Here is a 71,184-nt window from a genome sequence, read left to right as displayed (position 1 = left end):
TCCGGATCCGCGTTACCGGTGGATGGGACTCGGAGGAGAGTTCCGAGTTCATTTTCCTCAAGCGCCTCGAGCTAAATGCAAAGTTAAACACAGACAAAAAAGTTTGAAGAAACAACAATAGACCAAAATCAAGACGACGTACCGCGGTTCCGGATCCATTCGTGTGGATGTCTTTGTTGCATACGTGAACATGGAGTTCACGTGAGATCTTGATGAGGACCCGGATCCTCTTGTCGATGGCGTCGGCGGAGAGATTGTCTTTGGTGGCGCATTGGATCGTCGCGCCCTGTGTATTCAAACATCAGGCGGTCCCTGTGTTGCAGCGGCTGGATCCGCTTGGTGAACCAGGAAAGGGTTAAATCCTTCCCCGTCGGCCCCTCCTCCGTGAGCTTGCAGATCCGCCTAACAGCGCGGGTCAGTTGAGGCGAGTCGGAGAAGTGGGGGCAGTGCGTCCATGACGGAAGCTCGGTGGCGGGGCAATTCTTGAAAGGTGGAAGTTTCTTTTCGCTCGCGGGGTCGGAGACGTCCTTCAGATAAAAGAAACCCCCGGACCAGTACCTCGCGGATTCGTGGCGGTCGGTGGGGGGTAGACGCGGCCCGGGCGGAGTATAAAGGTGATGGATCCGCATGTAGCGAGTTCGGCGGATTGCCGGATCCTCTCCTTCTTGACAGTAAAAAAGTATTGGAACAGAGAGATCTCGGGGGTTACCCGGAGATGGCCTTCGCAGAGGGTGACGTGGTTGCTGATGGCAAGCACGCTCGTTTGGAGATATATTGTGGGGTTGGAGTCCATACGTCTTCATAATCTCCAGGAAGAATTCCGAAGGCGGAAATGAAAACCCGCGCTCCACCAGTGCCTTCGTCAGCACCATCTCGTCGTCCCTCGGAGCCGGAGCTAGTTCATTTGGAACTGACCTCCAGCTTCCGGGTTGCAAGAAGCCCTCCGCCTCGAGGTTCTTCAGCTCCATCTCGGTGGTGGTACATGGCCACCATTTTCCTTTAGCTTCAGAATCTCGCTTGCGAGCTTTCGACTTCTTTGTGACCTCTTCCGCCTGGTGTTCCATTTGACCCGCCCCGGAGGCTTTCTCCGGGTGAGCAGAGGTCCCTTCAGCCTCCTTGCCGGAATCTTTTGAAGGATCCAGCCTGACTGGAACGAAGGGAGGAGGGGCGGAGGAGATTGGGGTCGCCATGATTGGTTCCGAGGTCGGAGGCGGAGTCGTTGAAGACATCTGAAGAAAAAGGGTTTGGCGGAAACTTTCTTTAGTCGGATCCCACATCGTCTTCCCCAGGTTCACCCCTACCAACTACGGCGCGACAATGAAGCTCGAAGACTTACCGTAATGGCGTATGCGGTGGTCGGAGCTGCCGGCGACGAGTTTTCCGCACGGTGGCTCGCCGGAGTTAAGAACACGAAGAACACTGCGGCGGTGGGCTCGCTCCGGTGATGCTTCGGCGACTATTCCGACAGGTTCCGGCACGGCGGAGGAAGAGCTCACGGGCGGCGCTCGACAGAGAGGTGAGAAGGGGGGTGAATGAGGGTAAGGGCGTCGACGGCGGATATTTATAGGCTGGCGGGACGAGATTCGTGCTCCGCATCCTGTGGTCGGAACGCAAGCGTCGCTCCGTTGGATGCGTGACGCGTGTCCCAAACCCTAAACGGTAAAAATGGCTAGAGATAAGTTACCGCAGAAATCGCGCGAAAGTGGCGCCAGAATTGGCGGAACCGTTTGAGTCTTTTAAAGACTCCGGGTAATCGCGTGAAGATAAAAGGCTTTCATTCGCAAGCAGGGAACTAACCCGGAAACGTGTCCAGTACAGTCGATGGATGAAGTCCCGCAGGATGGGAGCATTTTCCGACTAAAAGTTGGGAAAAGAAAATACGAAGTTGGAGCTCTTCAAGTTTCTCCGCGTTACCAACGTTTGCCGGAGATCATGTTGGACCAGCAAGGCGGAAACTGCAGGTGAAACTCGGAGAACTCTGGGGGCTACTGTTGTGGGTATACTTCATGGGTGTACCATCGACATTGCCTAGATCCGGCAAGCCCGGGTGGCCCACAGACGGTGATGAGGCATGTGGCCCATCGGGCGGCCCGATTCTCTGTTGATCATGAAGGAAGAAGTCCGGCCCAGGATCAGTAAGCCGGATCCGTTCTGATGTTAGGAGTAACCCGGATCCATGGAGGCCCATGAGGAACCCGGATCCAGTACGACGTATGAGGAAGGCGGATCCGTGACGTGCACGGCAAGATATTGTACCATAGCTAGGCTGTCTGTAATCCGGCTAGGACTCTCCATGTAAACCCTAGATCCGTGCGCCTTTATAAGCCGGATCCCGGGAGCCATAGAGGCACAACCACAACTCATTGTAACAACGCGAAAGCGCCCAGATAATTCCAGACAAGCTGCAGGTGTTCCGAAGCTGGGTAACTCACGTACCACCGTCCCGTGTGCACTCCGCCCTATGGCCCCTACTTCTTCTCCCCCTCGTGAGGATCCCTCCTCCGAGGTACCGTCGATTAGGCAACGACACCATCCGTTCGTTCCCAAGCACTTCAGTGGGACGGACGCCGACGCCAACCTCTTGGCAGTCGGGGGATGGAGCTGTTGGCCAAGGGCACGGCGATGATCCGCTACACCGGGGGAAGGCCAGTGCATCGCACCAGCCTCCTCCGGTCGGAGGTATGCACTCCGGCCAGATCTCATCGCTCTGTACGATTCCCAGTACTGGACTTCTCCATTCTGATGCCGCTGCATCGGCCCCGAGCGTCGAATTGCCACAATTCGACGGAGCGAACTCCAAATTGTGGCAACGGCGTTGCGAGGAGTATTTCCACAGATGGGGAACTCCGGAGACGATGTGGATTTCTTATTCGTCGTCGCTGTTTACTGGAGCTGCTGCGACCTGGTTGGAGGCATTCCTGAACAAATGTCCTGATGCGGGTTGGTCGGAGTTTGTACAAGGAGTTCATGCTCGTTTCCAGAGGAATCAACACCAACTCCTCCTTCGTCGTTTGTTCCATGTCTCTCAGACCGGCAGCGTTGAAGAGTATGTGCAGAAATTCTCTGACCTGGTGGATCAAATCTCGGCATATGAGGTACAGCCGAATACATTGCATTACATCACTCGTTTCCTGGATGGATTGCAACCTGCTGTGCGTGTGTTGGTGGCAATACAACAACCTGTTGATCTGGATACTGCATATACCTTAGCCTTGTTGTATGAGGAATTAGCTGATGGTATTGCCCCGGCCAGCAGTCATTTTGGTACTCATGGACATTCCAACAGGCGTCCGCAAGCTCATCCGTTACCTCCTCCTCCACCTGTGCCGCCAGCTAAGTGGATTACCAAGCCTATTGAAGAAAAACGTGTTCCAGAGAGTGGCCGAACGGGTGCTGAGGACAAGTGGGCTAGCTTGAAGGCTTATCGTCGCTCAAAGGTCCTCTGCTTTGTTTGTGGTGAGAAATGGGGAAGAGACCACCAGTGTAAGGCAGCTATCCAACTTCATGTTGTCCAGGAGATGATAGACTATATGAGGTTAGCTGAGAATGACTCGCAGTCAGAAAATTCTGAAGGGCAATCATCTGAACAGCTGATGATGCTATCCGCTGCCGCAGCGTCTTCTGGTTCAGCGGCCAAGTCGATTAAAATCATGGTCGAAATCCAAGGTCACAGTTTCTCATTCTTGATTGATTCTAGCAGTTCTTCGTGCTTCATTGATCAGCACGCTGCCCAGTTACTCTCTGGAAAGAAACAACTCAGTAATACAGTCCAAGTCCAGGTAGCTGGTGGAAAGATTTTGCGCTGTGATGAAAGGTTCTCTGAATTGCAGTGGTCCTCGCAAGGGTACCAGTTTTGTGACTCCTTCCGTATCCTTAATCTGCAGAACTATGATGGCATACTGGGACTTGATTGGTTGGCAAAGTATAGTCCTATGTTATCTCATTGGGCTCAACAGTGGATAGCGTTCCAAGCTGCGGACCAGTTAGTTGTGTTACATGGTGAAGATACCCCTGGACAGACTTATGCTATGTTAGAATTGCATATCGTTCGTGAAGCTCCTGATGAGGCAGTACCGAAGCTCCGACCAGATTTGCAGTCCTTACTGGATCAATTTGCTTCAGTGTTTGACGCTCCTACTGGCCTTCCTCCTCGAAGACAATATGATCACCAAATACCTCTCATTCCAGGAGCTCGTCCTGTGTCTATGCGGCCCTATCGAGTAGCTCCTGAGTTGAAATCTGAAATTGAGCAACAGATCCAAGAACTGCTGCGTTTAGGGGTTATCACCCACAGCAACTCGCCTTTTGCGTCTCCGGTCCTTCTTGTCAGGAAACAGGACAAAACCTGGAGATTGGTTGTCGACTATCGCCATCTGAATGCTATTACTGTCAAAGGAAAGTATCCTCTGCCTGTTATCGATGAATTGCTTGATGAGTTGGCTGGTGCACGCTGGTTCTCAAAGCTAGACCTACGAGCTGGCTATCATCAAATCCGTTTAGCTCCGGGGGAGGAATTTAAAACTGCCTTTCAAACGCATAACGGTCACTATGAGTTCAAAGTTATGGCGTTTGGTTTGACTGGAGCCCCTGCTACTTTTCAGTTTGCTATGAATGCATCCTTGGCACCTGTACTCCGTAAGTTTGCCTTGGTGTTCTTCGATGATATACTCATTTACAGTGTGACATATGAGGATCATCTCAAGCATGTGGAGCAAGTATTGAGCATTCTGCGTAAGGATCAATGGCAGGTGAAGCTTTCCAAATGTGCTTTTGCTCAGGAGAAGATTTCTTACCTAGGGCATGTGATATCAGCTTGTGGTGTTGCGACTGATGATTCCAAGATTGAAACCATCCGCACCTGGCCAGTACCAACCAATCTCAAAGAGCTGCGAGGGTTCTTAGGCATTACGGGTTATTAGCGTAAGTTTATTCGCCATTACGCAATCATCAGCCAACCGCTCACAGCATTACTGAAGAAAGGGTCGCTGTATGTCTGGACTGACAGTACTGAAACTGCATTCCAAACCTTGAAATCAGCACTTATGAGAGCTCCCGTTCTTGCCTTGCCAGACTATAAGCTCCAGTTCGTCGTAGAAACAGATGCTTGCGACATAGGAATTGGTGCAGTCCTATCTCAAAATGGACACCCTCTCGCTTATGTGAGCAAGTCCTTGGGACCCAGAAATCGTACCCTGTCTGTGTATGAAAAGGAATATTTGGCAATCTTGCTTGCTGTGGAACAGTGGCGTTCATATTTGCAAATGGGGGAATTTGTGATTCGCACAGATCACAAAAGCCTCACTCATCTCGATGACCAGCGTCTCCATACTGATTGGCAGCAAAAAGCTTTGACCAAACTGATGGGATTGCAGTACAAGGTCGTGTACAAGAAGGGCAACTTGAATGGTGCTGCAGATGCCCTGTCTCGCAAGCCAGTGCATTCTTCTGAAGTATATGTCGCTACGACAGTCCAGCCGACTTGGCTCGATAAGGTTGTTGACAGCTATAGTCAGGATTCGTTTGTCCAAGAAAAAATGCAGAAATTAGCCGTTGACCCGTCTTCTGCCACGGATTATTCCTTTTCAGATGGCTTGCTTCGTTATCAAAAGAGAATTTGGGTGGATCGTAATACATCGTTACGGCAGCAAATTGTGTTGGCATTCCACAGCAGCCCCTTGGGTGGCCACTCAGGCTTTCCAGTTACTTATCGCCGCTTGATTTCTCTCTTCAAATGGCCAGGCATGAAACAGGATGTCAAGACTTTTGTCAGCAATTGTCACATCTGTCAACAAGCTAAGCCTGAGCGCACTTTGCCTGCTGGGCTGCTACAACCCCTGCCTGTGCCTTCGGGTCCGTGGGCGATGGCAACAATGGACTTCATTGATGGGTTGCCAACGTCTCGCCAATTCAACTGCATCATGGTTGTCGTCGACAAATTCTCTAAGTATGCACATTTTATACCCTTGAAGCACCCATACACTGCTACCACCGTGGCTGACCTCTTTGTCGATTCTGTCTACCGTCTTCATGGCATGCCAAAAATGTTAGTCTCTGACCGAGATCCAGTCTTTACTAGCAAATTCTGGCAGGGAGTTCTCAAGGCTACTGGCACGGAACTGAACATGAGTACTGCCTATCACCCCTAGACAGATGGTCAAACAGAGCGTGTTAATCAATCTATTGAATGCTATCTTCGTTGCTTCATCAGTGCTCATCCCAACCAATGGTCTAAATGGTTGAGCCTCTGTAAATTCTGGTACAACAACAATTGGCATTCTTCTGTGGGAAAACTCCTTTCGAGGTAATATATGGACGACAGCCTCGTTTCTTTGGCGTGACAGCTTCTGACAGTATTGCCGAGGAAGATGTGCAGACTTGGCTGTCTGACAGGCAGTTGGTGATTGCTTCTGTCCGACAGCATTTGCTTCGTATGCAGCAACGTATGAAACACCAAGCTGACAAGCACAGATCTGAGCGTTCCTTCTCTGTTGGTGACGAAGTATTCTTGAAACTTCAGCCGTACGTTCAGTCATATGTCGCGCGTCGAGCTAACCACAAGCTCGCGTTCAAGTTCTTTGGTCCGTTTCCAGTGATTCAGCGCATTGGTGAAGTTGCCTACAAACTGAAGCTTCCTGATTCAAGCAGAATTCATCCTGTCTTCCATGTTTCACAGCTGAAACCTTGTATTGGACCCAAGCATCAGGTACTACCGCAACTTCCCGATGCTGATTCTGTCTTCCAGGTTCCAATTCAAGTGCTGCAGCGTCGTATTCGCCAAGCTGGTCTTCGCACGGTCGTCCAAGTCCTAGTACAATGGAGTGGAGCTCCGACTTCGTCCGCAACCTGGGAAGATATGGAAGAGCTTCAGCAGCGTTTTCCGCATGCACCTGCTTGGGGACAAGCAGGTGAACAAGAGGGGGGGGGGGGGAATGTCAGCAACCTGGTACCTCAAGGCACGAGCCACACCGTTGCTGGGCCTCCAGATGACAAGGGGGAAACCAAGACCAGGCCCACAAGGACGCGCAAGTTACCTGGGTGGCTGCTTGGGCCGCAGTGGGCCAAGTGAGCTTGTAACGTGTGTGTGAGTGAACGTCTCCTGTACTTAAGGCCTGAGCGCCGGTGCTGTACTTGGCTTGGATCTTACGAAACGATGAACACGACTCAGTGAGTCCGTGCCGTAGAAGGAGAGAATAGGCTGGATCTGAGATCGGCTTGATTCAAACCTCTTCCTGTATCTGTGAATCGAGAGATGATATAGAAATTCCCTAGTACCTTACAAATCAGCTGTTTGTGGATAAATAAATAAGCAAGACTAGTGATAAGATGTGAAAAGTAAAATGAAATGTGAACAGAGAACTTCCCAATTTACATTTTTTGCAATTAATATCTTCAGAATCAGCTTTTCAACCTCAATCCATAAACATGAAACAAATGAAATTAAGATACATCATTAATTTTGGAAACCAGACTCACGAGCACACCATAATTACAAATACTTGGACACAACCACAAATTAAAGGCTATCAGGTGAGTTTTCATCATTTCTTCTTGGCAAATTCCTTAGCTTCCTTCCTCTCCTTTTCCAACCTCTCAAAGAGGCTGCCGTCGTAGACTGCCCTGACAGTCTCCTTGTGAAGAAAACCCTCCTTGTCTTTGCACAGTGAGTAGAGAACTTTCCACTCTGTGAAGCCACCCACTCTGCAATTGTTTTATCCAGAGAAAAATATATAAGCTCAAAAGAACAATGCTCACGTTTCCATTGTTCATACTCCAGATGAAGTCAAACTTACCGCCCTTTCATGTCGTTGGGCTCCCTGTTTGCTTGAAGCAACTCATTCAGCTCTTTGCCTGTGAGGGCATCAGGCCTGGTGTGGGCATGCTTCTTGAATATCTCCTCAAACTTTTCAGGAACAAACCTACAGGTTGGGGCAGACTGTAAGGTTATAGCAAGCATGGAGCCATGCTAGCCTACTGCGTCATATTTTTGCACCTCTTAGTAAGCTAGCCAATTCTTCAAAATTTTATTATTGTCTTTCCTTCCAATATAAAATTAGATCTGAGTACAGTGTAATTTATCGGCAGTTGGACTTTTGTACCACCCTAGCACTTCAGCATGCAGTCGACAATACCTTGATCTCATGTGTCTCACATTGGGAAGTAGTTAATTATTGAGTGTGTCGCACTGTGGCATCTCTTCCTTCGGAGTTTGGACAAAGGGGAATAGAACTGATACAAGATACCAGTCCCATCTGCTACCCTTAACCTCTTGCTCTCTCTTTCATATAAAGATCTGTTTGGTAGTCGTAAAGTTGGTTCAATTCTTTTTCTTTCTTTTTGAAAGTACTCCAATTCACATCTCTATGTCTATCTCATTACTTTCATAATCTTCAGTTAATTGTGTGGCATATTTTTTATCTAAGATCCCTTCTGTAAAGCAGAGTCAAAAGCAAATACCAAAACACAAGGTTAATTCTTCCATTGGTGGCATACTGGCATGACCTGTCCTAGAGCGATTGGGCACATGGTAATATGAGTATATAATAATAGTTAGTACCTTCCTTGGGCATCGTACACGCCCGAATCACTCCCATGCTTGCCCTTGTGGATATGCTTTACGTAGATGGGGAACTTGAAAGCTGGAGCCTTCATGTTCTCCTGCAGCACAGCAGCAACACGGTAGGGTTAACAACAGTTAACGATTCGATCAGCTTTTCACTTTTTTTTAATCAGTAGCAGTCCCAATTTCGTGTTGCTGTTTCGAAGTCATGCTGTAAAGTCTGAAGAGATCGATGAACCTGAAAGCCTGACTCGGCTACTTTGCTCAGTGGTTCGCTTTCCTTTGTGGCAAATAATTTTGGTGTACCTTTTCCAGTTGCGATGTGTGTTGGCATGTACATGCCTTCACGTTAGGAATCATATGTTTTGGTTTTCAGCTGGGAGTTGTCTAGTCATATGGCACTCAGTCGATGAAAACTCTGAACCAAGCTTGCGGCAGCATCGGTTTTACATTACCACGAGATGCGCCTGGTTTACTTTCATCCTTGCTTTTGTCCGGAAAGGCAAAATAACCATTTGTTGTTGGTAGTTTTCAAACAGCAATGGCTTCTAGATGGCCACGAGAAGGCACAACCATTTTTTTTATGTTATCGCAAGATACAACCAATTAACACCGGCCCGTTCTTGCTTTTCGAAAGTCATACCGATATTTTCTTTTCAGCTTTGAACCACAGTGGTCAGTTTCTAGATGGTCACGTGGAATGCACGCCCATGAAAGAGCAATACTATTGTTGGCCATTCGATTTTTTTTTCTTCGCTAAATGGCGCTACTTTGTTACTCACAAGTAGCAACACCCACTAGTGGAAAAGAGGCCTTTCGTCCCACCCTTTAGTCCCCGTTTTGAACCAAACCGGGACCAATGGGGGGCATTGGTCCCGGTTCATCATGAAAACCCTTTAGTCCCGGTTCGTTTGGACCCTTTAGTCCCCCTTCGTATTACGAACCGGGACTAAAGGGTGGTCTATGGGGCAAAAGTCTTTAGTCCCGGTTCGTATTACCAACCGGGACTAAAGGTCTACCCTTTAGTCCCGGTTCGTAATACGAAGGGGGACTAAAGGGTTTTTGCCTCCCCATGCACCTCCACACCCCCCCCCGTGGATCGCCTTTTTTAACACTGTAAAATATAAAAGAAAATGATAGAAAATTTAAAAAATAAAATCTTTTCAGATTCTTGTATGTTATGCAACCTACTATTAGGGAAAATTAACAAATTTGAGTTTTCATTTTTTTTGCAAAAAAGGTTTGAAAAATGGTAAAACCGCATTAACTTTTGCATACGACGTCGAAAAAAAACGTGTAATATATCAAAATCATCGTGGGAAAAAGTTACATCCGAATTTACCGGGGTTTACCCGGTTAGCCAATTTTTAGATTCTCAAAATTCCAAATGAAAATATGAAAGCAGGAAGATTTTAGTTTTTGCCAGAAATTCGGAATTTTATATTTTTATTTTTTTTTAAAATAATAATTACATCATGCATAAAGATTACTATTACTTAACATAAAGTTAGCCAATTTTTAGATTTTCAAATTTTCAAGTTTGGCAAAAAATATTAAAAAATAATAAATTAAAAAACTATTATAATACAAATTAAAAAAATTAAAATTATAATACCATTACCACAACATGTTATTACGTCATTAGTTTTGTTTACTAAAATAATTATTTGTAATTCGAATAATAAATAAGTGTGACATCGACCAACATGTTAATAGGATCGATATGATACTAGTATCACAACATGCGCGCGAAGCACTTGGAAGCGGGATGGGAAAGGAACTTGGAAGTTAAGCGTGCTAGTGCTTTGGAGTAGTGGGAGGATGGGTGACCGAGCGGGAAGTTGGACCACGGGTAAGTAATTTGACTATTGATTAAGCGTAGTTAGAGATTAAGTGTAGTTAGAAACTAAACTAGTTAAATAACTGAAATACTAGAAATTCTGAAAAAATAGAAAAAAAAGAGGAGCGAAAAATAATTGGACATAACCAAATAGATTAAAAAAAATAATGAAATAACATTTAGTCCCGGTTTGTGTTATAAACCGGGACTAAAGGGTATTTTCCTCGACGCGCGCCAGCAGCCCACGTGGCGCAGCCTTTAGGCCCGGTGCAACTTTGAACCGGACTAAAGTGAGCATCTTTAGCTCGCCTTATTGGTCCCGGTTTGGAAACCGGGACTAAAGGCCCAAATAGACCGGGCCTATAGCCCCGTTTTCCACTAGTGACCAATATACAATTTAAACAACGCCTCAACTTTGCACAACCGCTAAAGAATAGTATCGACCATATAGCTTTCTCGATAATGGAAGGTTTATTTATTGCTTAAAAGGATAGACCTATATGGCCGTGCTTACATGTTCGTAGTACTTGCCAGCTTCAATAAGAAAAGGAAAACACAATTGATTTTCATAAAGTTTGTTTGTCTCGTTGCAGAAGGCGTACCTAATTCTTGGCAGTTTATTTGCTCTTTGCCGTTCTGTGCCAACAGTGACCCACATGACGTCTACGACGTACGTAGTACTGTCAGAAGTTCATGTGTGTGCCCGCAGACGAGATTAAACTGCTTATAATGCAGACGCTGTAAACTTGTGTGATTGTAGCCGCGTCAGTATGCAAGGTCGTGGGACCTAACGATCTGCGTCTGGCATTTTGGAGTAGACGAAGTCATAGGCTAATCCCAACAATCCTTAATCTGGGCTATGTAGCCAATGAAGAGAATATTGGAGTATTTGGCATTTGGTGCGAGTATTTAATTAGGACTTGGCACAACAGTTTTCAGGTGGTCCGGCTAGTCTCTGCTGCTCTGTACTATCGTGCACTGGAACCTTGAGAACTACAGTAATTGAAAGCAACTAGTACTAGGCAAAATAACCAAGGCAACAGAGCAAAACTATTAACTCTGAAAGCAACTAGCCCACCAAGAGCAGTAGTATAACAGTGAAGGCGCGCGTGTTCGTGACCCACAGAGAGAGATGATGATCAGCGAGAAAACGAGAGGCTGCGCGTGCTTACCGGTACCGTCTTGGGCCCTAGCAGGCCGTTGATGAAGACGGCGCTGAATGCGGAGAGCGCCACCCCGCAGCCGATCGCGCGGAACCCTGCCACGAAGCGAGCTCCATTTCAGGACCACGACACACAGCTGCCGATCGATCGATCTCAGGCATCCAAGAAAATGTGTAGATATTTGTTGGTAGCAAGAAAGAGATGTGTGGTGTGGGTGGGCGAGTTGATTACCTTGGTAGGTCTCTGCGGGGTAGATGACGCCGTCCTTGTTCCGGTCGAAGAAGGCGACGTGCTTCTGCAGCGGCGTGAGCTCGTGGTTGTACACGTCCGCCATGGCCGCCGCCGACGACGACAGCTCCTCCTCCTTCGGCTTGCCCCCTGAACGCGGAACACGCACTGCGGTGAGCGGCAGCGCGAGAGGCTTCAAACAGAGCCATGTACGGCGGGCGGATATAACTCACCTGCAGCGGCGACCGCGGTCTTGGCGGCCATGGATTTCGATCCGACCAGGAGAGGGGAAAGGTGGCTGCGGAGCCGGAGAGAGAGAGAGATTTTAATTGGGCTTTGGAAGATGCCGATGAGAGGGGTAGAGGATGCAACAGAAGAGAAGATCGAGAGAGCGGGGCGGTTGTAAAGATCCGTGAGTGATGGAAGGCTTGTGGGTGGTGCACTGGTATCCGTCCTGAGCGTTCGTGGGGTATGGGTATATATGCACGTAGTACCTTTGTGCGCGCGGGCCCGTCGGTCGCCAGGCTTACACGCGCAGATCACAGCGCATGATCAGTTTCTCCTAGGTTTCGCCCTCGCTGACGTCGCGCCTCAACACCTCCGTGAACGCGTCCTTAGAGCATGTACCGTGTGAAACGTTTAGAAAAGTAGTTAGAAAACTAAAATGGTTTTTGTTAAGCACATACGGAGTACTAGAAAGAGGACTAACTTGCACCTCTGCTTTAAGGGTCTCGTTGTGGGCATTCATCTCGCGCATCCACTGCAAGGTGTTCGACTGAGGCGCATGAGGAATGACGATGCTGATTGAGCTTCCAACTCGATGTGAGTCGCATGTCAGGCGAGGTACCAGTTGTTGTACAATGCCCACACCTCGTCGGTGGTGAGGTTGCGTGGCCCGACGCCGTTTTCGTCCGTGGCTCCCTCACGACAATTTGCCATTGCTCTTGTCGGTGGCGAGGTTTTGTGCCTAGGGATTCTGCATGCGAGAGATAGGTATTGCCGATGGAGCGAACCCGCATGTATTTATGGCTAGAAGCAGGCATGTGAGGAGGTGAAGCGTGGGAAAACCGCACTCCGCTATGTGAGAAAAGCGCAACAACGATGAGACACGTTGCCGCTAGGAAACCGACGTCACCTTAATGAAGGTTGACTGGTCAGCCAACTTGTCTTAGTTAAAACCTGACCAGCTGTTGTGTCGATAAGGCCTGGTCCAACGGCCGATAGCCTGCGTGGCATCATACGCGTGCTGCTCGCGTCCGATGCGCCAACCATGACTTCTATGATCTTAGATGGACTAGAAACGCCGAACAACCTATTGATCCACGGTAGACAGAAAACCAATTTTCTAGTATTACATCAGCTTTTTGCATTCATGATACCACCTATGATATCTCGGTGTAAGTAGTGTAAGCAGCTTGTGAGTCTTGTCGTGGAAAACCAAAAACGCAAAGATAGAGAGGGGAGCGGTCCCTCTAGAAATGTAAGAAGTTTTAGCCATCTCATAGGTTCACTCGCCTACGCCACTTGGGAACAGGATCACCAGGTTGCGTCGCGGTGCCGCGGAAGGGATAGGGAATGATATATATCCCGCAGGTTAAGGGCATCTCCAGCGGGGCGACGTAAACGGACGTTTTTCATCCGTTTGCGTCTGCGTAGACAAAAAACGCCCTCCAGCGGGGCGACGGAAAACGTCCGCAGTCCGTCCTGACGCAAACGTGGATCAAATATGCGCTATGAATGCGTCTCTGCGGACGCGTCCGCGTGTCCGTTTGCGTCCGGTTGGTCTGCATGCAGCCCTCTCTCTCCTCCTTTAATCACGCATGCGTTCATTTCTAGCCACACAAACAGAATTTTTCCCCCTCTCTCCTCTCTAATCACGCATGCGGACATGCGGACGTTTTTTGTGTCCGTATCCAACGTAAACGAACATAAATATGCGTCGCCCGCTGGAGATGCCCTAACTAAACTGCACCTCCACTGCACGCATGGGTGAGAAGGCGCTGGACAAGCCTCCGATCGACGGATGGCCTAGCGTGGTGCGTGGTGCGCGTGCGCCGCATATCGATCCTATGCCGGCGTGACATGTTGGCGTGCTCGTCGGCACCTGCCATGCCACCCGTGCGTGCACGCGGCTTCTGCCCATCGATCTCCTCTCTACGATTCATCGTCCATGAACTCGGCGTGTGTGTTCCTTCTTACGTCATATGGAGCAGAAAGCCGGGTCGCGTCGCGCGCGTGTCTCGCTTTTTCCTAACTTGTGACGCACGACACGCCAACGGATGCCCGTTGCCCGACATGCGGTGCCGCTACCGCTTCTGGGGCTTTCGGCCTAGCTGCCTGAGCCGCTCATTTCTTCTCTACGTTTCCAGGGTTCTCTCAATGTCGCCTTCGCCCTGAAACCACCAGGCCGTCGGTGATGGCTCTTGGGGATGCAGGCATACAGTTCCGGCGCGATTTGGCTGACGGAGCGGCCGTCGATCCAGCGGTCCTCCCAGAACCTGCCGGTCTGCCTGTTGCCGGCGATCATGTGGGTGGAGGCGAAGAACAAGCAGCGCTCCTGTTGGGTGAATTGCAAGTCAAGACCGCTCCAGGCTCTGTCTTGGTCGGTTCTACTGAGCCACAACCAACGTAGGCGTAGCGCTAGCCCAGCCCTCTCCAGATCATGGACGCCGAGGCCACCATGCGAGATTGGCCGGCTTACAGTGCGCCAATTGACGTGGCAGTGTCCACCGCTGGCCTCGGCTCTTCCCTCCCAAAGGAATCCACGCTGTATCTTCTCCAGCATCATGCATAGTACTACGACACACTGCTGGCGCTGGGACCACCATTCTCCCAAAGCACTCCACCCTCCGTCGCCCACTGCACGTTGCCGAATTTCGTGCGTGGCTCCCGTCGCCTTGGCTGCCATGCCGCCCCAAGGCCCGCCCCCGTGTACCTAAAAGTGGGTGGCGCCATCACCGCTCATGTCCACTCTCAAACTGTCCACTCGCACTACTGCTGCAGCTCTCCGCCCACTTCAAGATGGCCCTGTATGTATGCAGTCAAAAGAAGAATAAGCTACACCGATCATTTATTCATGTTTCGGAGTTTATAAGAGCATCTTCATTCCCCGAAACGGCCTACCGCAATAGATATCCATTCGTCCACTAAGACCCATGTAGTCGCCGGCAGGGGCGCCGACACTACCGTATGGGCGCGCCGACCATGTGCGGACCTACAGTAGTGGGCCGGGTGGGCCGTGGCCCACCCCAACTTTTGTGAAATTTTCTCGAGTACCCTTAATTTCCGACTACGGAAACAGCTGGGAGAAAGCCAGAAAGGGGATCGAGAGACCCCTTCTCCGCTCGACCTCCTCCAGGCGAACGACCAGAGACGCGGCGGCACCGCGGCGGCCGATCTCCCTGTCAGCAAACGGCCGACGGGCGACGGTGGTCGATCCCCGCCCCTTCTCGTCGCCGGCTAGCACGACCCCGCCCCTTCTCCTGGGCCGTCGCCGGACGGCTCGGACCGTCGGCCGTCGCCCGCTCGCGGCTCGCCGATCTCCGCCTCCGCCCTCGCCCTGGCCGGCTGTCCGAGCTGCTGCTGCTCCGTTTGACCAGCAGGTTGGAGCTGGAACCACGCCGCATGGTCCAAATATCTGATAAAGTGGCTCTCTGTCTCTGGGATCTGGATCTCGTTTGCATTTGTGTCTTTGCATTTTTTTTACCTAGTATTAGAAATTTAGAATCATTTGATATTTGTTTGTGGCAGCTGTGTAGATTGTAGAATTAGAATAGATGATATATGATTGAAAATGGCAATCAATATCTTATACAAATTTTATTGTTTCTATTGTTATTGTAGAATTGATTATGAAGAGGCATAGAGATAGCATGGGGGTAGTCACATTGCGGCACTTTTTCGGCAACATGAGGCAAAGAAGATTGCTCCTTCCATGGCACATTCTCCACCACCGTTGGTGGTAGATGATGAAGAAACCGAAGGCGGTGGGCTTTTATTGACGCTTATTGATTCCACTACTCCGGATCAATCCGATACCGAGAGTGATATTGGAAGTGAAGATGCAACAACACATTCACCATCACCCCAACAACCATCTCCAAGGTCATATGATGCCCACTTTCATCCACATGATCCGGGAGAAAGGATTCCTATTTCATTATATAATGCTAATGATCAAGATGATGTTCGGAGAGGATATATCTTGAAAGGGCCATGCCAACCAATTGAACATGACTTCCTAACAAGAAAGATTAAGGGTAAAAATTGACGCTTCACTCCGGTTTGGTTTTATAAGTACCCATGGCTCGAATATAGTATTGAGAAGGATGCCGCTTTTTGCTTTGTATGTTACTTGTTCAAAGCAAGATCTCATCGGGGAGTTGGGGGTGATGCCTTTGTTAAAGATGGTTATAGAGATGGAAAAGATCTGAAGCATTTAAGAAACATGTGGGTGGTGTTAGTAGCATTCACAATGAAGCTCAAGAGAAGTACAACTTATTTATTGCCCCCAACACCAAAATTGATAATGTTATTGTGAAGGTGTCTAAGATGGATCTTGTTCTTTACAAGACTAGACTAACTCATTCTCTTAGATGCTTGAGGTTTCTTTTGAACCAAGGATTGGCATTCCGTGGACATGATGAGAGTGAAGAATCAAGCAACCGGGGGAATTTTATTGAACTTCTAAAATGGCTTGCGGAAGGTAATGAAGAGGTTAATAAGGTTGTTTTGAAGAATGCTCCCGGAAATTGCATCTTGAATAGTCCAAGGCTACAACATGATATTATTGAATGTTGTGCTATGGAAACTACTAGACTAATTATTGAAGATCTTGATGGTGACCACTATGCAATTCTAGCCGATGAGTCTAGTGATATGTCTCACAAAGAACAACTTGCTCTTTGCTTGCGCTATGTTGATAAAGTGGGAAGAATATGTGAGAGGTTCCTTGGAGTAGTTCATGTTTCCGATATTACCTCATTGTCTCTTAAGGTTGCAATTATATCTTTGCTAAAAGATCATCATTTGTCTCCCACTCAAATCCGTGGACAAGGATATGATGGGGCTAGCAACATGAAGGGTGAGATTAAGGGGTTGAAAACATTGATCATGAAAGAGTCACCATCTTCTTATTATATCCATTGCTTTGCACATCAACTCCAATTGGTTCTTATTGCCGTGGCAAAGGAAAATGAAGCATGTGTGTGGTTTTTTGATCATGTTTCTTACTTGTTCAATATTATTGGAATTTCTTGCAAGCGCCATGACATGCTTCGAGATGTTAGGGCTCAAAAGGTTTTAGAAGCACTTGAGATGGGTGAAATAGAGAGTGGAAGTGGACTAAATCAAGAAATGGGTTTATCAAGACCCGGTGAAACTCGATGGGGTTCTCATTTCAAGACCATTCTTCACATTGTTGATATGTACCCCGTAATCCTTGAGGTGCTTATAAGGATCAGAAAAGATCCTTCACAAAAGAGTGAGTGGACAAGAATTCGAGGAGTTGCCGCCGCCTTTGAATCATTTGACTTTGTTTTCAATCTTCACTTGATGCTTGTTGTTCTTGGCTACACAAATGATTTGTCTATATCTTTGCAAAAGAGGGATCAAGATATTGTCAATGCAATGGGGCTTGTTGAATTGGCAAAGGCTAAAATGAAACATATGAGGTCTCATGGATGGGAAGGTTTCCTTGCAAAGGTGACATTGTTTTGCAAAAAACATGGCATTCAAGTTCCTTCACCGGAAGAAAATCATGTGGCTCATGGAAGATCACATAGGTATTATCAAATACAAACAAATGATGATCGTTATAGAAGAGAAGTCTATCTTGGTGTTGTTGATCAAGTTATTCAAGAGCTCGAAAATCGGTTTGATGAGGTCAACATGGAGTTACTAATTTGCATGGCGGCTTTGAATCCCTTGAATTCATTTGCTTCTTATGATGCACAAAAGGTAATGAGACTTGCCCAATTCTACACCAATTACATATCAAGTGCGGATTTGATAAGACTTGAGCTCCAACTTGAAATCTTTATTGATGATATGAGAAAAGACGATAGGTTCAAATGTGTCAATCATCTTGGTGAGCTCTCTATTTTGCTTGTGGAAACAAAAAAGAATGTTGTTTATGTTGACGTCAGAAACCCACTGGCGGGCAGAGACGGGCAACACCGTAGAGCCGGGAACAACTAAGGGCTGCGGCTGGCCCTAGTCCCTCTGAGCGACGGCCCGCAAAGCCTTCTGGTCGCACGCACCGATGTTTATCACAAGGGCGTGCCACCCGACCTATACCCGGTCGGGAAGGTGTGGATGATGCCTCGCTTAGTTTCCTGCGGGGCACACACGTAAACATTAAATACGAGCCTCGATCGGCTCTCGGGTTATCCCGTGAATCGGCTCAAAGAGCCGATCCACCCATGATTCGGACGGGGTGTCCGAATATATGGTGGTCCTGCTTGATCAAGGTAAAGCTAATGAGATCTACGACGATGTGGGGTTTTCACCGCATAATCGGATCATCCTACTCCAGGTTGGGCCTCGCGGCCACGCACGGTGATCGTAAGCCGATCCTAAACAAGGCCTAAAAACCAACACGAGGTTGATCCTCGGAACATCCTGCTTAGGGCCAACGAACGACACCCTACGTGCCGCTGGATCCTCCCCCTTCGTAAGGCCTAACTATTGCGAGATATTAAACTAATCCTTGTAGAACAAGGAGCAATCGTAACGGATCAGATCTACTAAACTATGATCAAGCGGGGTGCCGCCCCTACGCCTAAGATAGGCGTAAGGGCGGCTAGACATGCAAGGGTTGCACTACGAAAGCATGCAGCATGAAGAACAATGCTAACCCTAACATGTCTAAGATAACTACGTTTCTCGCCATCAAAAAGGCTTCAGTACGAGCAACGCATGAACAACGTAGGCAGGCTTGTGCTGCCTAGATCGCAAGATGCGATCTAGGCAGCATGATGCTTACCGGTAGAAACCCTCGAGACGAAGGAGTTGGCGATGCGCCGAGATTTGTTTGTGGTTGAACGTTGGTTGTTGTTTATTCCATAAACCCTAGGTACATATTTATAGTCCAGCGGACTTTCTAATGTGGGCGTGCACTAAACCGTGCACGAGTAAGATTCTATCTCTAAACTAAGATGCGATCTAATATGTTACAGATACACGGGCAATTAAGCCCAACTTGGTATAAAAGGCCGATCCACGTATTACTTCTATATATATATTCTTCACGTCCATCTTGATCGCGGCCCACCTCTGACTTGGTCAAATTCTGGTGATAACACATGCCCCCCTGGTTTTGGAAATGACATTTCCAAAATCATTATGTTCTTTTCTCGTCGGGTCATGTCGTGGCAGAGCAGAGCTGCCGCAGAATCTTCCATCATTACGCCTCGCCTCCCGGGCTTCTCTCGTATAAATCGTCAATTTCGGCCTCACGCCCTCGAGAACCGTATGGCATTAAATCTCCACTACACTCTCTTTATTTATACGTGCCAAACGGTTCACCACTCCATCGCCTTGCTCTGCTCTCGTTCACCAAACCAAAAAACCCTTCTCTCCTCGCAGCCATGTCTTCCTCTTCCTCCTCCGCTTCGGGCACCTCTCTCCAACCGTTGCCGAAGAGCAAAGAAGAGGACGATCTCCGCTCCGGGAGCACCCCATCTCCTCGGACAAGGAGAAGAAGGGAGGAGAAGCGGAGAAGACCACCCCCGCCGAGCTCCCGCCGAAGAAACGCTCCCGCATGTGGGCGGACAGCGAGGACGACGATGACGACGAGGAAGAAGATGAGGAGGAGGAAGATGACTCCTCCGCCTCCATTGGGTATCCTCCAACGAAGCGCTTCCGCGGCTGGGCGGATAGCGAGGACGATGATGATGACGAGGAGGAGGAGGAGGCTCCAGCGGACGGCTGGGGCAGCAGCGGCGAGGAGCTTCCCGGGAGCAGCGCCGACGACCTCGACGACGGCGACGATGAGGACAGCGACGACTAGTAGAATAGGACTAGCAGTAGCAGTGCACTAGGCACTAGATCCCTCTTTTGAGAGCCATCGGCTCTTCGAAACAAATTAATTAGCGGACAATAAACGTCTTCTCAATAATCTAGTGATTTGTTGTGTCTGAATTCATTTGTCTTTTTTGCGGATGCAGTTGCAATTGAAATGTTTAGTTTCAACAGTTTTCCTATTTTTCATTTTCAAATTTGACTATTTAATTAGTAGAGAATATATTAATTAACTTTTAGCCTGTACGTACCCGCAAAAAATTAGTCTGCACATGAACTGAAATGTTTTAGTTAAAACCATGCTAACTTTCATTTTTAATGCCCATGGTAAATACATGTTAAAATCATAAGTAATTTAGGCAGAACTTTTTCATTTTTAATGTCCATGTATGCCAAATCCTAAGTAAGTTGGAATGTATTTACAGTCCAAATTGTACGTACTTACAGTGTAACACCACCGTAAATTCTAGGTAGCTTAGCCTGGACTTTTAAATTTTCAATGTCCACTATAAATACATGCTATATCCTAAGAAAGTTGGACTGTATTTACAGTCCAATTGGTCTGTACTTACAGTGTAACGCCATCGTAAATCTTAGGTAATTTAGCCCGCACTTTTTATTTTTAATGCCTTGTGTAAAAGTGTAAATGCATGCTAAATCCTAAGAAAATTGGTTTATACTTACAGTTTAACACCACTATAAATCCTAAGTAATTTAGCTATTGATCAGGGAAACTCCACTAACTAAAATGAGATTGACCTTACACTGAACATACATGCCATTTTAAGAAAAATAGTCTGCACTATTTTGGTTTGCGAGAAACCTCCTATTTTTGTTGTTTGTGGTTTCAGAACATAAGATCACTACTGACGTCTAAAAGGTTAACCATGTTGCTTATCCACAAGAAAATATCATGTTGATGGGTGGTATGTAGGCTGCTGTCTAATGAATGGATCAAATTTGGCTTCAGGTTCAGATGGAGGAGTAAGAAAGGTTGCCATGAGCTAAAAGAATCAGGGAAGTTTTCACCTGAGATCCATGATCCATGTGAGTTTCTTCCATGGCCGATCTAGATCTTCGTTCTTCCCCATCTATTTCTTACATCTTCTTTTCTTGTTTCCAGACAGTGAGAAACAAAGCCGATTCCCTTGTTCCAGGTTGTTGAGAGAAAACACTAGCAACGACATGTTGTGCAAGAATAAAGAAGATGCATGATGGGCTTTCTTCCTTTCGTCTGTGTTATGTTGTGTCCATGTATCCGGACATCATACGTGATGTGCTTTTAGTATTGTTTGCCCCCATTACTTATCCGGCAGGGAGATTCATTACAGCCTGGTTTTTCTGCTTGTCTGGTTTTTTAGCCATGGGGGAAACATGGAGAAACAAGCCAGTAAAGGGGGGAGAAATAGGGAAAACAAAGACACGTTCCCTGATTGGTCAAAAGAAATTCGAGTGGTGACGAAAACAAAAACACTCGAGTGCCAAATAGATAGTCCCTTTAGAAAAGTACTTCGAAACTAAAATGGTTTTTGTTAAGCACATACTAGAAAGAGGACTAACTAGCACCTCTGCCGACTCCTACAAATAAGCATTGGTGCTTTAAGGGTCTGGTTGTGTGCATTCATCTCGCGCATCCACCGCAAGGTGTTCGATCGAGGTGCAGGAGGAATGCCGATGCTGATCGACTTCCAACTCGCTGTGAGTCGCATGTCAGGCGAAGAGAGGTACCAGTTGTCGTACAACGCCCACACCTCGTCGGTGGTGAGGTTGCGTGGCCCGATGCCGTTTTCGTCCGTGGCTCCCTCACGATGATTTGCCATTGCTCTTGTCGGTCGCGAGGTTTTGTGCCTAGGGATTCTGCATGCGAGAGATAGGCATTGCTGATGGAGTGAACCCGCATGTATTTATGGCTAGAAGCAGGCATGCGAGGAGGCAAATACGCGCAATAACTCTGAAACGTGGGAAAACCACACACCGCTGTGTGGGAAAAGCGCAACAACGATGAGACACGTCGCCGCTAGGAAACCTACGTCACCTTAACGAAGGTTGACTGGTCAGCCAACTTGTCTTAGTTAAAACCTGACCAGTTGTTGTGTCGATAAGGCCTGGTCCAACGGTCGATAGCCTGCGTGGCATCATACGCGGCTCGTGTCCGATGCGCCTACCATGACTTCTATGATTTTAGATGGACTAGAAACGCCGAACAACCTATTGATCCACGGTAGACAGAAAACCAATTTTCTAGTATTACATCAGCTTTTTGCATTCATGATACCACCTATGATATCTCGGTGTAAGTAGTGTAAGCAGCTTGTGAGTCTTGTCGTGGAAAACCGAAAACGCAAAGATAGAGAGGGGAGCGGTCCCTCTAGAAATGTAAGAAGTTTTAGCCATCTCATAGGTTCACTCGCCTACGCCACTTGGGAACAGGATCACCAGGTTGCGTCGCGGTGCCGCGGAAGGGATCGGGAATGATATATATCCCGCAGGCTAAGGGCATCTCCAGCGGGGCGACGCAAACGGACGTTTTTCATCCGTTTGCGTCTGCGCAGACAAAAAACGCCCTCCAGCGGGGCGACGGAAAACGTCCGCAGTCCGTCCTGACGCAAACGTGGACCAAATATGCGCTAGGAATGCGTCTCTGCGGACGCGTCCGCGTGTCCGTTTGCGTTCGGTTGGTCTGCATGCAGCCCTCTCTCTCCTCCTTTAATCACGCATGCGTTCATTTCTAGCCACACAAACAGAATTTTTCCCCCTCTCTCCTCTCTAATCACGCATGCGGACATGCGGACATTTTTTGTGTCCGTATCCAACGTAAACGAACATAAATATGCGTCGCCCGCTGGAGATGCCCTAACTAAACTGCACCTCCACTGCACGCATGGGTGAGAAGGCGCTGGACAAGCCTCCGATCGACGGATGGCCTAGCGTGGTGCGTGGTGCGCGTGCGCCGCATATCGATCCTATGCCGGCGTGACATGTTGGCGTGCTCGTCGGCACCTGCCATGCCACCCGTGCGTGCACGCGGCTTCTGCCCATCGATCTCCTCTCTACGATTCATCGTCCATGAACTCGGCGTGTGTGTTCCTTCTTACGTCATATGGAGCAGAAAGCTGGGTCGCGTCGCGCGCGTGTCTCGCTTTTTCCTAACTTGTGACGCACGACACGCCAACGGATGCCCGTTGCCCGACATGCGGTGCCGCTACCGCTTCTGGGGCTTTCGGCCTAGCTGCCTGAGCCGCTCATTTCTTCTCTACGTTTCCAGGGTTCTCTCAATGTCGCCTTCGCCCTGAAACCACCATATGCATAGTACTACGACACACTGCTGGCGCTGGGACCACCATTCTCCCAAAGCACTCCACCCTCCGTCGCCCACTGCACGTTGCCGAATTTCGTGCGTGGCTCCCGTCGCCTTGGCTGCCATGCCGCCCCAAGGCCCGCCCCCGTGTACCTAAAAGTGGGTGGCGCCATCACCGCTCATGTCCACTCTCAAACTGTCCACTGCACTACTGCTGCAGCTCTCCGCCCACTTCAAGATGGCCCTGTATGTATGCAGTCAAAAGAAGAATAAGCTACACCGATCATTTATTCATGTTTCGGAGTTTATAAGAGCATCTTCATTCCCCGAAACGGCCTACCGCAATAGATATCCATTCGTCCACTAAGACCCATGTAGTCGCTGGCAGGGGCGCCGACACTACCGTATGGGCGCGCTGACCATGTGCGGACCTACAGGGTGGGCCGGGTGGGCCGTGGCCCACCCCAACTTTTGTGAAATTTTCTGAGTACCCTTAATTTCTGACTACGGAAACAGCTGGGAGAAAGCCAGAAAGGGGATCGAGAGACCCCTTCTCCGCTCGACCTCCTCCAGGCGAACGACCAGAGACGCGGCGGCACCGCGGCGGCCGATCTCCCTATCAGCAAACGGCCGACGGGCGACGGTGGTCGATCCCCGCCCCTTCTCGTCGCCGGCTAGCACGACCCCGCCCCTTCTCCTGGCCGTCGCCGGACGGCCCGGACCGTCGGCCGTCGCCCGCTCGCGGCTCGCCGATCTCCGCCTCCGCCCTCGCCCTGGCCGGCTGTCCGAGCTGCTGCTGCTCCGTTTGACCAGCAGGTTGGAGCTGGAACCACGCCGCATGGTCCAAATATCTGATAAAGTGGCTCTCTGTCTCTGGGATCTGGATCTCTGTTTGCATTTGTGTCTTTGCATTTTTTTTACCTAGTATTAGAAATTTAGAATCATTTGATATTTGTTTGTGGCAGCTGTGTAGATTGTAGAATTAGAATAGATGATATATGATTGAAAATGGCAATCAATATCTTATACAAATTTTATTGTTTCTATTGTTATTGTAGAATTGATTATGAAGAGGCATAGAGATAGCATGGGGGTAGTCACATTGCGGCACTTTTTCGGCAACATGAGGCAAAGAAGATTGCTCCTTCCATGGCACATTCTCCACCACCGTTGGTGGTAGATGATGAAGAAACCGAAGGCGGTGGGCTTTTATTGACGCTTATTGATTCCACTACTCCGGATCAATCCGATACCGAGAGTGATATTGGAAGTGAAGATGCAACAACACATTCACCATCACCCCAACAACCATCTCCAAGGTCATATGATGCCCACTTTCATCCACATGATCCGGGAGAAAGGATTCCTATTTCATTATATAATGCTAATGATCAAGATGATGTTTGGAGAGGATATATCTTGAAAGGGCCATGCCAACCAATTGAACATGACTTCCTAACAAGAAAGATTAAGGGTAAAAATTGACGCTTCACTCCGGTTTGGTTTTATAAGTACCCATGGCTCGAATATAGTATTGAGAAGGATGCCGCTTTTTGCTTTGTATGTTACTTGTTCAAAGCAAGATCTCATCGGGGAGTTGGGGGTGATGCCTTTGTTAAAGATGGTTATAGAGATGGAAAAGATCCGAAGCATTTAAGAAACATGTGGGTGGTGTTAGTAGCATTCACAATGAAGCTCAAGAGAAGTACAACTTATTTATTGCCCCCAACACCAAAATTGATAATGTTAGTGTGAAGGTGTCTAAGATGGATATGCTTCTTTACAAGACTAGACTAACTTATTCTCTTAGATTCTTAAGGTATCTTTTGAATCAAGGGATTGACATTCTGTGGACATGAAGAGAGTGAAGAATCAAGCAATCGAGGGAATTTTATTGAACTTCTAAAATGTCTTGCGGAAGGTAATGAAGAAGTTAATAAAGTTGTTATGAAGAATTCTCCTCAAAATTGCATCTTCAATAGTCCAAGGATACAACATGATATTATTGAATGTTGTGCTATGGAAACTACTAGACTAATTATTGAAGATCTTGATGGTGACCACTATGCAATTCTAGCCGATGAGTCTAGTGATATGTCTCACAAAGAACAACTTGCTCTTTGCTTGCGCTATGTTGATAAAGTGGGAAGAATATGTGAGAGGTTCCTTGGAGTAGTTCATGTTTCCGATATTACCTCATTGTCTCTTAAGGTTGCAATTATATCTTTGCTAAAAGATCATCATTTGTCTCCCACTCAAATCCGTGGACAAGGATATGATGGGGCTAGCAACATGAAGGGTGAGATTAAGGGGTTGAAAACATTGATCATGAAAGAGTCACCATCTTCTTATTATATCCATTGCTTTGCACATCAACTCCAATTGGTTCTTATTGCCGTGGCAAAGGAAAATGAAGCATGTGTGTGGTTTTTTGATCATGTTTCTTACTTGTTCAATATTATTGGAATTTCTTGCAAGCGCCATGACATGCTTCGAGATGTTAGGGCTCAAAAGGTTTTAGAAGCACTTGAGATGGGTGAAATAGAGAGTGGAAGTGGACTAAATCAAGAAATGGGTTTATCAAGACCCGGTGAAACTCGATGGGGTTCTCATTTCAAGACCATTCTTCACATTGTTGATATGTACCCCGTAATCCTTGAGGTGCTTATAAGGATCGAGAAAAGATCCTTCACAAAAGAGTGAGTGGACAAGAATTCGAGGAGTTGCCGCCGCCTTTGAATCATTTGACTTTGTTTTCAATCTTCACTTGATGCTTGTTGTTCTTGGCTACACAAATGATTTGTCTATATCTTTGCAAAAGAGGGATCAAGATATTGTCAATGCAATGGGGCTTGTTGAATTGGCAAAGGCTAAAATGAAACATATGAGGTCTCATGGATGGGAAGGTTTCCTTGCAAAGGTGACATTGTTTTGCAAAAAACATGGCATTCAAGTTCCTTCACCGGAAGAAAATCATGTGGCTCATGGAAGATCACATAGGTATTATCAAATACAAACAAATGATGATCGTTATAGAAGAGAAGTCTATCTTGGTGTTGTTGATCAAGTTATTCAAGAGCTCGAAAATCGGTTTGATGAGGTCAACATGGAGTTACTAATTTGCATGGCAGCTTTGAATCCCTTGAATTCATTTGCTTCTTATGATGCACAAAAGGTAATGAGACTTGCCCAATTCTACACCAATTACATATCAAGTGCTGGATTTGATAAGACTTGAGCTCCAACTTGAAATCTTTATTGATGATATGAGAAAAGACGATAGGTTCAAATGTGTCAATCATCTTGGTGAGCTCTCTATTTTGCTTGTGGAAACAAAAAAGAATGTTGTTTATGTTGACATCAGAAACCCACTGGCGGGCAGAGACGGGCAACACCGTAGAGCCGGGAACAACTAAGGGCTGCGGCTGGCCCTAGTCCCTCTGAGCGACGGCCCGCAAAGCCTTCTGGTCGCACGCACCGATGTTTATCACAAGGGCGTGCCACCTGACCTATACCTGGTCGAGGAAGGTGTGGATGATGCCTCGCTTAGTTTCCTGCGGGGCACACACGTAAACGTTAAATACGAGCCTCGATCGGCTCTCGGGTTATCCCGTGAATCGGCTCAAAGAGCCGATCCACCCATGATTCAGACGGGGTGTCCGAATATATGGTGGTCCTGCTTGATCAAGGTAAAGCTAATGAGATCTACGACGATGTGGGGTTTTCACCGCATAATCGGATCATCCTACTCCGAGGTTGGGCCTCGCGGCCACGCACGGTGATCGTAAGCCGATCCTAAACAAGGCCTAAAAACCAACACGAGGTTGATCCTCGGAACATCCTGCTTAGGGCCAACGAACGACACCCTACGTGCCGCTGGATCCTCCCCCCCTTCGTAAGGCCTAACTATTGCAGATATTAAACTAATCCTTGTAGAACAAGGAGCAATCGTAACGGATCAGATCTACTAAACTATGATCAAGCGGGGTGCCGCCCCTACGCCTAAGATAGGCGTAAGGGCGGCTAGACATGCAAGGGTTGCACTACGAAAGCATGCAGCATGAAGAACAATGCTAACCCTAACATGTCTAAGATAACTACGTTGCTCGCCATCAAAAAGGCTTCGGTACGAGCAACGCATGAACAACGTAGGCAGGCTTGTGCTGCCTAGATCGCAAGATGCGATCTAGGCAGCATGATGCTTACCGGTAGAAACCCTCGAGACGAAGGAGTTGGCGATGCGCCGAGATTTGTTTGTGGTTGAACGTTGGTTGTTGTTTATTCCATAAACCCTAGGTACATATTTATAGTCCAGCGGACTTTCTAATGTGGGCGTGCACTAAACCGTGCACGAGTAAGATTCTATCTCTAAACTAAGATGCGATCTAATATGTTACAGATACACGGGCAATTAAGCCCAACTTGGTATAAAAGGCCGATCCACGTATTACTTCTATATATATATTCTTCACGTCCATCTTGATCGCGGCCCACCTCTGACTTGGTCAAATTCTGGTGATAACACATGCCCCCCTGGTTTTGGAAATGACATTTCCAAAATCATTATGTTCTTTTCTCGTCGGGTCATGTCGTGGCAGAGCAGAGCTGCCGCAGAATCTTCCATCATTACGCCTCGCCTCCCGGGCTTCTCTGTATAAATCGTCAATTTCGGCCTCACGCCCTCGAGAACCGTATGGCATTAAATCTCCACTACACTCTCTTTATTTATCTGTGCCAAACGGTTCACCACTCCATCGCCTTGCTCTGCTCTGTTCACCAAACCAAAAAAACCCTTCTCTCCTGCAGCCATGTCTTCCTCTTCCTCCTCCGCTTCAGGCACCTCTCTCCAACCGTTGCCGAAGAGCAAAGAAGAGGACGATCTCCGCTCCGGGGAGCACCCCATCTCCTCGGACAAGGAGAAGAAGGGAGGAGAAGCGGAGAAGACCACCCCCGCCAGGCTCCCGCCGAAGAAACGCTCCCGCATGTGGGCGGACAGCGAGGACGACGATGACGACGAGGAAGAAGATGAGGAGGAGGAAGATGACTCCTCCGCCTCCATTGGGTATCCTCCAACGAAGCGCTTCCGCGGGCTGGGCGGATAGCGAGGACGATGATGATGACGAGGAGGAGGAGGAGGCTCCGGCGGACGGCTGGGGCAGCAGCGGCGAGGAGCTTCTGGGAGCAGCGCCGAGCGACCTCGACGACGGCGACGATGAGGACAGCGACGACTAGTAGAATAGGACTAGCAGTAGCAGTGCACTAGGCACTAGATCCCTCTTTTGAGAGCCATCGGCTCTTCTTGTAAAGCCGCTCCTTTGAATTAATGAGAACTGTTCTTCCAATCTCTCCTTTCATTAATCCAATTTCCATCCTCCCGTTTGCCGCACCAAAACCGATAGTAACGAATCGGGCTATTATTGTTTTCCTCGACCGTGGCGTTTTGCAGTCCCGCAGCCGATGACCATTCATCGGCTAATTCGAGAAACCAGCCTCTTCCTTTTCTTGCAGCATCAGCACGGTCTAAACCTCGTACCAGACGACTGCTTTTCCTTCCCAGTTCCTCCCTGAGACGATCACGATGCAATAACAACCGAGGTAACTCCAATCGGCTCTTAAGAACAGGGCACTCATAGGCCTGTTGCCCCCCGAGTCTCAGCCAAAAAAAAAACAGAGACGAGGATACGCGAATTAGCCGTATGGACCTGGGCTCGATCATGTCCGAGGGAGTTTCTTATGCAGAACCAGCCGATTTGAACATAAATCGGCTTCTCAAAGCAGAGAGCCTTCAAGGTGAGCTGCCCCCCGGGCTTTCTTCAGTTCTTGCCGGCCAGATCGGCTCCTTTCCTTTGGTGGATCTAATGCGCTCCATCCTTGACCTGATCTGCTCTTGGCCTTTGCCCTTGAAGAGAGGATCCGAGCCCTTAGACTACTCCATTGAGGAGCCCTTCCATTAGTGCTCCATTGACCCTCTTCCATTAGTTACTTCTCTTAAGTCGATGTCTGCTGCATCGGCTGTGCTCGAAAATTTTCGAATTTTCATATATTTTTTTTTTACGGCCGACTAGTGCATCGGCCCCCATATTCCAATGCCCATCACCAAAGGATGAGACGCTTCTAGTTGCATATCCTCGTATTTTATCCACCTGGGTGCCCCCCCGAGCCGATTCTGTCAAGGGAATTGATGGTATCGGCTCTGTTGGATAACATGTTGAACCCAGGCAGAATGGTGGGTGAGGATAATTTTGGCCGATTGCTGGAATCGGCCTCCACGTTGCTTGCTCGGTGAAGGTTTTGTGACTTCCCTTCATAAATTTTTGGGGCCGATCACAAGGATTAGCCTCGCCATGTTTGCTCCTTGACGGGCTCTTGCTACTCGCTCAGGCCGGTAGACCGAACCAGCCCAATCTCTGATTTTATCATGTTGGTGCGCTTGCTGTCGTCCACCTTGGATGTATCGTGTAACCGTGGAGCACTGAGCTTCGTCGGAAGAACGAGCACCATGTTTGTGCCGGCCGATGTTTCATCATCGGCTTTCCTTTGCTTAGGGCGCCACTCCATCTTTCGTGGACGACCCTCTTCATCCGGGGTTCGGCTGAACCTTCGCAGCCAGATCAGGCCTTGCTTTCCTCAATGTATGCAAGTATAACCTCTCGGCTTCTTCCAGGCCGCGCAATCGTTGAACCTTGCGTTTCGGGAACGGCTGAGTCCATCAGGGCACCACCTTGGCCGGTGGTACCTGTCTTCTTCTTCTCCCTCGTCTTCCGAATCTTCGAGATCTTCCAACCGAGGGGACTCAGCTCGTTTGCTCTGTGGCGGGAGAGGTCCTAAGCGCTCGAACACGGACACGTTGGCTGCCTCCTTCTTCTTCCGGTTGCATTCGGGCAATTGCCGATTGTTGGCAATCGGCTCATTCCTGAATCCCAGCAGTGCCTGAAGAAGGGACAATCCCAGTGCCTGTCCTCATCGTCTTGCTCCCTTGCCTTTCCCTTGGCACAACGCTCGTGCTCCTCCTCAACGCGATTCTGCCGACGATGTCTTCTGGCTTCTCTGGCCAGACGAACTCTTTCATCATCATCGCTGGACCGTCGGCGTTGGTCGTACTGACTCACATACTTGTTGAGGAGGTGATCGAGAGAGAGGTCGGCCGATATCTTATGTTCTTCACTTCTCCCTCCGTGACGTAGCGCTTGCCGTCTTGGCGGAGCCGATCGCGTGGAGCGGCTTCCTCTGTATCTTTGCTATGAGAGCAGCTGCCCTCATCGCCATCGTTGCCAGCGTGGTGTCCAAGATCTACCATGTTGATATTGCACGGGAAACCCGGCCGGCACCCGCATGGCAAGCATACTCCACCATGTTTACGGCGGGGAAGGGGTGTGTGTCGACCTTCATGGCGTATCTGGTTGAAAATTAGACGCCCGTTCTCTATCGCCGCTTGGATGTGCCGACGCCACACCCTGCAGTCGTTGGTGGCATGGGAGAGCGAGTTATGCCATTTGCGGTATGGCTTTCCATTCAGCTCTTGCGCCGTGGGGAATTTGAGACCTTCAGGTATCTTCAACTGCTTTTCCTTGAGTAGGAGGTCGAAGATTTGCTCAGTCTTGGTCACGTCAAAATCAAATCCCCTGGGCGGGCCTGGTGGCTTTACCCATTTGCAAGACACGGGGGTTCCTCCCCGAATCCACTCAGCCACCGCTACTTCTTGGTCTCCCGCAGGAACTTCGTCCTCCTCTGCATCGACCAGGGCTACTGCACGTTTGAACTTGTCTTGGTACAGGTCCGGGTGGCGCTGCTCATATGCTGAAAGTTTCTGAACCATGTGCGCCGGCGAGGATATTCCGCTTGGGAGGCCGTGTCCTTGAGCTGTGTTGCAAGGCCTGCTACTGCCAACTCGACAGCTTCCTTCTCATTTATACGAACCGAAAAGCATCGGTTCCTAAGATTCCTGAAGCGCTGGATGTATTCTGTCACAGTTTCTCCGCGCTTCTGACGTAATTGTGCTAGATCGGCAATGCTAGACTCGGAAGCTTCTGAGTGGTACTGTTCATGGAACTGCTCTTCCAACTGCTTCCAAGTTTGGATGGAGTTCGGTGGTAGCGATGTGTACCACCCGAAAGCCGATCCGGTGAGGGACTGTGAGAAGAACCTCACGCGCAACTCATCTGACGCTGAGATCGTGCCCAGCTGTGCCAAATATCGGCTCACATGCTCGATGGAGCTGGACCCGTCCGATCCACTGAACTTTGTGAAGTCCGGGAGCCGATATTTGGGTGGCAGCGGGATCAGTTCGTAGCTGTTGGGGTACGGCTTGGTGTAGCCGAACGCTTTCCTTTTCGGCATCATACCGAACTGATGTTTCAGAATTGCACAAATCTGATCCGCTGAGATGGCTGAAGGTGTCGAACCCTGAAGATTCGCCGGGGTGGCATACTTAACCAGCCATGCTTGTTTCTCTGGTTCTAAGCCAACTGCAGGAGCTGGGCTTTGGAGGTTTGTCGGGGCGGCGTACTTAGCCAGCCACGACTGCTTCTCAGGATCGGCTCCTGACGTTCCTCCTGCCGTTCCAGAGGCCGCTGTAATTGCAGCCTGGTTCGAGAGTGCCAAGGCGTTGCTGTCTGGCACGTATGCGCACGCGTATCCGTGCGGGACCTCCTTAGGTGGCTCGGGCAGGAATTGGTAGTCACTAGGATCACCACCAATCTTGTAGACGACGTATGCCGATGAGTTCGGCGAGTTCCGGTGCTACCCATGCGAACGGCTGGGGCTGGAGCGGCATCTCTCCTTTGAAAGTACCCGAGCCGGTCCCGACGGGAGTACCGGTGACTCATGATTTCCTAGACGACGCGCGAGCGACACGCTCCAAGGTGTTCACCGAGGCTCTCGGAGTGGCGGTGCGGCGAATGAGCCACCATGTAGTTGATCTCCTGCCGCAGCGACCTGGTGCGTTCTTCCGACGGGACGGACAAGTCCACTCCATCGAGTGCGCCTTCGGGTGTGAAACCCTTCCACCGACGCCATGGGAGCGGGTTCGGTGGAAGGAGCCGATGAGTTCGGCTTCGAGGGTTGCCTTGATCTCGTCATGCTTCTTCTTGAGCTCATCGGGCGGATCCGCGTACGTGACCGGAGTGTCTTCCGCCATCTCGGATGTAGATGGCGATGTCGTGGATGTCGTCGGCTCGTCCCACCGGGCGTGCCGAGAATGTGTTGACGTCAGAAACCCACTGGCGGGCAGAGACGGGCAGCACCGTAGAGCCGGGAACAACTAAGGGCTGCGGCTGGCCCTAGTCCCTACGAGCGACGGCCCGCAAAGCCTTCTGGTCGCACACACCGATGTTTATCACAAGGGCGTGCCACCGACCTATACCTGGTCGGGAAGGTGTGGATGATGCCTCGCTTAGTTTCTGCGAGGGCACACACGTAAACGTTAAATACGAGCCTCGATCGGCTCTCGGGTTATCCTGTGAATCGGCTCAAAGAGCCGATCCACCCATGATTCGGACGGGGTGTCCGAATATATGGTGGTCCTGCTTGATCAAGGTAAAGCTAATGAGATCTACGACGATGTGGGGTTTTCACCGCATAATCGGATCATCCTACTCCAGAGTTGGGCCTCGCGGCCACGCACGGTGATCGTAAGCCGATCCTAAACAAGGCCTAAAAACCAACACGAGGTTGATCCTCGGAACATCCTCGCTTAGGGCCAACGAACGACACCCTACGTGCCGCTGGATCCTCCCCCCTTCGTAAGGCCTAACTATTGCGAGATATTAAACTAATCCTTGTAGAACAAGGAGCAATCGTAACGGATCGAGATCTACTAAACTATGATCAAGCGGGGTGCCGCCCCTACGCCTAAGATAGGCGTAAGGGCGGCTAGACATGCAAGGGTTGCACTACGAAAGCATGCAGCATGAAGAACAATGCTAACCCTAACATGTCTAAGATAACTACGTTGCTCGCCATCAAAAAGGCTTCGGTACGAGCAACGCATGAACAACGTAGGCGAGGCTTGTGCTGCCTAGATCGCAAGATGCGATCTAGGCAGCATGATGCTACCGGTAGAAACCCTCGAGACGAAGGAGTTGGCGATGCGCCGAGATTTGTTTGTGGTTGAACGTTGGTTGTTGTTTATTCCATAAACCCTAGGTACATATTTATAGTCCAGCGGACTTTCTAATGTGGGCGTGCACTAAACCGTGCACGAGTAAGATTCTATCTCTAAACTAAGATGCGATCTAATATGTTACAGATACACGGGCAATTAAGCCCAACTTGGTATAAAAGGCCGATCCACGTATTACTTCTATATATATATTCTTCACGTCCATCTTGATCGCGGCCCACCTCTGACTTGGTCAAATTCTGGTGATAACAGTTTATGATTTGGTTTACATGCTTCTCAAATTGGTATTGCTCCTACCGGTGGCTACGGCGAATGTTGAAAGAGTATTTTCTGCAATGAGTCTAGTGAAAAACAAGTTGAGAAATAGCATGGGTGATGAGCTTTTGAACCATTGCTTAGTGACATTTATTGAGAGAGATGTTTTCTTGAAAGTAAGTGAGGATGACATAGTTCAAACATTCATGGGAATGCGAGAACGAAGAGTCAAGAAATACTAGTGATGTAATTTTCTATTTATGTTATCCATCATGTAAGACTTTCTTAATGTTTTGAACTATTTGTATTGTAATTTTGCATATTTCATATATATATATATATATATATATATATATATATATATATATATATATATATAGAGACGCTACTTATTTGACTCCCTGGGTGCAGAATATTATTCTGCACCCCACCCGTCCAACGCGCGAGACCGCCCAGCCGACCGTCTGGCCGCGCTCAGCCATCATCGTGCGACGTAATAAACTGAGCACATGCGACGTAAGATGATGCTCCTCTCCCGCACGCCCTCACGGATGGAGCGGATGGAGCGACCAAATATAACTGCATGTGACGTAATAAAGTTATGGGCAAGGTAACTTTTTGGAAAGATTGATTAGTCAGCCAGAGGAGTTGCATGTGAGGACGTAAGATGCTTTTTTTTCTTCTTCTATTGTTGCAAACTATTTCGGTAATAACTGATGGCCTGACCTAACATTACGCTAATTGCATCGCCTGCAACGCTAAAGATTATTTTCGAATAAATTGCTTGATTACTCATATTATTGACTGATTACATCACCTGATTACATGGCCTAACTTTGACTGGGACAGCCTGATGATACACCCAACAACTCTTATACCTTGATTGCGTTAAAGGGTATATAAAATAGATTTACATGTCGGCATAACCTCATGTGCCAATAAGATAAATATCAGCGTGGTCTGAATAACGTGCCTATCAAACACAAAGGAATTAATTGTACATGACTCGACTTAATCTATACTGCACTATGTTTGCCGGTTAATCAAGGTGCTGAAGGGCACTTCATCAGCACCTTGTTGGAGCTGGCACACTAGTGTCAAGCCTTCTGATCATTTGCCCCGCATCAGTTTTGAACTCGAATGACCCATCTCCATCTTTGACCTTGTTTGTTCCAGGTTTGTTGCAAAAATACGCCAAGTGGGTGTTAAATCTGCAAACTCCATCAGAAAGCAGATAATGGAAAAATAAGATTATTGTTTAACTAACATGTGCTAAATGAATGTCTCAACAAATGAATCTAGAGATAAGGGAAAAAAGGTGAGGAAACCTTTTATTATTTTAGTTCGCGTCTATGAAAGAAAAAAGCTAAAGTATATTACATGACAAAATTCACTGCAGTCAAATAGCATCAGTAATGTGCTAAAACAGATGTTAAATCTGCAAGCCCTAACAGAATTGAAATCTTGACAAATAAGATTTCCTTTCGGAGGTAAATAGTTGAAGCGTGTATTATGTTTTGGGAGCAACTGATGAGTAAAATAATTCTTCATGTTTTAAGCTTAAACAGAAAACATATCGGCAAGGAAAACAATTCTTTTGCAAAAGGACTGAATGATATGCTGACAGGTATACTTCTTTATTTCACATATATCCAATTCCAAAGAACAGCGACAGTTTAAGCTACATTAGGGGCATCATTGGTGCTTATCAGTATATATACCATTTTCATGTATGTAAGTATTATTTCTGTGACCTTTTGAAACTATATACTGACAATCTACAGTTGATCTATTCTCAAAAAGTTATTACAACTGAGTGATCCATGGAGATTCGGAGAGGTACATGAACTACAATCAGAAAAATGTAAAATAAATATGAAGGATAAGAACAAAACTACTGCTGTTGTAGGCCACTAGTAAGCTCACCTCATTTGAGGGGAAGAAGCTGTTGGACAAGCTAAGAAGTGCAATCGCACATGTTCCATGGATTCTTGATGTATGCAGTACTGCAGCTCCCTGTCAGCAGCCATCAAATAAGGATTGAATCTTCTACCCCCAATTAGCCACTGCCATTATCAAAATAGTACGAGAAGTTAGATCCTTATTCCGCCGGTCATCAGTTAGGGGAGAGAGATGCAATGGAGGGCTGATAAATAGAGCACTGCAGATAAATACTTTTGGGCAACAAATTAAAAAGATATCTGATATCAACAGCCTAACACTTGCCCTCCAGCCAAAATCAGGCAACCTTCAGCCTGTTGTTAAGCTCTACCATGTTTTTGCTTCAACATAGTGTAGGCTTTCTTGCAATGATGGTTGTTTGGCTGAACGTGTATGCATATGAAGTTATTAGGCTGTCATATTGACGATTATTCTGCTGGTGCAATATTTTTATGGCGCCAGTTGCTTGAAAAAAACATGACGTGAAGTGTATTACCTATGGAGACATTGTAGCTTGATGCAACAATAATCAGTTTTTACAATTAATTTCCTGAAGATTCATAATTGTGCATTGCATGCCAAGAAAGCACAATCAATTCTGCTAACGCTCAACTGCATGTAGTTCTTATAAATCTTGTCAAGACAGTATCATGAAAGAGTTCGTGGATTCCTTTTTCTTTCAACAAGGCTATTTTTACTTCGGTTATATACTCCTATATCATCTTCAAGAACAGGACATAATTACCAGCTAGCACGTATTCTGTCCAGAAGAAGGGACACTAAGCCCTCCAAGGAAAAAAGATTGGGCCACAGATTGGTGCTTCAGGGGATACAACCTTCTTACAAAAAAGAGAGCAGTCCATAGCAATTAGCTCCTTCGAAGTTGCATGATACATAAAAATTACTGCATAAAAAATTGCTTATTATTGAAATGCCAAAGCTAACTGCATTAGTAATTCAGCATACTCTATAAAATTAGCAAGACTAATGGATTTTTTTTTATAGATCTTACTGAACTAGTTGAAGGCAGCAGTCACAACTCACACCTGTGTCAACTGCAAGGACCGATTATCATGCAACCATTTAGAATTCAGTCAACCTGTAGAATGGAGTGTGGGAATTATAAGCTTAAAAATCCTATAATGTCATTTATCCTCAAAGGTCAGCTACTGAAATATCTCCACAATGATTTTACCACACCGAATATACATTGGTCATACTGAATCAGTGTTAGTTCTTATAGAAAAAATCTAATAGGCTTATGACACGATCAAAGCTGGAAGCAGAGAAACTAACAGGTCACACTCATCAATTTTCAAGCACATGAAAAAATTGCAACTAGGAAGCTGAAAATGTGAGAAGCATTTACGAATAACAAAGTTATGTATAACCATAGGGATAGCACAAAAAAGGAGAAGCAAATGGCTAATCGAAAGACCCATATTTGTAACAAAAAGGTATCACCATGTAGCAAACCCCAGGCGCAATAATAATATAACTACATGAGCTGAGCTGAAATTTAATACATATCAGCAAGGTAAAGAAATTGCAAAAGACTAATAATTCCCATAGCAGACGGCATACTTGACAGACATACTTCTTTATTTGTTCAATTGCATGTAGTTTTTAAAAATCTAGTCAAGACAGGATCATGCAAGCTTTTCAATAAAAAAAATCAATTCAACAAAGACAATTTTACCGGATCAATTGGAGACGACCAGGAGTCGAGGACGGCAGGAGAGGTTGGAAACGAGGGCCAGCCGGAGGCTTGGATACGAGGTAAACAACGGCGCTCCTATGGCAAGGACAGGGGTGACTGGCGCTAGCCGCAGACTACAGGAACCTGGGGCACGAGGCGAGACCGGCAGGCGGCAGCGACACGACCTCGTCGCGGTTGGCTGGAGCTCGGCGGCGACATGATCTGGTCGCGGGCTGCTGGATCTTGGCGGTTTATTTGGTACAAATTTATACTCACTACTTGTTGTTTTTGTTTAGGAGCAGTGCCTTGATAGTCAATTAACCAAAATTTGCATCGGATTTTTTTTAACATGCTTCAGTTCATACACGAACTTGTCCTCATTGGCTCCTTGCTAGTTCGGAATAAAGAAACGACTGAGCAGCCATAGTACCTTCTATCGAAGACCGAGTTTTGAAACAACCAGCAGCAAGGCTGAAGGTGCCCGCTGCCCATCATGGTGCGGATGCCGCCGGCAGCGCCGCCCACCGCCACTGGCTCACCATGACGCTGATGCCGCCCGCAGCCACGACCCGCGTGCTGCCGGACCACGAGGCCGATACCGCCGCACGCACGATCGCCGCGCTGCCTGACCAGGATGCCGATGTCGCCGCATCGCCGCCCGCGGCCACAGCTCGCCTGCAGCACGCCAGAGACCACACCGATTCGGCCAGCCAACCACGACGCTGCCGATGGCACGGTCGGTGCAGATCCACCCGCTGCTCGCCGCCGCTCACCCGCTCCCCGCCGCATCTCGATTCAGCTTGAACCGCTGACCGCTGGACACGCTCGACCCAGGAGATTAAAAAAAAAAAAGCAAATGCGTTTAGGTAGTGGGCTAGCTCCCAAATCGGAGGCCACGACCGCGGTACAGAAAAGAAACCGCCGGGGTAAAATTACAACGTGTGGTCCGTACGGTGCGACTCGGACGCAACGAGCAGGTTCGATGCAGTCGGGTGCGGCGGACCGGCTCGGTAAACCGACCCGGGAGCAGAATTATTATTCTGCACACAGGGGTTGAATAGAGTTTCTCTATATATATATATATATATATATATATAGGATAAATACTTCCTACTCCCGAGTGTAGTTACACCCACATCTAATATACTACCATACAGAAATATATATGATACTTTAACGGTTTGAGTATGTTCATACACTATATCTAAGATACTTCAAACCAAATTTGGTGAAAAAATTGCAAGTGAACCCACAATTTTTACTATATATCCGAAATACATACATATGTATACGTAAAAAATGAGTCTACGTAAAAAAAAGTACATACTGCATACAAAGTAGTATATATACTACCAAAATAGTCTTACATACTTCATACTACATGTACATACTCTTTAGTATGATAGATACTCTCTAGATTATGAGAAACACGCGTGGGTGTAACTACACCCAGGTGTAGTATGAATATGTCCTATATATATATATATATGTAATGAACTTCAATGGTGACAATCAATTGGTTATGTATGTTACTCATTTAGTAAAATTTATCACATTTAAGGGATGCGCAAAAAAAAATTTTTGAGGTGTGCCCACCCTCCAACTTTTTCCTACGTCCGTCACTGGCGCTGACACAACATCTTTTATTTGGGGAAGCTGCTCCCACACCGCAACAGCTCCAAAAGATTATTTAAATTGAAAACTCAAACAAAAACATATAAATTCAAATAGGGTTTCAAATATGAAGTTTGAGCCAACACATGGCCACCAAATTCGAATAGGTTTTCGAATATGAAGTTTGGACCAACATACGGCCACCGAATCGCCGTCTCCGGCTGCAAAAGAAACTTCGGCTTCCAAGCCAACTGATCAGATGAACGGGGTCAGGGGCGGCTCAACCTCGACGACTGCCTCATCGTCAGCGAGCTCCGTCGGCAGAACCGTCGCTGCAATAGGATCCACGATCGCCGGCGGAGACATGAACGTGGAGGGTGCTGGTGGAGACATGAACATGGAGGGTGCCGGCAGAGAGATGAACGTCGAGGGTGCCGTGGGAGACACCGATGCAGCTCGTGCCGCCAGCACCTCTTGGCCGATGCGCTCGCGCCGCCAGCACCTCTTGGCCGGTGCGCTCGCGGTACATCTCGTGCCACGCCCGCGCCAATAGGTCCATCTTCTCCATGTCGGCCATCAAGATCTTGAATTCTTGAGACATCTTGGCCAACGAAAACTGCGTCGCTTCGTTGGTGGCCTTCATGGTAGCGGCGTGAGCTTGCATCTTTGCCGCCTCCACCTTCTCCCTCTCCAACTCGATCTTCATGTCTTGCTTGTCGAGGATTGCCTTCCACATGACGGTGGCCCTATCCGCCGCTTCCTTGTCTCCACCGAGAATGAGGTTATCATCTTCTCGAGGAAGGCGCCCATGGCGGCCAATACCGACGCCGCATTCCTCTCAGCCTTGGCCTTCTTGTTACCAATGGGGCGCCCGGTGGAGGCATCGGCTGGATCGACCGGCCCTTCTACCCCGCCCTTGTTTAGAGTGAGGTGGAGGCCCTCCACCTCGGACCACGAGTGCCACCGGAATGCCTGCGCGTCATCGTCCTCGTCGTGGTCACGCCGGTGTCGGCGTCGATCAGATCCTCCTGGACCTCCTCCTCACTTTCGTCCTCCTTGGCCTCTTCTTCATACTCGTCGATGGGGGCTTCGTAGGCTTGGCCGCATAGGAAGCCGTTGAGGATCTCGTCCCCGATGGCAATCTACGCAACAAGTTACCTACATGCAGTCGCCGCCGATGTCTATGATGCACATAACACATAAAAAGTTAGGAAACTCACCTCGTCGTCGCCCATGGACATGCCGGGACGCGCTGCCGAACACCTGGTGGGTGCTCCTGCCCTCGTCGGGGAAGATGTCGCGGGGAAGGCCGGTGCCGTCTGTCACGTGGCCATCGGGGCGGCGCAGGTCAGGTGACAAGTTCAGGTCGACGGGGAAGCGAAAGGCGGCGCTTCCCCTCACCGCCGAATCCGACGAGAACGGCGCGTTGGTGTCCAAGGTCATGTCGCTGTCAGCGTACTCTGGAAGTAGCGGGCGTGGCCGTCCATCTGCAGCAGACGCATCTGCGAGAGCGACGGCCCCTCCGAGTAGTACCCCGGCGACGACGGTGAGCTCGAGACGTTGCGACCGGCGGGCTTCTAGCTCCCTTCGGACTGGCCCAAGCTGAGACACACTTTGGGTGCAGCCACCACTTTCGCGGCTTCAAGAGCGGCGATGCGGCGCCTTCTGCGGTCAGACGTCATCAGGGAGCGGCGGAGGGTCTCGTCGTCCCATGCCTCCTGCGACATGTGTGTCGGCTTCTCTTTCGGCGCCACGGCGCACGGTTTCGGCGACGCCTTCGTCGTTGCCTTCATTGCCTTCGCTGGAGCCTTTCTCTTCGGCGCCATGGCGGCGTGAGGGTTTTTCGGGTTGGAGGCTAGATGGGAGATGGAGCGGCGGGCGGGAGAAATGAGCAGCGAGGGGATGGGATTTTGGTGGAAACGATGAATAATTTTGGGATGGGTGGATGACAGGCAGCTCCCACGCCCAAAATTTTCCGTCTCGCGAGGTGTCGGCGCGCCTCGCGAGGTACGTAATATGAGGATCACGATTTTGCCGAAGATTATACTCTAGCACCATATCTAATGAAGCAGGTTGCCCGTAAGACCTTGTCACATGATATGCACATTGCTTGCGCATTTGATTTAGTTTTGTAGGCATTATTTTTCCTATTTGTTGTCTTTATATATGAGACTTAACATCTATGATTATGACTTAATATGTATCCCATAGAATGTCTTGTTGTATTACTTCCTCCGTTCCTAGGTACAAGGTGTACAGTTTTTTTGAGAAAAAGTCTAGAATATAAGGTCTACTGCATTGCACAACTTTTCTCGAAGTTTTTTTAGGGACTTAATTGTGTTTCCTTATTGTTTGCAAACTCCTCTATTTTCTCAACATCAATTATCCAGGGGTAATCATGCCCAAACATGATGTATTTTTTTTCTCAACTTGTATTCTTTAATATTTGTGCCAAAAACTATACACCTTATATCTAGAAACGGAAGGACTATATTTCAGAAAATCAGTTGATGTGAGCTGGTTTTAATTAAGGGATTTCTATTTTCGTTCCCTCGGTTCCTTAGTTGTGCTCAGTTTTCCCCAGCTCCTTAGTTTTTTCTCAGTTTTTCCCAAGACCTTGTTTGAAACCATCACAGGTGCTGTAACGGCCGGTTGCCCGACGGTTGACCGTTATCTTCTGACTAGTGGGGCCACGTAGAGCCCCCAAAGACACGTCAGACCATCCATCTTTGTTTGACCGTAAGCATCGCGGTATCCCTGACCAAAACACGCACAAGTGGGGCTTCGGTATATCGAATGACAAGTGGGCCATGGCGCTGATACAAGGGGCAATACACGGGTAGGAATAAATTTTTAAACGGAGCTCTACATCGATGGCACGGAGGAGGTGGCCTGCGGGGTGCCGAGATGAGATCGACGTCCACAAAGAACTGCATGAGGCGAGACCAGACGCATTAGATAGATATGAACTAGACGCGTTTAATCATGCAAAGAAGAGAAGAAATGGTCGACGACATCGACGACTACCTCAAAACTTTGACTGACCGTGTCCGACACGAACGCGATCAATGTAGAGAAAACTAGTGCCTCTCCTTTCTGGCGTGTATAGATGGGTGCTAAAAGAGTGTGGTGGCGAAGGGAAAGACCTCGCGGTGGTCTGTGGCGTCCAGCATAGCGGGGCGGCATGGCCGTGCCCACAACAGCGTGCATGCATGTTCGGCATTGGCATCAGCATGTACGTTCGGCATTGGCCTCGGCGGTATATCTGGTGTGTCAGTGATCAAATGAGGGGATGAGATTGAGGGTGCATCCCGACGGTGACCTAGCAGTGGCGGCGAGCATAGCCGTTCTGACCATGCCGATATCGGCATCGGCAAAGTTTGGAGGCTGTGGTGCTCGAATCAAGGTGGGATTTGTTTCTTGTACGCCAAAAGTGATTTGAAACAAGTTTCGTGTTGAAGGTTAGGTAACGAAAGTTTGTAACTAAGTCCAAAATTATACTAGCGCCATGGTGAGGGTTCTTTTTGATAGAGCTATACGGTTGGGCAAACTTTTTTGACACTTTTTAGATAGGGTTCCTTGTTGTTACACGTATGACATCATGTATGGCAAATTTGGGGTCATTTGGAGATGTTCGAAAAAATCACTTTGCTTAAACGCATACCGTTTCGTCTCACTGAAACCACAGATGATCTTCTATACATAGATAGATAGATTGTTTCGTTTTTATATTTTTCGAATTTTTTATTTCCCTTTATAATACCCAATTGATTTTCAGGTCAAAACCTCGAAAAACAGCATTATGTATGGCATCATTTTGCCCTAAATTTCAAATTTTGTGAAACTTTCCCTTTTAGATATTCCTTGTTGTTATAGATATGGCATAATGTATGCCAAATTTGGTTAGGTCTCACTGAAACCAGCTTTTGTAACAAGTTAGGTTTTTCGACCTTCTCAAAAGGGATTTTTTCTACCTTCTCTAAATGACCTCAAAAATCATACGGACGATCTTCTATACAAAGATAGGTAGATTGTTTCGCTTTTACATTTTTTGAACTTTTATTTCCCTTTATAATACCCATTTGTTTTCAGGTCAAAACCTCGAAAGTTAACATAAGTAGATGGTGAACCCTTCCAAACTTCAAATACGAGAGATAGATAGATTGGTTCGTTTATCATTTTTACCGTGAATAGTAATGGCTATAACAAATCGGTGATGGTTTATCATTTTTTGCGCGAAAAGTAATGGATACAACAAATCGGTGATGGTTTATCATTTTTTCGTGAAAATTAATGGCTACAACAAATCGGTGATGGTTTATTATTTTTTGCGTGAAAATTAATGGCTACAACAAATCGGTGATGGTTTATCTTTTTTTGCATGAAAAGTAATGCCTAAAAGAGTTTATAATTTTTAGCGCGTGAAAATGAATGCAGAAAACCACCCTTTAGCATACTTAGAGAGTGGAAGGTAACCGCCGACAGAGAGAGAGGGGTTATCCTGCCCGTTAGATCATACGATCAAAGGTCGGCGGGCACGATCCGCGTGACATGGGCTAGACCAATTAGGGAAATGTTGCACGGGTGAGAGAATTTGTGGAGGGAGAGGGAAAAACTGAGTAGTATCAAGAAACTAAGGGCACCTATGTAATAAACAGACTAAGAGATTCAAATATGAGATTTAAAAAATGGAAAATGCGTGTTTTGTACAATGAAACCCATCTTGGCCTATCTCAAACTATTTGCAATACAAATATACATGAGTGTGAGAATTGTGGCCTCATTTAGACAAAGTATGTTTTGGGGAAAGCTGTTTTGGGAATGGCTTATTGTGGAAAACCATGCACCTTCATAGCTACTAGGTGATTTGAGAAGGCCTTTGAGAAGTGGCAATTTGTGGTAAAACTTGATTTATCTATGACTTATCTATGTTTTGAGAAGCGGCAATTTGTCGTAAAGGCTCCATGAGTATGTGCCACTATTTTTCGGAATTTTTTGCACATTAAATGACTCATTTAACTAGTTAATCCCATTTGTTGATCTGTACGTTGACCAGCTACTTGAGGGTAAAAGCTGAGCATATTGCACTAGCCAGTATTAGCACTCAAGGGGAAAACTGAGCACACAAAAAATGCTAGTATAATACTCGAGGTTATACCTGAGTATATCTAAATTTCCAGGGTTAGACTCGAGGACGCGTGTTGCGGTGCAGAAATGGAAGACGTGCAATTGTTGACGCGTTGACGCGGGTCGCGGTGCAGAAGTCGAAGACGTGCAATCGTGGACGCGTGTCGCATTTCAGAAGTCCAAGACGTGCAGACGTGCAGCGGTGGACGCGTAGGACGTGGGTCGCATTAACCACCCCTCGCCTTTATAGACGCATCCTCCCACTATCTCTGTCACTCTCACTCGCCTACGCAACGCCGCCTCTCTCACGTCCCATTATCTTCTCCAACGCAAAAAACCCTCTCCCTCTCCCTCTCCTCTACAGGTGAGATGGACAAGGAGAATGCCAATCCCATCATCCACGGCGCCGTCGGCTCCAAGCGCGACGCCTCCCTCTTCGACGCCGTCCCCTCAACGGACGTCGCCGCCGTCCCCTCAACGGACGTCGCCGCCTCCTCCGCTGGTGCATCGAAGGCTGCTGCCGCCGGTGGCGGTCAGATCCCGCCGGGATGGGACCCCTACGAGGAGGTGCCGTACGTCCCGCCCCCGAACCCCTACGACACCTCCATGGAGGACGCATGGAACGAGGTAACTACGGTTTGCTTCCTTTTTTGTTCCCCATTCCTTTTTGAACCCTATTTTTGCTGGTGTAGATGGATTTGTGGATGGATGAGTATTGGGCTAATATTTGCGCCGAGTTTATTCCATTTTGCTTTGATCCCTCCTTGATTTCGTTTAAGATTTGGGGTTCGGCCGTTCGGTTAATTTATGCAAGTAATAATGGGATCTCAATCAGTTAATTTATGCAAGTAATCATATGATATCAATCAGTTATTTTATGCACGAATCAAAAGATATCAACCGTTTAATTTTGCAAATAATCGGGATGTGTTCAAGTTCAGATGCTGGAATGCTGTTTCTTTGCCTATGATGAATCGGTGAGCACAGATTTTTACGGGGAGGGTTCAGCGAACCATTTCTGTGTACAAATCTGTTGTGCATGAGCTTTGGTTCGCTGACTACATCCCTGTAGACATATAATCGTGTCCACTCTAACTGAGGCTGCCTATGATTTTCCTAACTTTGTTATCATGCACGTTAGTCATCGTTGCAACTCATTCACTAATAGTTCCCGTTTGATATGGATCAGCATGTCGGCAGCGACGTCGGCGGCGACGACGAGCACCATGACATCAAGACTCGCCGAGTGTCTGCGGAGGCTGCGGAGTCGGCCGATACGTCTCCTACTTTGCCAAGGGTGTCTACGGGTGCCCCTTACGCACTAGGAGGCTCGGCGGCACGACTTCAGCTGCCTCTTCACGCATGCCGAGAACATCGGCAACACCAACCCCAAGGTCGGCGCGTCGGTGAACCCCCACTCCTTCCGCGCCAAGCACATGGCGCTCGGCATGCACCTCTGCAGCATCCAGCGGGTGGAGATCTCCGGCGGGCGCATGCCTCCGCTCAAGCCCAAGGCTCCCAAGGGGAGCAACAAGTTGAGGCAGAGGCAGATGGGGTAGGCGGAGTCCTGGACGTGTGCTGCTGCTGCCTCCTCCATTTTGTTGTTGGGATCCCTTTGTTGTTAGCTAGGGATCCCTTGTTGTTATGTTGTTAGTATGATGGTGCTGTGAAGAACCTCGAACCTGTTACTATGTTTGGCTGATGTATGCAGCTTATTATTTAGGGAGGGATCCCTATTATCTATCCCTATTCTACTATATGACCGTGTGAATTTATCGTACATTCCCTGTTTCTAGATTTAACTACATATATATGGACCAGATGGAGTACTAGATTGGGCTCCCTACTAGATTTGCTACCATATTGGGCAAACAACGAGGGCCAAAAGGCACAAATAATAATTGAAGAAAGACAGAAATGCAAGCTTCTCTAGATTTGATACTAATTAGGTGAAAAAAGGCGGGAGAGAAGGAGGCGGAAAAGGTACTCTTAAAAGGGAAAATGCCAATTTGGGCCGAGAGAGACAAAACCCAGCTCCTGCTCACGTGCAACCAAACGCTATCTCGTCATGTCCCACACGGTCCCTTTCTACCAGCCCCACGCGATGCGGGCCCACACGACGCGGCCCCACACGTTAGCACGGAACGGTCAACTAAACGGGAATCCTGCCGTCTGAGCTGCTTCTACGCGTTTCAAACAAGGACTTGGGGAAAACTGAGGAAAAACTAAGGAGCTGGGAAAAACTGAGCACAACTAAGGACCCGAGGGCACGAAAATAGAAATCCCTTTAATTAATTCATTTGATGATTACATAATTATTGGTGTATCATTTTCAGACAAAAGGTTAGGTATATCGTGACCTCCATGACTCTGATGATCGGAGTGTCATTGCATCCATATGCGAGTAGAAGAAGGTTCTTATATATTTGTAGGACCGTGGCAAGAAATTGAGTGTCTATCAACCTTCCTACCTAGAAACAAATGTCCCAGTCTGCATGCCGATCTGAAGAACGAGATCCTCACGCGCTTCCTTATTTGGGTGAGGACAAGAAGCCTCTTGAGCGGGTGACTATTTTGGTTGCTAGCAAGGCCTAGAAGCAATGGAAGAGTAAGCTATTGAAGAAGTATGTTCGTAACCAGATCACCCCTTTTGCAAGTAACTACAGATCTTCGAAGAAGAATGGGCGGAGTTTGTGATCGACAATGCTGCAAATTAGTTATATGTGACCTGTCATGCATGTTAGGAAGTGTCGGTTGTAGTTTGGAACTGTATGTCGTACCAAAACATTAGATATACATGTTAATTCTAGCAAGTTCGGATCTATATGTTATACCGCAATTTGTGACTTACGGCATATATCTCTGCACCTCTTATTATCTTATACTGCTTAAATAATATTTCCAGCTGCAATTATTGCTAAACACTGTATATAGCCGAAGTTTTGAACTTTTCTGGATCTTCCGAATATTACGGTTTGTGTGCAACAATGTCGGCCCAAGAAAGAACTCGGACCCTACCAAGTTTATGGATCGTTATTAATAAAAGGCGTCTTAGGAGTCATACAAATTTAGCCGGCTAATAACAACTAACGTCTCCCATAGCCATATTACGTGCTTGAGGTGGACGATAATAAAAGCCGTCAAGTAGTAGACAAGCTACTAGAGACGGTTTTATTTTTGGCCATCTAAGGTCCTAGGGTTCTAGATCCATTTTTCAAACCAGATCTAATTTTACCCTTATTAGAGACCATGGGCCGGAGCCGGATGGGTAAACCGGTTGTGGCCTATGTATGAAAACCGGCTCTATTAGTGGGTTTTGTACTAGTGAATAGTGCTTGCTCACACTTGACACTTGGAGTTCTCAATGTTTGTAATTTTCGGAACTAAATTCATATTGGGTAACCGCGTCATGCAACAAAAGTTAATATAACAAAGTTGTGATCGCCAAATATTGGAATCAATAGCATTGCAAACATGATTAACAAATTTATTGCATAAGTGAAACAAACATAGGAGGAACAACCCTCTGCACTCATAGTTTTTTTCAGAAAATTATTCATACCTGAATATTACAACTTTATTATACTAAAAAACCAACTTAAAACCGTTTCGACACATAAAAAGGAACCGATGGCGAGATATTTATTGACGAGAGAACCTGGTGCACATTGTTCAGAAGGTATATCAGAGGAGTTATCATTATTTGTTCTTTGCAGATTCCCGAACTTCCTTCCTCTCCCGCTCCATCTTCTCAAACAGGCTGCCGTCATAGACTGCCCTAACGGTCTCCTTGTGAAGAAACCCATCCTTGTCTTTGCACAGCGAGTAGAGAAGTTTCCACTCCGTGTAGCCACCCACCCTACAACATTGGTTCCAGAGGAAATGGTATTATATAAGCTAAAAAGGGCACTACTTACATTTCCATACACCAGATGAGTCAAAACACACCGTCCTCTTATGTCATTAGGCTCCCTGTTTTCTTGAAGCATTTCATTCAGCTCTTTGCCTGTTAGGGCATCAGGCCTGGTGTGGGCATGCTTCTTGAATATCTCATCAAACTTTTCAGGAACGAACCTGTAGGTCGGACAAACTATAAGGTGAGCAAGTATGGAGCCATGCTACCTTGTTGCATTATCTTTGCACCTCTACGTAAGCAAGCCTATGTTTTAGAATTGTATTGTTTAATCTCATGCATCTCACATTGCTAAGTAGTTAACTGTTGAGTGTGCCGTACTGTGGCGTATCTTTCTTTGGAGTTTAGGTGAAAGGGAAAAGAACAAACATAAGATGCCTGTTCCAGCTGCTTCCCTTAACCTCTGGTCCTCTGTTTCATATCAAGATTGATTTGGTAATAGAAAAGATGGTATTATTCTTTTTGTTTCCTTTAGAAAGTACTCCAATTCACATCTCTCTGTCCATCTCATTACATTCTTTAGTTAATTGGCTGACATGTTTTTTTTTATAGCTAAGATCCCTTCGGTAAAGCAGAGTCGGAAGCAAATACCAAAACACAAGGCTCATTCTTGCATGATGGCATACTGGCATGATCTGTCCTAGTGCAATTGGTCACATGGTAATATGAGATATATAATGCGGAGTAGTTAGTACCTTCCTTGAGCATCGTACACGCCGGAATCGCTCCCATGCTTGCCCTTGTGGATGCACTTTACGTAGATGGGGAACTTGAAAGCTGGAGCCTTCATGTTCTCCTGCAGCAGTAACTCGATAGGGTTAACATCAGATAACGATTCTATCAGTACTTCTCCTTTACCTTGAGTGATCCGTGATTGGTAAACGTCGAATGATAAAACTATGCAATAAATAATAACTGTATGCGTTATTTTGATGTAGAGACCGGGGGTATGCTCCATATTAATAAAAAGTACTTGTCCTTTTACCGGTAACCATACCCATTTCATGTTGCAATTTCGAAGTTCTGCTGTAAAGGAAACGCACCCTGTGCTTACATGTACTAGTACTTTACCTTTGCCAGCTTAGAAAACGCAAACACAATTGTTTTCCATAAAAGTTCGTTTGTCTCGTTGTAGAAGGGGCGAATGGGTACCTGATCGTTGGTAGTAATTTATTTGATCTTGAAAATAAAGGTTTTTCTCTGGCAACTGATTCGTGGACAGCTGCCCTCGGGAGAGCAGATGCTCAAGCGGCATGGTCCTTCTAATGGGATGTGCGCGCTCTGCAGTGCGTGGGAGGACTGCAATCATATCTTCTTCACCTGCCCAACAGCAAGACTGATGTGGGCTGGGGTGAGGGAGCTCCTTTCGTGTGACTGGAACCTGCAGGGACAGGGGACTTCATTGCACTCGCTCAGGGCTTAAATAACTCCCTCCGTAGGCTAGCTTGGTTCACATTTGCGGCGCAGTGCTGGACACTTTGGAACATTCGGAATAAGCTAGCGATAGAGGGAAAGTTGATCGGCAATCCGGCTGATATCTTCTACCAAATGTCTTTACATATGCAGTGCTGGAGGGTTCTGGTCAGACAGAGGGACAGGGACTTGCTGGACTTGGCGGTGGGCGACGTCAGGAGGCTCTACGCTCGGACGCGATCTGAGTCGACATGAAGACAACACCTCTTCCTGGATCACACACGATGATGCTTTGTCTACTTCGAGGGGCCGGGGGTGTTTGTGATGTATCATGTCAGGAGTTGCTGGGAGCTATGTGAGTGTATGAACTTGTATTCGAACATTCGATGGAGTGTGTGGGTGTGGAGTTGTATCGAACCTTATTGGTGTGTGGCTTTATATATAAAGCTGGGCCGGAGGGCCTTCTATTTAAAAAGGTGCCATACCATGCCAACAGTGACCCACATGAAGTGACGACCACACGACGTAGTAGCACTGGTGTAGTTTGAAGGGGAATTTCTGTCGGCTCGTTGTTTGCAGTAGTAATATCATAAATTTGTTTGGAAATTAGCTTGTGGGGGTTGGAAAAATAAGATAAAGTGTAAACCTGAGCTAGTGTATATGCTTTACTTTGAACATATGAAATACTAGAACTGATTATATCTTTAACAATGCCAAATTAACATCTTTTATGCAAGTAATTTCGTTGGATATGCATTAGATCCATATGTGGTTCTTTTTATAACCAACGTCTACCACGTGCAAACAAATAGGAAAGGTTGGACGGAACAGTTGCCATTTTGATCTTAGGATAACATGTTAGAGCATCTCCAATCGCGTCCCCTAAAGCTATTTGCGGCGCGCCGGACAAAAAAACCGTTCCAGCCGCGTCCCCCAAACCCGTTTTTTGTCCGACGCGGCCCGATACGGTGTCCAGCGCCCCGAGCCCGTCCCCGCCCCACAGGGGACGCACCGGGGACGCCGGACACAACGAAAAGCGACGCGGGACCAACGCATCAGCGGCACAATAAATTTTAACCTAACCATCGCCACCTCGCGATGGAAGTTATTGGCGCGCAGCGACGGTGCAGTTCCCGCAGAGGCGCAGTGACGCGTCTCGTCACGCCTAGCTCTGCGTGCCGGCGTTAATGAGCGCCACCGCTCTCCCGCCTCCCTCTGGCCTATAAAAAGGGCCGCCTCTCACCGTCCCTCTCACACACAAACCCTAGCACCTCTCTGCCCAACCCTAGCCGCCACCATCTCAACAAGAGTCGACGCCATGGCTGGGAGAGGCGGAGGCCGAGCTCGCGATCGTGGTCGTGGCTGCGGCAGAGCTGCACGCTCGCCGTCGCCTGCCACGCCGCCGTCTTCATCGTCGGAGATGGACATGGAGCCGAGCGTGCTGTTCGAGTTCGTCCTCGTCCTCAAGGGCGACCCACGCGGCATCCAGAGGCTGCCGGACTCCTTCGCCGAGTACGTCGCCGGCGACGACCGCCTGGGCATGATGCATCTGCGGGAGGCTTCGTGCGGCTACTACCGGTGGATCATCGACGTGATCTACGACGCGCGCGGCAAGATGTACCTCCACATCGGCTGGGAGAAGTCCGCCCGCCACCACAGCCTCGAAGTCGGCTTCAACCTCTTGTTCTCATACTTCGGCGACAGGGACATGAGCGTCAAGGTCTTCGACGACAAGCGCTGCCGCCGGGACTACCACGGCGACATCACCGACGATGAGGACGACTGATTAAGAGTGTTGTTTCTTCGCAGCGAATACGTGCACGGAGGTTTCTGGATGTTCGTCATCGGTAGAACCAACAAGGGCACCATCTCCCGCTGGATTTTCCAGTTTGGGTGACTGGGTGTGCCCTCGAGTGTTCTTTCTTAGCAGCGAACACAGGAAACCTTCGATGCACGGCCTAGTTAGGTTTAGTTTTTTTGCAAAATGTTATATTTGTGTCCACCATGGTTCAAACTATGTATTAGTTTGTGGAAAACCATGTTCCAAATTGTGTCTTCGTGTAAACCACGTTCCCAATTATGTATTAGTTTTTGGAATATTACTTCTCTTTATTGAAATAAAAATGCAAAAAATAAAAAAGAGTTTTTTAATGTTTGGGGGCGGTGTTTGGGGAACGCGGCTGGGGAGCGACGTCCCCCAAACGCGGCACGAACGAAACACGTCCCCCAAACACTCAATCCGGCGCGGTTTGGGGGACGTTTTGGGGGACGCGACTAGAGATACTCTTAGTGCAAAATCACTTCATTATTTTCTCTCTTTTTAGATGGTCGCTTAATGTATCGACCAGACCCAGAAGGTTGTCTCCTGGACTGTAAGTTAGAGCATCCCCACTCGTTGGCGCTCCCCACGCCCAAATCCGGCGAAGTTTTCGTCCGGATTGGAGGAAGATTTGGCGTGGGGAGGAGTAGTTTCCCAGTCGTGTGCTCCCCAAGCGGCGTTTTTCGGGGAAAAAGAGGATGGCTCGGGGAATCCGGACGAAAGAGGAGACACGTGGGCGTGGACGGTTGGTTTAGCTTCATCCGGAGTCCCCGGGAGACCCCCGGGAAACCGAGGATGGCATGGGGAGTCCGGACGGAAATAGGCTCAAATCCGGACCAAAACGAGGAACCGGGGGCCTGACTGGGCCGTTTTTCGCCGTCCGGATGAAAAAAAGTGACCGTGGGGGGCTCTGTGGGGAGACGAGTGGAGATGCTCTTACTCTACTCTTGTGCTCTGCTCGTTACAAATTCTTTCGAATGTTGATGTGTTGACGCAAAAATGCTATGTGCAGAGAAATTGGCTTCTGAGCAAGGAGGGGGGCAAGGAGGGGGGCAGATGCCAACGGGGGACACTGCCATGTCAACTGGTTCAGGGTGTGCCGGCCGCTGCGGCTTGGGGGCCTGGGGATCCCCGACCTTGCGCGCACTGCAATCAGCCAGAAGGTGCGCTGGATTTGGAGAATGCATACTGATCCCATGCGACCTTGGCGCGGGCTCGATTTGCAATTTTCTAAGGTGGAACAGGATGTCTTTGCGGCCTCCACTTCGATGGTGGTCGGTGATGGAGTCTGCCCTCTTCTGGGAAGATAGGTGGCTGGATGGCATGTCCATCAAGGAGATGGCGCCTGAGGTGTACGCGTTGGTACCTAAACGCCGCAGAAAGGCGCGTACGGTACGGGAAGCTCTGGTTGGACGCGCTTGGATCCACATAGTCGGCGCGCCGAGCGCCTTGCACTTTGGCAGTACGTGCAGTTGTGGGGCAGGCTCAGAGACACACCGCTGTCAATGGACCAGGACAAGCTGATTTGGCGCTGGACAACGGATGCCCAATACACGGCTCGATCATGTTGTGACACCCTCTTCCGGGGGCTATCATCTCAGGATCTTGGAGACTGAATTGGAAGTCTTGGACGCCGCCGAGGGTGAAGTTCTTTATCTGGCTGGCACACCTTGATAGGTGTTGGACGGGTGAGAGGCTGACACGTTGAGGCCTACCGCACGCGCCTAGGTGTCCGCTTTGCGATCAGTCTGAGGAGACCATGACGCACTTACTCACTGGGTGCTCTTTCTCCAGGACGGTTTGAGGTCCTCTCGTGGATACGATCCACCTCGAGACCTCCCACGGGTGTGACTTCGCGGAATGGTGGTCGCTGGTGGTGCGGACCGCCCCACGCCAGCTGCGCAAGGGCATTTCGTCGATAATCATGCTTACTGCATGGTGGATATGGAAACACCAGAACGCTGCGGTCTTCAACAATGTGCAACCTTCGGTGACTTCTCTGTTCGTCAACTACTCCCCTAGATTAGCTTTCTTTTTCTTGGGTCGAGTTGTATGACGGGGTGTTAGTCCTCTCGAGGACTTGTACATATAACCTCTTTTTCTATCAATGCATTGAAACACAAGGCTTCTGCGTTTTCGCGAAAAAAGCAAAGAGGGGGGCATTGTGCAGAGCATGGAGCTGGACCAAGGGAGCAGCGTTGCTGGATCGAGGCTGCATGAAGCTTGTTGACCCTTGAGTGCGACCTGGAGAATCACTGGTACAAACTTTCGAATCTACAATCTCTTTGCCCTTACATATTATAGATATAGTTTGGGTTTGCAACTTTCTCCATGGTGCTCTAAGAAATGCCCTTCGTGTTGTGACCGTGGGTGCGTGACATGATTCTTACAGTAGATGTGAAATAGGTTTTATTCAATGGTCTTCTATATATAATTAGCATTGCATTTATTATATTGTCATGGCTGCACCGCGATATAAATATATATTGATTGTTGCCTGCTATTTTATTAGCCACAGGAGTTTAGTAATGAATCCTGTACCATTCCTAGTTGACTGCCTTAAAGTTTAAGGGTAGACGTTTATTTTACAATTTGTATTGTCTTCCTAAATTAATGATGAGTTTCACATTTTTTCCACTATGTTCGATGTAGTTGTTCATATGCAGCAAATTTATTTCTGTTTATTTAACATTGTATTGTTTGAATTTGCAGAAGAATATTCTTAGCCTAGGGTGAACGACGGATTGGCATGGGTGGATGGATGGATTGTTGCTTGTTGGGCATGTCTACTTATTTAATGCCATTATATAGCTGAAGACTTGATATTAGATGTACATGTGATAACCTGGTTGTCATTTGGTGTAAAGTCTTACTTTTAACATTGTGGATGAGATTATAGTGTAATGGAGTTAAGACTTCTCTTGTTGTGTATCATATGAAATATTGAAACATTGTTGTAACTTCTTTGAAATGCATTGGTTAGGAAATCGTTGGACTAGAATAGAATACAAATTGAAATAAAAAAGAATTAAATAGCCAAATTTATAAAAAGAAAAGTACTATAGAAAGGCAAAAGCCCATTAAAGAAATGGACCTTACAAGGCCAAGGCCCAAAACCAAAAGCAATGTAAAAAGGCTAGGATTGAGCAAAGAAAGGCCAGAATTGTTGAGCTCGGACCTTCTATAGGACCATAGTGGTCCGGGCTGATTTTGCTCTATGATGATCTTGTTTTGTCACAATTTTGCCATGTTGAATTGACCATGTAGGATATGAGCTGACCAGACCAAACTGGGAACAACGATATTGGATCTTCATAATGGTTATGGCGATGCAATATCGCCATAGACGACTATGATGATTTTATCAAAATCGTCATTATAGTTCATTAGTGATTGCTAGCTTTTGACGATCCTATTTTTTCATAGGATCATCATAAATGGACAACTGTGATGATTCAGTGACTGAAAATGGAGGGTCATAGGTGAGCATATTTCTTGTAGTGAGATCTCAATATTAGTACTTGCACTAGATGAAATTGCTAATCTGAACGATTCTTATCTAGGCTTTCTAGCCAATGAACGGACTAGTGACTATTACAGACTACTCCATTGGTTGGAGATAGAGCGTTTTGAAATGTCAAGAACTGTAAGATCTATCTTATTTATTCTACTCTTTTAATATATGTTTCTCTCTTCTCTCATCCATGTTAAATTATTCGTGCTTGTAGCAATTGATGAGGTGGTTATGACTTTATAATCCGTATGACAACATACCCATCACGAGCTATTATTTTTTCGCGAAAACGCAAAAAGCTTTGCGTTTCGATTCATTGATAGAAAAGGAGTTTACATTACAAGCCTAAGAAAAGGCCGAACACCCACAGTACACACCCAACACTCAAAACTAGACTACGACAAAAAGGTCGAAATCCGTCGAGTGCTCCTCCAAGACGCTGCAGAGTGAGCTCCTCCGCAAGACAGAACCCTTGCTGATGAAAGTCGCAGTGCTTGTGCATCGTCGAAATTACCAAGAGCCTGCCAACCGCAGCCAAGACGCGTACCACCTGAATCCCACGAGCCCACCACGGCTCAGCTGGGAGCATTGCTGCTCCGGCCTCGACCCAAATCCAAGGAACGCCGTTGGCGCAACGGCTAGCTCTCGGACACCTCGACAGACGTGCAAGCGTGCAGTCTTCAGCAGCCCGCCAACAAACACAGAGGCCAGCCCACCACTACTCATCCAGAGGCATGCTCGCGCTGTTCGAGGAAGATCCTCGTCGCGCAAGCCACCGCGATACCACTCGAGAGGCCGGCGCGTTACCTGCATCGCAAGACACCTCCCATGTGGTCAGCACTGAGATCCTCGAGGAAGAAGTACGGCCCGAACTCAAGTTCCCAAGACGACGCCTCCAAGGAGGGTACGACGTCAAAGACGCCGTAATCGTCCGATTTGGCTAGCCAAATCTGAGGTTTTCACCCGGAACATGAGACCCTAGGCAAGGGAGGTGCTGAAACTCCTCGATGACGCCACAGAGGAAACGGCGCCCGAAGGCGTCGCCATCACCGGCCCCGAAAGGCAGGGCTTTCGCCCAGAGCATGGTACCTCACCACTGCAGGCACTGCCCATTCTTCGCCAAGACCTCCTGCGCTAACCCTTTTCTCTCAAAGCGCTAGCCTTGGCAGCGCAACCCGCTAGCAGCACGTCCAGCGCGCCGGGTCGGGGGCCGCCATTCCCACAAAGGGACATGCCGCCTAAGAGGGGCACCACCGAGCCGCAAGCGGCGCAGGTGCCACCATGGGGTGGGTAGCTGCGGGTCTGCACACATCCACCTCAGAGAGCATCACCGGCCACCCAGCACCGTCCACCTTGTCGACAGCGCCGCACGGACGCCAAGATGGCGTAGGGTTCCGCTCAACCCGGCCAGAGCAGCACCACCATGCGCTCGGAGCCGAGGAGGGCGGACAAGAAGGAGGTGCCTGGACACACCCAGGCGCAGGAGGGCAAAACGGCCAAGGCCCATCAAACCTAGATTGGGCCCGAAGGGCCCAGATCCGAGCCAGCAAGCCCGCGCTGCCATGGCGCCAACTCCGGCCGCCCAATACCACCTGCGGCCAGCGCCGTCGCCGTCATCCCGGCGCCGTCCACTACTAGGAAAAAGGTTACCGCCGGCACACAGAATTGGCCTACCGCCGGCGCCTTCGGGTTCGCCGGCGATAACCTCGCCGGTGGTAATGGGCTATCGCCGGCGCCTCCCAACTCGCCGGGGGTAAGTGCCGTTACCGCTGGCGTTCCACCAATTCGCCGGGGTAAGTGTTGTCAATTCGCCGGGGTTAGTCTTACCGCCGGCGTCTTACCGTTTCGCCAGGGGAAACAGGCCGTAGTGCTGGCGATTGCAAAACGCCAGGGATACAAGATACATTTCGCCATCCTCTTCAACCTCGTCTCCATTGTCGTGTGGGGCATCCTCTCCATCACCTTCGTTATCATCATCTCCACCATCATCATCTCCATCACCATCGATATCATCATCTCCATCATCACTCATCCACTGAGTATGCCCCTCCATGAAACTATACCGAGCAGGTGTTGATTCACTATGCCCGAGAAGGGGTCAAACAACGATCCTAGCTTGCATCTTCGAGAAGGACACATTATATCCTTTCGCTTTTTCGATACATGTCGGCCGTCGCGCGTTCCACGTATCTATCCACGGCGCTTTCCCTCATCGCGATGACCATCGCCGCCTACAAGACAAGATAATTGATTACACCGCCGTCTCGGTTTTCACGGAAAAAATCGGCATGACCTTTGCTAAATATTGTCATGCTGGAGTTCCAAAATTCGCCGGAACGGAAGTTAATCAACATTCCGGCAAAACATTGGCAACTCAATGTTCCTGCATGCGTAAACAAATGCAAAACAAAGCATTTACATATATGGACCACCTTTTGCCACCACTAGTACTAGTGATATAACCGCGAATTTTCGCCAACACATGAACATTCCACTCATTTAGTTATGTACCTATTAGTTGACGCGACGTCCAAAAGCACCGGAGAGACGCCACACGTCGACTTTAATGCTTGAGAGATCTAGAGATCTAAGAAATGGAGAGATCTAGCTAGATCTAGTGGAAAAAGTGGTGGGAGGAGATAGATCTAGATCTAGATTATGCAAATCATGCTAGAGGGGCTAGGTAGTGCATGATTTGCTCAAATACATCATATTTTATTGGTTGAAATAGCTAAAATGGGTGGGGGAATGAGCTAACAAGTGCTTGGGTTGATTTGCCATCACATATGAGTGTGTGAGGGTGGTGGTAGGTGGCTGGTCGTCTTAAGGCATGGCCCGGAGTTACCGCCGACGCCTACGAACGAAGTTGCCGGCGGTAGCGAGCATTACCCCCGGCGCTTTTGGAGCTAAACCGCCGGCGGTAAGGGCAAGATGGGTGGCCGCTGGGTGGCCCACCCTGCGACTCATTACCCCCGGCATCGCCTATTTGGGTTCGCCGGCGGTAGAGCCTTCTACCCCCGGCGCTTTGGGCCCAAACCGCCGGCGGTAAGTCCAGGCCGAACGGGGACCCCGCAGCCCATCATATCGCCGGCACCTACGCACCCTACTCGCCGGCGGTAACCCACGCACCCCCGGCGACATCCATTCAAACTCGCCGGCGGTAGAGTTAGGCACCCCTGTAAGGCATTACCGCCGGCATCTTCTATCCATACTCGCCGGCGGTAAGGTGTGCTGCTATAAGGCTTTTCCTAGTAGTGGTCGCTGCCATCCCCAGCGACGTCCCTGTCGCTGGCCACCCGAGGAAACAGCTTGGCCGGCCGCCTGCCACCGAACTTGGTGGCCGCCCAAGAGCAGCCACCGCCTCCAGCACGGGGACGCCACCACGCCACGAAGCCGCCACGCCGCTGCCGAGGCAGTCGCGCCGCCGCGCCCCTCGTCAAGCGCGTCGCCCTCACCGGCCCCGTCGGCCCGCGCCAAGTCCTCCGCGCGAGGGGGAGAGGGGTCCCCGCCGCCGCCAGTGCCCGGGCTTTGCCCTGGGATGCCCTCCGGCGGAGGCGAGGGGAGGGAAGAGCAGAGGAGGGGGGCTGGGCAGGTGGCGGCTAGGGTTCCCTCCCGTTGCCCACATGAGCGACGAGGGGGAAGGTTCGGTCGGCCAGTCGTCGGGTGTGATAGTTCTTAGGTCTCATCACAAGGTATTATAGGTAGTACTCCATCCGTTATGGATTATAAGGCTTACGAGCTTTCTAAAATTGTTAGACATTATAAGGCATATTGAATGTTCTCCTTTTTCTTCCTCTTCTTTCAAGCATTTAAAACTATTGGTGCATGCAGTAATTAATGAGGTAAGCTATGAACTTTCTTAGTCTTAGCGAATTAGCATTCAATTTCTAACGAAGGTAGCACTCCCTCATTTTCCTTGCGTAAGGCATATAAATTATTCATGTTTTTCACCAAAGAAGAAGATGCAAGGTGGTGTTTCGTTGCTATCTTCTAAAACTAGCCCTTTCTACCTTCTCTTTCGTTTCGAACAACAGATCCACATCGATGCCACCAACCCACCACACATCCGCCCGTGGCTCAATTTTTTGACCGCCACTACTCTCCCCCTAGAGCGCTTCGGCCGCCGCCGAGGGAGCTACAGCCTCCCTCACGCTTTGGCCACCATGGAGGCGAGGCGGCAGGCGTGGATGGGGATGGGTTTGGGACTTCGGAGCAGTGGGGGAGAAATTATGAGGGGTAAAGTGGGACCTTTAGATCTTAATGTCTCCTTAATAAACGCACCAAATATACACCCTATGCTAAAAAAAACATCGGAGGGAGTATCATGCATTCCATGCCTACAAATAATACTCCCTTCATCCCAAATAAAGTTGCTTGATTTTCTCTAGATATGAAGATATACATATTTTAGTTATAGCTAGTTGCTCAATTTTTTTAATACAAGCGTGAGAAGAAGAAAAACATACCGGTACAGTCCGGGGTCCGAGCAAGCCGTGGATGAAGACGGCGCTGAAGGCGGAGAGCCCCACCCCGCAGCCGATCGCGCGGAACCCTGCAAGCAAACTCCATCATTCGGATTCAGGACCACAACTCCGGTCCCGATCTCTGTATCTCACGCGCGCGCGCATCCAAGAAAAAGACCCACCCGCCGTGAAAGATAGATGGAGATGAGAGCAAGCGAGTCACCTTGGTAGGTCTCGGAGGGGTAGATGACGCCGTCCTTGTCCCTGTCGAAGAAGGCGATGTGCTTCTGCAGCGGCGTCAGCTCGTGGTTGTACACGTCCGCCAGCGCTGAACGCGCGCGCGCGGCACAAAGAGGAGCACCGTGGTGAGGGCAGTAGGTAGCGTGAAACAGAGCCATGGTGGGATGGAACTCACCTGCAGAGTCTGCGGCCATGGATTTCGACCGGGGGAGAGGGGAAAGGTGGCAGCGGACAGAGAGATTCGAAGATGTCGAGGAGAAGGATCAGGGCTTGGCTCGCCGACGTTACCTTACAGGGGACTTGGGAATGATCGATCAGGTTGCTTTGCTATGTCGCGGAAGGAATTGGGATATATATATCCACACATGGTCGGACGTTGGCAAGCTACGTGCGCTGCCCGGCGAGGGTGAGCGGTGCGGCGGATACCTCTATTTAGAGGTTTAGGGTTTAGGCTGCCACTTGCTGCCCATGCGCGACCATCCTGTGGTGGATGACTGACGTTGCCTGTGAAGGCGGCGATTGCTCTTTTGTTCGTACAGTACGTCATTATAAAGCAGAAAAAAAGATTACACATACATCCGTCCATCTTCTTTCACGGCTGAGTCGATGGTGTGCGCGTGTCTTACTTTTTCTGCCTAGCTTGTGAGTTGAGTTTTGTGATGGAGGAACCAAGAAACCCCCCGTGACCCCCTCGCGTCGTCTCCTCTGGGCGACCGGGGGGGCGAACCCTAACCCCCGCCGCCGCCTCTTCCCCACCTCCCCTTCCTCCCCTCGCCGTCCCCTGAGGCTGCTGCCGGCGAAGCCCCGCAGAGCCGGTGAAGGGGGCGGCGGGGATCTGTGCGCGGGCTCCCCTGGCGCGGTGGCACGGAGGCTGGCTGCCGTGTGAGGGGGGGCATGGCCTCCGCCGCTGGCTGCTCGGCAGCCCTCCTCCCCACGTCCTCCTCTTCGGCTCGGCCTCGCCAGTGCTGGACGTTGGTGGCCGGCGGCTAGGGTGCTGCCCGTCGCGGCTTTGGGCGGGGCCATGGATCCGGGCGGCGGCCCATCTGGCGTGGCGACGACGTGCTCGCGGCAGGCGGCGTCGCGGGTGGCTCTGGCCGTCGGCCTCGTCCTCTTGGGAGGTACGACCGCGGCGGGCGGCGGCTGCGGCTTGGAGGTCCTCCTCCTCGTCAGATCTGGTGCGTGTCTCTGTCTCCCCGTCCGGATCTCTCTCCTCCACCGGTTTGATTGAGGGCAGCGGTTGCTCCCTGTCCTCGAACATGGTGGGTGTTGGTGGTTTGCTTGGGACCAGGGGAAACCCTAGGTCGGTTGGCTCGGCCCAGCGGCGGCGACGCCTTTGGGCGCCGTTCTTCCTCCTTGGAGGCGTGGCTGAGGTCCCCTGTTTACACCCCGACCTACCTCCCGGGCGAAAGCCCAAAATCCCGCGGATTGGGCGACGTCGACGTGCTGCACGCCGTGTCCTTGTTGGAGGCGTCGCCTGGGGAGTGTGGTGCTCGGTGAGAAGAGTTGAAGGCGGGAGCTTTGACATGTGCAGCTGCTTCCGGTGGCTTTCCTGCCTCTCTCAGGTTCTCCAAGGTCGGCAATGGTTTGGCGGATGTGGTGTGCTCCCTTCCTTCGGTGGTCGTGGTTTGGGGCGGTCCCGGGGCTCGAGTCCAACTCCTCTCCAGCTCTCGGGTGAGCTGATCTCATGTCCGATGGTTCGACGCCTTCGAGCCTAGGCGAGAGGGTAGGGACCCTCTTCGGCGTGAGAACAGGAGGGTGGCCGGTGCTTGCGGACCAGTGGTGTCTTCCTCGACCACAATCTCCATCCTGCTTTATGGCAGTGCCTCGTCGTGCCTTCCGTTCTTGATGTCTTGGTGCCGGAGCGTGGTAGTCTTCACCTTGCAAGTTCCTTCGGTGCTTGCGTGTAGTGTTGAGTTGTAAGCTGTTCGGGGTGCTCCCTTGTATCGTTCGGCCGTTGTGGTGTGTGGTGTGTGGTATTGTGTTGTGGGTGGGTGGCCTTGTGTAATCCCTGGCCGGTTGATGGCTTTGTTAATTCAAAGTCGGGCTCCTCTGGACGCCAAGGATCCAAGGAGCCCGACCGGAACAATGTTCCTTGATTTTTTAGGTTCCTCATTAAGAATCATTATATTGCAAAGCTCCGGAAGATTTATATATAGCAGGGTTTAAGCCCTTTTGCCAAAAAATAGAAGAACCAAAACAAGATCAGAAACTGACATACAATTCTTTTATGAACGTAGTGGATGTTGATATGTGCTCCCCTACCCGTTCCGGGTTAGAGTGTTGTTGCCTCCAATTGTTCCATTGATTTCTCATCCATCCCTCCACTCTCAAGGGATGCATCCTCTAACCTCAAATCCTTAGGGTTTCTTTGATTCATATGATTCGTATAAGAAGTATGTAGGATTTAGATCTTATGGGTTTTTTCATACACTCGCATACGCTGCTCTAAGCCACAAATCACCAAGAAAATTCCTCCTGCCATCAAGACTAGAGCCACCATTGCTAGACCTCAGATCTCGGCTTCCATGTTATTCTTCGCAAGCATCACAGAACGAAACATGCTCCATGATATTAGCAGCCAACAAAGCTTCAAAACGCCCCCTCCGAAACCAAACGGTCAGAGTAAAACACGGATGTGCACGACCGAATTCCACCCGATCTGGCAAATTCCAGGCATAAAACGCCTCGTGGAGCGCCGGCGGAGCCTTCCGGAACACACCACTTCCGCCAGATCGATGGGGACAAGCACCGACAGATCATCATCTTGACGATAGAAGGAATCCTAGGACCGCCGCCATTATTCACGAGACTAGCAGACTCCCACGCCGCCAGTCACCTCCATGCCAGAGTGACATGAGAGGAAGGAGGCAGTCCAAGCACAAGGCTGTAGGTACCGGCGATCCGAGGAACCACCAGATCCCTCCGCCCCGGCCGTGGTTGGACCCATCTGGCCAGATCGGCCTCGCAACCCAGATCTTAGCCCGATGACCTAGCTCGCTGCCATGCTCGCCAAAGACGTACTGAGGGCGCACCGCCACCTCCTCACTGTTGCCCCGCCGGAGAGCCTTGGGCCCCGGCCCGAATAGCCGCGCTTCCCTACGCTTCCGCCGGCATTCCCCCAACTCATGAGGAAAACCAACAGTAGCACATCGTCATCCATGCCGCCGTCTTCGACGCGGAGGGGGCCACTATCGCCACCGGGGATGTAGCAGGGCGGCCAGGGGGCGGGGGATGGAAGCACCGCCTAGGTTTTCGGGTGTGGAGGGCGCCGCCAGAGACTTTCGGGAGGGAGCGCCTCGAGCGATCGAAGGAAGTAACATGTTAAGAAGAGATTACATAGTTTAAGTTGTTGGAAAGATAAGCTATTATCTCAGCGAAAGATTAGTACTCACTCGTACCAAGTAAAATGGCACTCTATATAATTTTGTTCATCTACCTAAATAACTTTTGCAACGATTGGATTATTTTTTATCAAGATTAAAATATATATGTTGATGAGAAAATAAACGCAAAACATAATAATGGAGCATCTATTTGCTAGCTAATAAGCCACTTAAATGGACAGGTGAATTAAGAACTTCACAAAATTAAAATGATTATCTTTAGAATCAAACTCCCAATTTTATTTCACAAATCATGGAAAATAAAAACATGTGAAATCACTATAAAACACGAGTTCAGGATAACAAACTCAACCAGAACCACACCATAATTTACAAATACTAGGTACCATTGGAGCTTTAATTATTTCTTCTTCACTAATTCCTTAGCTTCAATTCTCTCTTGCTCCAACTTCACAAACACGCTGCCATCATAGATTGCCCTGACAGTCTCCTTGTGAAGATATCCCTCCTTGTCTTTGCAGAGTGAGTAGATAAGTTTCCATTCTCCGAAGGCACCCACCCTGCCATGTTTTTTTGGCCGAAAATTGAGATCATACGAGAAATTCTTGTATTTACATTATTCTTGTCCAGATAGAGTAAATCTTACCGTCCTTTTAAATCTTTGGGCTCCCTGTTTGATTGAAGCAACTCATCCAGCTCTTTGCTTGTTAGGGCATCGGGCCTAGTGTGGGCATGCTTCTTGAATATCTCCTCAAACTTCTCAGGAACAAACCTGCAATTTTAACAGACATTAGAGTTAGAATTTATGGATCCATGTTACAGACCCTAGGACCATAGGTAAGAAATTCAACTGTTTAGTGTTCTATCATTTTGTTCCTTCTCGAATAACTTACCATTGCAAAGTGTGATTCAACAATTTTAGGAATTTCACAAGCATAATTGGAACATTTTATAGTGACACCACCACATAGAATTATACATTAATCTCATCCGTTTCGCATATGGAAGTAGTGTGTTATTGAGTGTGCATTACTATTACATCACCGAGCTAACACAAAAGTACCAGATGTTTAATAGCCTTGCAATCCATGCCATAAATGTGAAAGCATTGTGCTGGTTCCTTTTAGGATTTCATGAGTTGTGACTGGCATCCATGTATTCCCCCTCCCCCTATCTCTCTATATATACATACATATCTCCCTCCCTCCACATCTCTATCTCTCTCACTCACTCTCTGTCTCTTCCCCTCTCTCGCTCTATTTCTTTACCTCTCCCTCCCTCGCTCTCTATCTCCACCTCTCTCTTGCTCTCTTCCTTCCGCTCTCCCTCTCCCTCTGTGTCACCTCCGACCTCTCCCTCATTATCTCCCTCTCTCTATCTCTATCTATATCTCTCTCTTGTTGCGGACTTTTTGATCCTAGGATCCATGGAGTCTAGAATTTTTTGAGTTAGATATTTTGCAGTTTTAAAATATTTGAAAACAAATACTCTATGGACTCATAGATTTGCCCTAAGTATACATTTTAATATCAATAATAAATAATTTCTACTTTCTTCTATAAGGAAAAAATGAGAATATATTTTCGAACGTACGAAATTACAACTTAGTACTAGAACTATTATAAACCCTCATATTTGTCGATGTTGTATAGACCCCAAATTAAAATATATGCCATTGAAATATATAATTATGTAGAAAGCATATACGTGTAAATGTGGAGAACACTAGCTTTATACGAGTTTTTAAATATCTGAATGTATTTTTTTTAGGAAAAAAAGCTCCATGGGAGCTACAATTAATATCTATCTCTCTATCTCTCTCTCATTACTTACTAAGTAATTGGATGACTTTTTAATGCATATAATATGTCTTTTCTAATAAATAAACTACTATATTTTCTTGAAAACCATGTTACATTAGGCCTAGACATAGTTTTTGAGACTTGTATTTGGACAGCTATTATGATTTGAATAAATTGGTAAATATTTATAGAACTAAGGAATTGAATTTATAACAACCTCGACTATGATATTTTCAATTTCCCAATCTCAAGACTTTTTTATATTTTGGTATTCCAAGTTAGAGAGGTTTTGGGAACATAGGTGGGGAAGTTCAGTAGTATCTATACCTTCCATGGGTATCGTAAGCATCTGTATCACTCCCATGCTTGCCCTTCTGGATATTCTTTATATAGATGGGGAACTTGAAGGCTGGAGCCTGCACATTATCCTGCATCGATAAAACAAGAGTTAATAATGGAAAACTCAGGTCGGTCATCACCTCTTAACACCTGAGTTAACAATCAAAACCTCATTTCGAGTCACTGGAAGTCATTATTTGTGGTAAAACATAAACTGGCCGACAAAAAATATGCCTCACACTCTTCTAATTTGTGAAGTTTTGAATGATTCAAACAGAAGGGACTCTCTAATTTGATGGATCACACTACAAGCTACAGTAGTACAAAGTTCAAACGTATCTCTCCATCATCCACACACAGAGATGAGGGAGCGAAAGTAAGGTTGGTTGTGCGTGCGTGCATACCGGGACGGTCTTGGGCCCGACGAAGCTGTTGATGAAGACGGCGCCGAGGGCAGACACCGCGACTCCGCACCCGATCGCGCGTAACCCTGCCAAGAAACAGCTCCACCATCAGGCAAACGTTTTGGCGCGCGAGAAGCGCAGAGAGCTAGGCAACTGTTGGCAAATTAATCGGCATGGCGCGGGTGACTGACTCACCCTCGTAGGTCTCCGAGGGGTAGATGATGCCGTCCTTGTTCCGGTCGAAGAAGGCGGCGTGCTGCTGCAGCGGCGTCAACTCGGTCTTGTACACGTCCGCCATGGACGCCTCCTCTTTCAGCTTGCCCCCTGAGCGCAGAACACGCAGGAGCACCGCGGTGAGCGCCAGCACCAGAGGCTTGCCGCCGAACAGAGCGTAAAACAGAGCCATCAACTGCGGACGCCGGCCGGATGCAACTCTTGCATCTCAGTGGCAGATGTAAGTGAAGGTAGTTACCTGCTGTGTCCGGCGATTTGGAGGCCATGCGTGATTCCGGCGATCGATGGAGAGGGGAAGAGTTGCAGAAGAGAGGAAAATGAATGCAGTTGCGAATTGCGATCGACGGCTAGCTTATGGGTGGTAGATGCATTCGTGGGGTATATATGCTCGCGCGGGTAGATGCCGTGCGCTCGCGGGTCAGTGCCAGACGAACATCACAGCTTGAGCCTTTGTAGTTTCCTAGTATTCTTTGATTCGGAAGCTTGGAGACCTGACCCACGACGCCAATACCGTAGCCCGATATATCGAGCCTCCAGGCTCCATTGCCTAGCTCCCTTGCCGCCCCTATGTAAGCCTTGAAGCCAGAATCAAAAGCTTCCCTTTTTTGTATAACATGCAAAGCTCCCATTGTTTTTTTTTTTCATGCAAAAAAGCTACATTAGCTTGTATGTCTTGAATAATATACTCACTCCATTCCAATGAAGAAGGCATTTGTATTTTAGGTTTTATGTTGGACCAAGAATTAGTCTAAATATATCAAGATTATTGGTCTAAATTTCGCATCATTAGAAAGTTTAATTTAACATGAATCCAGCGGTACTAATTATGTACTATATAATCAATATACTGTAGCTTAATTCTTTTGGTCAAAGTTCGATTTCAAATGTGTATGCGCCTTAGAAACATCTGTAATTTGTACATGTTAGAAATTAGAGATGCAAGTGGATCAATATCAGGGTACCCTCTACTCTATTTGATAAAAAATTAATCTAACTTGTTACAAAATAATGATGTTATGAGAAAAGTTACTCCAGTTCATTTTTTGAAATTAAAGAGGTAGAGGTTACCCTTGTGTTAGCCCAGTTGCATCTATATGGGAAATATGCTTGGTGTTTCGTTTTTCGTCTCCAATATGTCTAAACAATATGATTCATGGGTTCTCCAATCTCCACTCCAATAATTGTCCTTCTTCCAAAGAAAGATGGGACCGACGACATCTCCGACAATGGACCCTGCCGAAGAAAACAACCAAGTGAAGCCCGCGTTTGTGGGGGCTTGTTTTGGGGTTGAACGATACCCTAATTAGTGGTCTCTCCTTTCCATATTAGTTATTTTTGATTTAATAAAGTTCTAAGCTTGAAAGTAACATTATGGTAGTTGAGTTGGATGAAGCCTTAACTGCCGAATTCTAGGTCTTGAGTTCAGGTCTCCACGGACGGCACCAATGACGAGGTTTTACCCTCGGCAATGCCCATATTGATGGACTTGGGTTTGCAGGAAGGAGAGCGATGGTGATTTCGTCGACCTATCAGCCAAACTATCGTAGCCGATGAAAAGTATAGATTGTAAAAGTTATCGAGTATGTATTGCAAAACTAGGGTTACAGAGGTTCTTCCTAGTCTATGCCCTCGGTAGCTCTTCCTAGTCCTTTATATAGTGTGCTAGGTCTCAGAGTCCACCTCCGGATCGATTACAATGTCTAAGTCGGTTACAATGCATATGTCGGTTCACCCGATATAGGCTTCTTTTCGGCCTAGCCTTCCTTCTTGTTCTTCATGGGTTGCATATAATCTTCCTAGATCCACACCAGGGTACAGTATGTCGACTACTCAATATATTATATCTATGTCAGCCACTTAACCCAAGTATGTCCGCTCCTCCATGCTAGGTTTGACAGCAAGTACAAGAAAAATCTTGATGGCATCATCATCCTCACGGCCTGATCTCTTCGGAAGCACTGCAATGCCTAGGTTCGTGGAAGAGGAGAACCTAGGCCACATTAGATTCTACACTGAACAATACTCTTGATGACCGCTCCATGAGATGTGGAACAAGTGTGACCTAAACGGACCGTTTTGATTCGTGCGGCAAGGCACATCGACGTGCCCTAAATGGATGTGAGTCCAGTAATGCTACACATACGGAAGGTTTTCCACAGATTTATTCATACGGACATACGTGGAGGCAAGGCACAGGGGTTGGATCCCTGAAATCACGGAAGCTTAAGGTAACTAAACCAATGACTTGTTTCCACATCCGCCCGTAGAATGTTTCCGTAAGCTCCCGTTCGTAGGTTCAGCATTTCCGATGTGAGTCAGCGAACCGACGCATTTCCTATCTAAATTAAATTTGGATCAGAAATGCGGTCAGGCGGATCTACCGCACTCCTCACCGTGGTATGACCGAACAGCAGCACCTACAACCGAACCAGCGACATCGCCCTGCGGCAACATGGAGGTGATCGCCGCCCGTGGTTATCACCACGACGACATGGCTGGAGACACCCTAAGAGCATGTCTAGTAGAACCCTTAAAACTGTAAAAGTTTTCTAGGATTTACAGGCCGAGATTTGCAAGTTTTGGACACATTTACAGGTTGAAAAACAGGGGCAAAGAATAGAACCCCTAAACCCTCAAACCCCTCAACCCCAACCTCTAAACCTGTCACATATTCATCACAATATGACACAAAAACACAATGAATCATCAAACATACTACAAAAGTAATAATCATGGATGCATGGTTTAGTAGTTTTTACATCACATAATCATCATCTTGCCCATCTCATTGGCACCATCACCAAAAAATTACACGTCGGTGCCATATGCTAGGCCACTCCACCACCATCAAACCCCACCATCATGCGAGTTGTCGACACCGCCATCGCTCATGGTACTGTCAACTACAAAGGTAGAGGAGGACCCTCGGAACATCCTCTTCCTCTCGGCGATGTCCTCCTTGTACTCCTTCCACCATTGCAATTGCTCTTCATCCATGTCTTTCTTGCACATCATCATGTGCTCCTTCTCTTCCACCATGAGTTCTTTCCATACCTTTGCTTCTTTCACCTTGAGCATCCTCTCCTCCAAGTCGGCTTTGCGGGCTGCCTCCTCACGCTTTGCTTCAATGTGTGCAAGTTTGACCACCTTCTTTTGCTCGGTGATGAGAAGCTTTGTCTCCAACGTCTTGGTTGCCAAAGCCTCTCTTGCCTTCATCATATGATCCATCTTCTCCCTTAGGCTAGCCGCCTCTCCTTCCATCTTCACCCTAAGCTTACATAGTCACTCTCCACGGTGCCACTCGGCGGCGCATCCATCACTTGGTCCATGGCGGCACTCCAACGCGCACATGCCGGCTTCATCAAGTCCCACCGGCCTTGAAGCGACCGGAATGAGCGAGAAGCGAACCCACTCCTCTTCGGCTTCATCTTAAGGTAGGCGTCCTCGATGCGCTGCCAATACCGTTTACCGGTTTGGTCGGTACCGGTGCCCGCATCCAACCCCACCGACGCCCAAGCTCGAACCAAGAGTATATCTTCCGCGTCGGTGTAGTTCGACGAGCGGACGGGGGCGAGCAACGGCGGTGAACGCCTCCTCTTGTATCTCCGTGATGTCTTCATCATCATCATCCTCCTCCTCCTCATCTCCTCCCTCCGCATCCTCTCCTCCCTCCAAATCATCATCCCTATAGGGATCAAGCGGTGGAGCGTTGATGTCCACCTCCACCTCATTGAGCATGTCCATGAAGGACACGGCGGCCGGGGCGGGCGGCACGACGGCGGCCGGGCGGCCATTTCGTCGAACACCTCCGGGGCGGCCGGGGCGGGCGGCACGGCGGCGGCCACTGGCAGCTTCGCCGGGGCCCTCCTCTTGGCCACGGCCTTCCTCGGCGCCGGGGAGGAAGCCGCCTTGGCCTTGGCAGCACGAGGACCACCGGAGGACACCTTCGTCCGTGCCCGGGAGGTGCGGGTGGTGCGGCCGGTGCGGGGGCGGGGGCGGGAGCGACGGCCGGTGCGGGGCGACGGCCGGCACGAGGTGATGCCCCGCACGCCGCCGCTTCGCGCCGACGTGGGTCGCAGCGACCACGGCGGCGGCGTGCGGGTGGGGGGCCGGTGCGGGGGTGGGGGCGGGAGCGACGGGCGGCGGGCCAGGGGCGGGAGCGACGGGCGGCGGGGCGGGCGGCGCGGCCACGGGCGGCACGGGCGGGGCGGGGAGGCGGCCATGGCGGCGGCGGCCGGTGCGCGGGGGCGGGGGCGGGGCGACGGGCGGCGGTGGCGGGTGGGTGGGATTGGGAAATTTCCCTCCCGCCCGAATTGCAGTTTAGAGGGTCAACCCCTCTCCAACCCGTTTTTGTACAGGCCAAGAATAGATTCCCAGGTCGGACCTGGGAAATTTTTTACAGTTTTACAGTTTTAGGGGCTCTAGTCTTTGCGATTTTTTCGTCAAAAACTGTAAAAAAGCGGTTATTTTTACAGATTTAGGGGTTTAGGGGCTCTACTAGACATGCTCTAACACATCCATCGGAGCCTCGGAGGGGAGGACCGGCAGGCGAGCGAGCGACACATCGACGTCTCCATCGACAACGCACGCATGAACCCTGCTATCTCCTTTCCGATTTAGCCCACCAGCGCCGAGAAGCCTTGACGTGCACGATCCATGGATCCGATCGCGCTCAACCAAAGTCATACACGAGCCTCCAGCACGTGCGTACGTGTCCACTGTCCACGGGCAGATCGCCGATTTGCTACAGCAGTGTAAGCCTAGCTAGCTACTACCTTTTTCCCGATCGAGCATCGGCCGGCCGCGCATGATCAGTTGCCGATTGATCAGAGATTCAGAGCTCCGTGTTGTGCCGGTAAGCTGTTCCCTTCACGCCAAACTCCGTAGCTTTCACGGCCGGATCCATGAATGGATGGATCGGCGCCGTTGTGTGGCCGTGCAAGTTCAGTTTCTTCCCAGTGCAGCAAGCTAGCGAGCCTGACGGGCGAGCTTCCGGATTACACTGCACCCTAAACTGCATGTTGCGGAATACGTTGGAGTCTTGACGATTTCACGAGGTACTACCGTTCCCAGAACAAAGATTCATCTGCACGCTTCTTGCTTCTGTTCAGATCACAAGGCGGCCCTGCCCTGCCGGCCACTCCAGCTTATGTATCCTCTCTCTGGTTGCTCGTTCAGACTGCTAGCTGTGTACGTAACTGCAGTATCATATAGGGCTAATTGGTATCACATCGAGAGCCCTCCATCAGTTTGCCCTCCAGGCACGAGGCCTCCTCCATCACCGTCACGGCGCGCGCAACCGCCGCCGCGTGCGCTTCCCACTCGGCGAATTTGCTCGGATTTGCGGCTGTGCACGTGAAACTCCGATGCTCACGCACATGGAAAATACGATCGCTTCGTCCCGTGCCTCCGCCTCGTACGCGCGCCACGTGCCACGTATGGTCCCACCCACGTTACCGTCTTCCCCTCCATCCCTTTTTTTTCTTGTTTCAATGTCATCCCCAAATCGAGCAACCGCACAGGCAGGCTGTCGCGCCAACCCAGCAGCGCGTCGAGCTGGCCCGCCGCGCAAGCTACACGCCGCTGCCACTGACCCGGCGTGCCGCCCCAACTTCCTCCATAGCGAGCCACTCCGCCTCCTCCCCTGCATCCCCAACTACGGCGGCGTCCACCTGCATCCCCGGCGACCGGCGGCGTCCCGCGACCACCTACACACGATTCCGCGGTGCGGCGACACTGCCACCAACCCCACTGCAGCAGCCGCGCCGCCGCCCGTCCCACGCCGAGCTCAGCGAGCTGCCTTCTGTGAACGGCGGCCGCTGCCCTCCCATGACC

At 48.7% G+C, this 71,184-nt stretch overlaps 3 protein-coding genes and 1 long non-coding RNA gene across 4 annotated transcripts; all 4 read right to left on the bottom strand.

Moving 5' to 3' along the window:
• Window positions 1-7,373: 7,373 nt before the first annotated feature.
• Window positions 7,374-12,219, bottom strand: LOC124660274 (probable peroxygenase 5). The gene is made up of 6 exons (XM_047201264.1): window positions 12,022-12,219; window positions 11,792-11,938; window positions 11,570-11,655; window positions 8,555-8,655; window positions 7,791-7,916; window positions 7,374-7,698 (listed from the first exon to the last, which is right to left on the bottom strand). The coding sequence occupies exons 1-6, from the start codon at window positions 12,050-12,052 to the stop codon at window positions 7,539-7,541; spliced, it is 651 nt and encodes a 216-aa protein (XP_047057220.1). The 5' UTR covers window positions 12,053-12,219; the 3' UTR covers window positions 7,374-7,538.
• Window positions 12,220-34,272: 22,053 nt separating this feature from the next.
• LOC124675073 lies at window positions 34,273-37,209 on the bottom strand. Its single transcript, XR_006993154.1, has 4 exons — window positions 36,437-37,209; window positions 36,261-36,328; window positions 35,410-35,549; window positions 34,273-34,694 (listed from the first exon to the last, which is right to left on the bottom strand). It is a non-coding gene; the product is annotated as an uncharacterized LOC124675073 (long non-coding RNA).
• A 10,354-nt stretch (window positions 37,210-47,563) lies between these two features.
• On the bottom strand, window positions 47,564-59,384 carry LOC124646625 (probable peroxygenase 5). The gene is made up of 5 exons (XM_047186722.1): window positions 59,210-59,384; window positions 58,990-59,075; window positions 48,473-48,573; window positions 47,813-47,938; window positions 47,564-47,723 (listed from the first exon to the last, which is right to left on the bottom strand). The coding sequence occupies exons 1-5, from the start codon at window positions 59,382-59,384 to the stop codon at window positions 47,564-47,566; spliced, it is 648 nt and encodes a 215-aa protein (XP_047042678.1).
• Window positions 59,385-62,850: 3,466 nt separating this feature from the next.
• LOC124675066 (probable peroxygenase 5) lies at window positions 62,851-65,684 on the bottom strand. Its single transcript, XM_047211130.1, has 6 exons — window positions 65,588-65,684; window positions 65,311-65,439; window positions 65,116-65,201; window positions 64,700-64,800; window positions 63,217-63,342; window positions 62,851-63,130 (listed from the first exon to the last, which is right to left on the bottom strand). The coding sequence occupies exons 1-6, from the start codon at window positions 65,613-65,615 to the stop codon at window positions 62,971-62,973; spliced, it is 630 nt and encodes a 209-aa protein (XP_047067086.1). The 5' UTR covers window positions 65,616-65,684; the 3' UTR covers window positions 62,851-62,970.
• Window positions 65,685-71,184: the final 5,500 nt, after the last annotated feature.

Source organism: Lolium rigidum, chromosome 1, assembly GCF_022539505.1.
Source record: "Lolium rigidum isolate FL_2022 chromosome 1, APGP_CSIRO_Lrig_0.1, whole genome shotgun sequence".
Taxonomy (NCBI): Eukaryota; Viridiplantae; Streptophyta; class Magnoliopsida; order Poales; family Poaceae; genus Lolium; species Lolium rigidum.
Note: the sequence above shows the minus strand (reverse complement) of the source record. Positions and strands in the feature narration are given on the sequence as shown.

Coding starts and splice junctions, on each gene's coding strand:
- LOC124675066 (XM_047211130.1), bottom strand. CDS start 65,615: ATGGCCTCCAAATCGCCGGACACAGCAG. Junction 65,440..65,587: donor CAAATCGCCGGACACAGCAG/GTAACTACCTTC, acceptor TTCTGCGCTCAG/GGGGCAAGCTGAAAGAGGAG. Junction 63,343..64,699: donor GCTTACGATACCCATGGAAG/GTATAGATACTA, acceptor TTAAAATTGCAG/GTTTGTTCCTGAGAAGTTTG.
- LOC124646625 (XM_047186722.1), bottom strand. CDS start 59,384: ATGGCTCTGTTTCACGCTACCTACTGCCCTCACCACGGTGCTCCTCTT. Junction 59,076..59,209: donor CCCCTCCGAGACCTACCAAG/GTGACTCGCTTG, acceptor GTTTGCTTGCAG/GGTTCCGCGCGATCGGCTGC. Junction 47,939..48,472: donor GTGTACGATGCTCAAGGAAG/GTACTAACTACT, acceptor TCCGACCTACAG/GTTCGTTCCTGAAAAGTTTG.
- LOC124660274 (XM_047201264.1), bottom strand. CDS start 12,052: ATGGCCGCCAAGACCGCGGTCGCCGCTGCAG. Junction 11,939..12,021: donor GACCGCGGTCGCCGCTGCAG/GTGAGTTATATC, acceptor TTCCGCGTTCAG/GGGGCAAGCCGAAGGAGGAG. Junction 7,917..8,554: donor GTGTACGATGCCCAAGGAAG/GTACTAACTATT, acceptor CCCAACCTGTAG/GTTTGTTCCTGAAAAGTTTG.